Below are 72,089 nucleotides of genomic sequence, written 5' to 3'. Positions count from 1 at the left end.
CCCATTTACGACCAATTTTCAATGCATAATAATTAGTGACAGAACAAGAAAAAAATTTTTCATTGTGATGTCAAATTATATTCCTTAGAAATATAAACAAAAAGTATGAGAATTTTCTTTTACTGTAACTCATCAAAGAATAATTTTCATTATTGATTCAGGAATGTTCTCCCAATATGGGATAAACTTAGTAGTTCTTGTAAGTCTTTTGGAATTTTATAACACAAATTCATATTAAAAGTCATGCATGCATCTATTTCCAAAGTAGGTTAAAGCACATGTTCTCAAGGAATTTACAGATACTTTTAAATTTCTCCAAATATTTAATAGGTAATTGGCACTAGCTTCAAATTCCAGAGATTTAAAATTGATAAGTACATTGGATCTATTAATCTAGTCTGGGTTTAATTTTAAGACCAGGATAATTTCATTACACCTTTCTTCATTTAGGAAGCATTCTAAGAATGACAATTATCATTTTTTAAAGTTTTCACAAAGCAAGAGATCGTTTAAATGCAAAATACTCTTATTATCACTGTGTCAGTACCCTTGCTTACATGGAGAAAGCATTGCTACTGCTTCCTCACTTATATCTAGATTTTGATGGTGTCTCATGCTGTTAAGCTAACTGTTAGACTGTTTCATTTTCCTACTTGATGAAGGAAAGTGATGTTAATTTTAATTGGATTGCTGTATTTCATTACTTTGTAAATTCCACTCTTTATACTTTTTTCCAATAGAGTTCATCAGAAAACAGCTCCAAAATAGAGTTTATAATGGAGATTCTTCTACAGTTTGCCAAACTGTTATAGGCACTTATACGCTTGAAGAGTCTGTTGAAGTCCTTGAATGAAGGAAAAGAATTGTGCTATGTTTGATTACATTAAGTAACCTAATAAAGTCAATTTTCTCCAAATGACAAATCAAGTGACCTTGTTTTCTCCTCTATGTTCCCTTTTCCTTTTGGCATTGATGACCTCCAAAGAACAGAAGCAGATACTACATTCTGCCTAGCTAGCTGTGCTTGCTTCTACTATGGTATACCTTTTTTTAAATATTCTTGGTATAAAAAAATATACTATGGTATACCTTTTTAAAAAATATTTTTTAACTTTATTGGAATTAGCACATTTAACAAATGGCTTTGTTAAACACTGAGAAGGAAATAACAAAGAACCCATATAACCAGCTAAGTTTTTTAAACACAAAGGAAAGCAGAAATACATAAATGTTAAATAATCATGTAATATGGGCATACTGTATCATTGTATAGTAAGATTGAAATTCAGGGGCCTGGATTTTCATCCTCTAAAATATTATAAGCCTTCTCAGAGATAAGAATATGGCCCTATGAGATTAGGATTTCAAGAGAGATGATGATTTTACTTGGCACACAAAAGAGCTGAAATAGGGCTTAGTTATTTGCTTGGTATGGGCACAAGCCAGTTCTGTTGAATAATCCATAGCCAGGTGCAGCTAGCAGTCAGCAGGAACCCCTCCCTGCCCTGCCCTCCACCAAAAGCTCCTTATATGATGTCTGGGAGCAACGGTCTGCTCTCAGGTTTGGGTTCAATTCATGTGTGAACTGCTGACAAAATATGCTGGGCTGTGATTATATGCAATCTGGTCTCCTTCCTTTGTGAGCCCTGGAGGTCCCTGTAAGCCTGGGAATGGCACTCGTAAGGTAAAATCCTTTTGAAAAAAATTTGGAAAATAAATCTCCTTAATACTCTATGCTTTTACTAAACTCTCACTAATATTTTCACTGTTTTTATAAACTTCTTCAAAAATAAAAAAATACTGAAATTCTTCAATACCTTCTCCTAAAGCTTTTTCTCTGATCTATGCCTCTAGCACACACACGAAAGACCAGAAAGAGAGGAAGGTAATTGTGGTGTACTGCAAATAATGATTGTAATTCATTCCTGGAGCCAATTTTTCCTTCCCTGCTATCTGAATTTGCCTTGTATTCGGTTTTGGCCAATAGCAATGTGGTGGAATTGCTGTTGTATCTAAACCTGTACTTTGTGTGCTCCTGCTGTCACACATGGATTTCTGAGACAGCTATATGAACAACAGCCTAGCCTGCTGGAGGATCAGAGATCCAAACTACAGCTGGCCCAGGAGCTTAATGGAACTTTATGAGTGAGCCAATGGAAATCAGCCAGTCCTGGCCTGAGTTGGCCAAATGCCCAGCTGAGCCTATCTCCAATTTCCAAATCACAGTACAAACTAAAATATAGTTGTTGTTTTAAAGTCTCATTTTTTTCATGAGTTGTTATACAGTAAAATGTCATAAATAAAATGAGTCTAGTATTTCTGAAGAGGTCATCGTATAAACATACTTAGGCCTCTTAAGGATGTCTAATGTAAGTAAAGCACAAGGTAAAATGCAATTCCTCCTCTATGCCAAAAAACATAAGTGATGGGTACTTTCTTTTATAAACAATATTTAAATGTAAATTTGCTTAAAAAATGACATTTAAAAAATTTTTGATAGTACATTTATAATATATTGGCCACAAGATGATACTAACATCCCTTAAGTTTTGTGAGAACTTTATTTAATGTTTTGAAGGCATAATATTGAATAGTGCTGTAAAACAAGCTAACTTTCTCCATTAGATTAAAACTATGTAAATTAACAGCATGTCACACAATGCAAAGCACTGGAGCTTTATAGCAGTATACAAAGAAAATATAAAAACAATTCCAGGGAATGTACAAGAGGATTTTGGATGGGCACACCATTATAATAGAAACTGAAAATTAGATAGGAAAACAGTTTAACAACTTTGCTTGCATCAAAAATATCATGAGATATTCAACAACGACAAGTGTTAGAGCTTAGATTTTATGTTTCCTCTTCACAATGCTCCCTCAAGGAATCTAAATCCATAAGGAAATACCAATAACTGCTTAAGTCTTTTGTAGTACATGACCATCAACTGGGAAAGCTTTTCTACTAAAATAAGAATAAGGAAAAATGATAATTTCAAGCACTGGCATATTGTAATCCTTAGTTATTATTCATTTTGTTGCAATTGTTCCAAATAATATGTACCCAGTTAGTGGCCAACTATACAATTGTATAAATAGTGTAAGAGATAGGATAAATTAAAGTGTATCATACAATCATGTAATAAGCCACCTACCCAGTTTATAACCAAACTTTCCTGGAAAAAATTTTTGTCACCAAATGTTATGTTATCTATCAACATATGATATTTGAATGTGAGCGTTTGCTATAAAATAATCTGAATCTAAATTATCATATTTACTTCTACATATAATGGAAAGTTTTATTTATTTTTCAAGAAACTAGTTATTAAGTTAACCTTCAAATGAATTATCATTTAAATTATGATTTATTTCACCATTATCATCTAAGGGGCTTTATAGAACTCTTAAAATACCAACAATAATAAATTTAAAAAAACACAAACACACACAGATAATATATAGGTATGCATACCCACACATAATGTATACACAAGTATATGTAGATGTCTTAAACCACTATTATATTATTAATATTGGTATATATCACATATATTACATTTATGTATAATGTATACATAAACTTATAATTTTGTTACCATATGTCACTAAGCCCTCAAATTAAACACTGGCTCTAAGACTCAAACTCCCTTCTTAAAATAGCCCCCTTAGCTTCTTCTTGCTGTTCTATAATACCTGTTTCAAACCACTTCCAAGCCAGGAAATCATTTTCTGCTGTAAGTCTAACTTTGGTTATTGCAAGATGACAAACAATTAAGGACACAAAGGGACAAGGACCAGTCAAAGGCCTATTCAACTCCCCTTCACTTTCTACCAAAATAAATAGTCATTTAAAAGCAAATAAACAGTTTAGCCTCTCTTCTTCCAAGATTTATTTTGTTTTGTATCCTTTCTCCCAACCTCTGTCATTCTATTCTCTTTCTCTCTTTCATTCTTATTTGTTGGGTTTTGGACCAGTCCCCACACACACCCCACCAGAAAGGTCTAACACATCAAACTAGACACTTGTGGGGGAAAAATACATATTGACAGAGTTTAGAAACTCAGCAAACGATTTTATTGATGGTAATTGGGTGAACAGATAGTCATTTCTTCCAATAGCAATATTAATAATAATTTTAAAAAATTAAAAATATAGAAGTACTTTAACAGCATTATCCTCTTTTTTAAAATATATAAAGTAATCTGTTTTATGGCATAATTGACTAGTATCATTTTCTTCTTAAAAAAGAGTAAATAGGCCCATGTTTCCCAAGAGAGGGTGTTTTTGTTGTTGTTGTTTTGTTGTTTTTTCTGTGTGTGTGTGTGTGTGTGTGTGTGCGCCAGGAGGGGTGTCTTTTTTAAAACTCAATGTATATAACAATATTTTTTATTTTTATGGGTACATAACAGGTGTATATATTCATAGAGTATTTGATATATTTGATACAGGTGTACAGTTTGTAGTAATCACATCAGGATAAATGGACATTCATCACCTCAACATGTATTCTTTGTTTTACAAACAATCCAATTACACACTTTTCATTATTTTATAATGTACAATAAATGATTGACATTGGACCATAATCAATAATAAACTATTATTTTTTTTACTGTAATCACCCTGGTATGCTACCAAATACTAGATCTCATTTATTCTATCTAACTCTATTTTTGTATGCATTAACCAGCCCCACTTTCCTCTCCATCCCACTACCTTTCCCAGCCCCTGGTAACCATTCTTTTACTGTATATGTTCACGAGTTCAATTGTTTTAATTTTAGCTTCCACAATTCCGTGAAAACATGCAAAGTTTATCTTTCTGTGCCTGGATTATTTCACTTAAGGATATCTGGTTCCATCCATGTTGTTGCAAATGACAGGATCTCATTCTTTCTTGTGTCTGAATAGTACTCCATTGTGCATAAGTACCACATTTTCTTTATCCATTTATCTGTTGATCAGCACATATGTTGTCTCTAAATATTGGTTATCATGAGTACTGCTGCAACAAACATGGGAGCACAGATATTTCCTTGATAGACTAATTTTCTTTCTTTTGAGTATATACTCAGCAATAGGATTGCTGGATTATATGATAGTTCAATTTTTATTTTTTTAACGAAGCTCCAAACTGTTCTCCATAGTGGTTATACTTATTTACATTCTCACCAACAGTGTACAAGGGTTCCCTTTTCTCCACATCCTTACCAGCACTTGTTATTGGCCATCTTTTAGATACAGACAATTTTAACTGAAGGGAAAGAATATTTCATTGTAGTTTTGATTTGCGTTTCTCTGATGATCAATGATGTTAAACATCTTTTTCTATACCTGTTTGCCATTTGTATGTCCCCTTTTGAAAAATTTCTATTCAAATCTTTTGCCCATTTTTACTGGTTTATTAGATTTTTTTTCCTATAGAGTTGTTTGAGACCCTTATAAATTTTGGTTATTAATTCTTCATCAGATGGATAGCTTTCAAATAATTTCTCCCATTCTATGGCTTGTCTCTTTACTTCAATTATTGTTTCCCTTGCTGTGAGGGTGCTTTATAACTTGATGAGTTCTGATTTGCCAATTTTTACTTTGGAATCCTCTACTTGTGGGGCATTACTCAATAAATCTTTGCCCAGTCCAATGTCTTTCAGAGTTACCCCAATGTTTTGTTTTATTAGTTTCATAGTTTGATGTCTTAGATTAAGTATTTAACCTAATACTTAGGTTTTGATTTGATTTTTGTATGTGGTCAGAGATAGGGGTACAGTTTCAATCTTCTGCATATGGACATTCAGTTTTCCTAGCATAATTTATTGAGGAGACTGTCCTGTTTCCAATGTATGTTCTTGGCACCTTTGTTAAATATTAATTCATTGTAGATCTATGAATTTGTTTCTGGGTTCTCTCTTCTTTTCCATTGGTCTATGTGTCTGTTTTTATGACAGTACCATGCTGTTTTGGTTATTACAGCTCTGTAGTATAATTTGATGTCAGGTAATGCGATTCCTAAAGGTTTTGTTCTTTTTCATTCAGAACAGGTTTTGATATTCTGGATTTTTTGTGGTTTTATATAAGTTTTAGAAATGTTTTTTTCTATTTCTGTGAAGAATGTCATTGGTATTTTATTAATAATAGGCATTGCATTGAATCTTTAGATTATTTTGGATAGGATGATTATTTCAACAATATTCATTATTTCAATCCAGCGACATGAAATGTCTTTTCATTTGTTGTGCCCTCTTCAATTTTTTTCACTGATGTTTTAGTTTTCGTTGTAGAGGTTGTTCACCTCCTTGGTTAAATTAATTCCTAGATATTTTATTGTATTTGTAACTACTGGAAATGGGATTAATTTCTTAATTTCTTTTTCAAATTGTTCACTGTTGGCATATAGAGATGAGACTGCTTTTTGTATGTCAATTTTGTATCCTGAAACTTTATTGAATATGTTAGTTAGTTCAAATAGATTTTTGGTGGAGTCTTCAGATTTTTCTAAATATAAGACTGTATCATCTGCAAGCAAGGTTAATTTGACTTCTTCTTTTCCAATTTGAATGCTCTTTATTTTTTTCTCTTGTCTGAGTGCTCTAGCGAGGACTTCCAGTACTTTGTTAAATAACAGTGGTGACAGTGGGCTACCTTATCATAGGCTTTTAGTATTTTGCCATTTAATGTGATACTAGCTATGGGTCTATCATATATGGCTTTTATTATGCTGAGACATGTTCCTTCTATGCCGTTATTTATTTATTTATTTATTTATTTATTTATTTATTTATTTTATCATGAAGGGGTACTGAATTTTATCAAATAATTTTTCAGCACCAGTTAAAATGATTACATGTTTTTTGTCCTTCATTCTGTTGATATGAAGCATCACATTGATTTTCATATGTTGAACCATCCTTGCATGCCCAGGATAAATCCTGGTTTTGCGTATGTTGAACGATCCTTGCACCCTCTCTTGGTCATAAAGAAGAATCTTTTCAGTGTGCTATTGAATTTGATTTGCTAGTATTTTGTTGAGGATTTTTGCAACAATGTTCATCAGAGATACTGGAGTTTATTTTTCCTTTTCTTTTCTTTTCTTTTTTTTTTTTTTTAATGTGCTTTTGTCTGGTTTTGATATCAGGGTAATACTGACCTTGTAAAATACGTTTGGAAGTATTCCCTCCTCCATTTTTAAAAATAATTTGAGTAGGATGAGTATTAGTTATTTAAATGTTTGGTAAAATTTAGCAGTGAAGTCATTGTGTCTTGGCCTTTTCTTTATTTAGAAATGTTTTATTATAGCTTCAATCTTATGACATTTTATTCATCTATTCAGGTTTTGGATTTCTCCGTGGTTCAATTTTGGTAGTCTGTGTGTGTCTAGGAATACATCCAATTCTTCTAGATTTTTCAATATATTGGCATATAGTTGCTCATAGTAGCTTCTAATGATTCTTTGAATTTCTGGGGTATCAGTTTTAAAGTCTCATTTTTCACCTCTCATTTTATTTATTTAGATCTTTTCTCTTTTTTTCCCTTAGGCTAAAGGTCAGTCTGTTTTGTTTGTCTTTTCAAAAAACTTTTTGTTTCATTTTTGTATTTTGTTCTTCATTTCAATTTCATTTATTTCTGCTCTTTATTTATTTTTTATTTTGAGATGGAGTTTCACTCTTGTTGCCCAGGCTGGAGTGCAATGGTGCAATCTCGGCTCACTGCAACCTCCACCTCCTGAGTTCAAGTGATTCTCCTGCCTCAGTCTCCTGGATAGCTGGGATTACAGGCATGCACTATCACGCTCAGCTAATTTTGTGTTTTTAGTAGAGATGGGGTTTCTCCATGTTGGTCAGGCTACTCCTGAACTCCCAAACTCAGGTGATCCACCCAACTTGGCCTCCCAAAGTGTTGAGATTACATGTGTAAGCCACAATGCTTGGCCTGCTCTTTATAATTTATTTATTTATTTTTTCTATTGATTTTGAGTTTGGTTTGCTCTTGCTTTTCTAGTTCTTTAAGATGCATTGTTAGGTTGTTTATTTGAATTTTTTTCTCCTTTTTTTAAGGTATATACTTATAAATACAAATTTTCTTTTTAGTACTACTTTTGCTGTATCCCATAGGTATGTTTGGGTGTGTTGTGTTTCCCTTATCAGTTGTTTCAAAGATTTTTAAATTTTCTTCTTAATTTTTTCATTGACCCACTCATCATTCAGAAACATATTGTTTAATTTTCATGTATTTGTATTGCTTCTAAAACTTATCTTGGTACTGATTGCTAGTTTTATTTTGTTTTCATCAGAGTAGATATTTGATATAATATCAATTTTTGAAAAGTTTTACTACTTTTTTTTGTGACTTCTTATATGTTCTATCCTTAAGAATTATCCATGTGCTAAGGAGAAGAATGTGTATGCTGTAGCCATTGGATGAAATGTTCTTTAAATATCTATTATGTCCATTTGGTCTACGGTACCATTTAAGTTCAATGTTTTCTTGTTGGATTGTCTGCCTGGATGATCTGCCTAATGCTAGAAGTGGAATGTCGAAGTCTCCAGCTATTATTGTATAGGGATTTATCTCTCTCTTAGCTCTGATAAAATTTGCCTTATATATCTTGGTGTTACAGTGTTGAGTGAATATATATATTTACTATTGATATATCCTCTAGCTGAATTTATCCATTTATTATTATTTAATGAGTATACTTGTCTCTTTTTATATTTTTATCTTAAATATCTATTTTTCCTGATATAAGTATAAATACTCCTGCATTTTTGCTTTCCATATTCATGAAATATATATTTACATCCCTTTATTTTTCAGTCTACATTTGTCTTTATACTTGAGTGTGCTTCTTGTAGGCAACAGATTGTTGGGTCATTTTTTTTTTAATCCGTTAAACCACTCTATGTCTTTTTACTGTAGAATTTAATCAATTTACATTCAATGTTATTATTGATAAGTAAGGACTTCCTCCTGCTACTTTGTTTTTTCTTTTCTGATTGTTTTGTGGTCAACCCTTACTTCTTTCCCTCCTTCTGGTCTTCCTTTTAGCGATGGTGGTTTGCTCTGGTGGTACATTTTAATTTCTTGTGTGTGTGTGTGTGTATGCGTGTAAATTGTATTTTTTTTTTTAATTTGGGGTTACTATGATCCTTGCAAACAATATAATATGGCCCATTATTTTAAAAAGACGAAAACATTGGATAAACAAAAAAAACTAATAAACAAGTAAAGAGAGAACTAATGAAAACTCTACACTTTTTAATGCCATCTTCCCACTTTTTAACTTTTTGTTGTTTGTTTCTATTTATATCTTATTGTACTATCCATGTCTTAAAAAGTTGTTGTAATTATTATTTTTAATTGGTTCATCTTTTAGTCTTTCTACTTAAGACATAGTTTAAACATAGTAATTACAGTGCCATAATATTGTGTGTTTTTCTGTGTATTACTTTTTGTTTTTTGTTTTGTTTTCTTTTTGTTTTGAGATGAAGTCTGTCTTGTCCCCCAGGCTGGAGTGCAATGGCGCCATCTTGGCTCACTGCAACCTCCGCCTCCTGAGTTCAAGTGATTCTCCTCTCTCACTCTCCTGAGTAGCTGAGATTGCAGGCACCTGACACCATGCCCGGCTAATTTTTGTATTTTTAGTAGAGACGGGTTTCATCATGTTGGCCAGGCTAGTCTCGAACTCCTGAGCTCAAGTGATCTGCCTGCCTTAGCCTCCCAAAGTGCTGGGATTAAAGGTGTGAGCCACCACCTGTATAGTGTACAAAACAAGTTAGTTTATAAAACAAGTTAGTTTCATACCTTCAGATGGTCTCCTCTTGATCAATAATTTTCTTTTCTTTCAGACTGATGAACTTCCTTTAAAATTTCCTGTTGAACAAGTCTTGTGTTGATGAAATCTCTCAGCTTTTGTTTGTCTGCGAAAGTCTTTATTTAACCTTCATTTTTGAAGGTTATTTTTACTTTTATTCTAGGATAAAAGTTCTTTTTTTTTTTTCTTCAACACTTTAAATATGTTATGTCACACTCTCCTGGCCTGTAAGATTTCCACTAAAAAGTCTGCTGCCAGATGTATTAGAGCTCCATTATATGTTATTTGTTTCTTTTCTCTCGCTGCTTCTATGATTCATTTATTATCCTTGACTTTTCATAGTTTGATAATTAAATGTTTTGAGGTAATCTTATTTGGATTTCATCTGCTTGCTGTTCTACAATTTCTTGTACCTGAATACTGGTATCTTTCTCTAGGATTGTGAATTTCTCTGTTATTATCCTTTGGAATAAACTTCTACCTCTATCTCTCTACCTACTCTTTAAGACCAATAACTCTTAAATTTGCCTTTTTGAGGCGATTTTATAGACCTTGTAGCATACATCATCTTTTTTTTCTTTTGTCTTCTCTGTGGATTTTCATATATCCTGTCTTCAAGATCACTGATTCTTTCTTCTGCTTGTGCAATTCTACTGTTATGTGACTCTGATTCATTCTTCTGTGTATCTACTGCATTTTTCAACTCTAGAATTTCTGCTTGATCCTTTTAAATTATTTCAATCTTTTTACTTTAGTTTATCCGGTGTGATTCTGAATTTCTTCTCTGTGTTATCTTCAACTCCATAGAGTTTCCTCCAAATGGCTATTTTGAATTCACTTTCTGGAAGGTCATATATCTCTTTCTCTCCAAGATTAGCCATTGATACTTTATTTTGTTTGTTTTGTGAGGTCATAATTTCCTGGATGGTCTTGATGCTTTTGAATATTCAGTGGTGTCTGTGAATTGAGGACTTGGGGATTTACTGCATGTGGTCTTTGCAGCCTGTGCTTGTTTATACCTGCCCTTCTTGGGAAAATTTTCCAAATCTTCAAAGGGATTTGGGTTTTGTGATCTAAGCTTTTGGTTGCTGCAGCCATATCTGCATTAAGGGGCATCCCAAGCCCAATAACACTGTGATTCTTCCAGACTTGCAGAAGTACCACCTTGATGGTCTTGGATAATATCTAGAAGATTTCTATGAATTACCAGGCAGAGAATCTTGTTCTCTTCCCTTTCTTTCACTCAAATCAATAGAGGCACTCTCTCTGTGCTGAGCTCCCTGGAGCTCCCGGAAAGGTTACAAACGTACCACTGTAGCCACAACTACTGAGAATGTGCTGGGTCAGATCTGAAGCCAACACAGCACTGAGTGTCACCAAGACCTGATGTAACCACTACTACCTGGCAACTGCCTATGTTTGCTCAAGGCCCTAGGGCTATATAATCAGCAGGTGGCAAAGATAGCAATGCATTTCTCTACTGATCAGTGATGCTGAGCTTCTCTTCAAGTTTTCTGACCACATAAATGTCTTCTTTTGAGAAGTGTCTGTTCATGTCCGTTGTCCACTTTTTGATAAGGTTTTTTCTTGTGTGTGTTTTTTTTAAGTTTTTTGTAGATTTTGGATAATAGACCTTTGTCAGATGAATAGATTGGAAAAAATTTTCTCCCATTCTGTAAGTTGTCTGTTCACTCTGATGATAGTTTCTTTTGCTGTGCAGAGGCTCTTTAGTTTAATTAGATCCCATTTGTTATTTTTTTCTTTGTTTGGAATAGTTTTTGGTGTTTTCATCATGAAATCTTTGCCTAAGTCTATGTCTTTAAGGATATTGCCTAGATTTTCTTCCAGGGTTTTTACAGTTTTGGGTTTTACATTTAAGCCTTTAATCCATCTTGAGTTAATTTTTGAATAAGGTGTAAGGAGAGGTCCCGTTTCAATTTTCTGCATACGGCTAGCCAGTTTTCCCAGCACCATTTATTAAATAGGGAATCCTTACCCCAGGGCTTGTTTTTTTCAGGTTTGTTGAAAATCAGATGATTGTAGATATGTGATCTTATTTCTGAATTCTCTATTTTGTTCCACTGGTCTATGTGCCTGTTTTTGTATCAGTACCATGTTTTTTTTTTTTTGTTTTTTTTTTTTGCTTACTTTAACCATCTAGTATAGTTTAAAGTCGGGTAGACTGACGCCTCCAGCTTTGTTCTTTTTGTTTAGGATTGTTTTAGTTATAAGTGATTTTTTTTTGGTTCCATATTAATTTTAAAGTATTTTTTTCTAATTCTGTGAAGAATGTCCATAGTAGTTTAATGGGAATAACACTGAATCTATAAATTACTTTGGGCAGCATGACCATTTTCATGATACTGATTTTTTCTATCCATGAGCATGGAATATTTTTCTGTTTGTTTGTGACCTCTATGATTTCCCTGAGCAGTAGTTTGCAGTTCTCCTTGAAAAGGTCCTTCACTTCGTTTGTTAGATGTATTCCTGGTATTTTATTATTTTTGTAGTGATGAGATATCATCTCACACCAGTCAGAATGGTGATCATTAAAAAGTCAGAAACAACAGATGCTGGCAAGGCTGTGGAGAAACAGGAATGCTTTTACACTTTTGGTGGAAACAACAGATGCTGGCAAGGCTGTGGAGAAACAGGAATGCTTTTACACTTTTGGTGGAAATGTAAATAGTTTAACCATTGTGGAAGACAGTGTGGTGAGCCCTCAAAGACCTAGAATCAGAAATACCATTTGATCTGGCAATCCCATTACTGGGTATATGCCCAAAAGAATATAAGTCATTCTGTTATAAAGATACATACACACATATGTTGACTGCCACACTATTTGCAATAGCAAAGACATGGTATCATGTCCATGACCATCAGTAATAGACTGGATAAATAAGATGTGGTACATATACATTGTGGAATACTATGCATCCATAAAAAGGAACAAGATTATGTCCTTTGCAAGACCATGGATGGAGCTGGACTCTATTATCCTCAGCAAACTAACACAAGAACAGAAAACCAAACATCACATGTTTCCACTTATAAGTGGGAGTTGAACAATGAGAACACATGTACACAGGGAGAAGAAAAACACACACTGGGGCCTGTTGGGGGAGGGGCTGAAGGAAGGAGAAAATCAGGATACATAGCTAATGCATGTAGGGCTTAATACCTAGGTGATGGGTTGATCTGTGTAGCAAACCACCATGGCACATGTTTACCTATGTAACAAACCTGCACATCCTGCACATGTGTCCCAGAACCCAAAATTAAGTTAAATTAAATAATAATAAAAAAAAGACAGCAATGCTTGTGTCCTTTCCTTTAGGGCTGCATGTTTCCTTTATTACTCAGTGGGTCCAGAGATGCCATTTGGGAACCAGGGCCTAGAGTTGGAAACCTTGAGTCTACCTAGTGCTCTATTCTACTGTGGCTAAACTTGTATCTAAGCCATTAAACTGTCAACTTTTCCCTTCCTTTTCCACAGTCAGAGAAGTTACTCCTCATGGCCACCATCACTGCAGCTCCATGGTGAGTACTTCCTGGCTATTACCAATATTCACTCAAGGCCCAAGGACTCTCCGCTCAGTGTGCAGTGAATGCTGCAAGGTTTGAGACTCTCCAGTGCAGTGGATTCCCCTCTGGCCTAGGGCAGGTCTAGAAATGCAATCCAAGAGCCAAGTCCTAGAATCAGGGACCATAAGAGCCCACTTGTTGCTCTACTCCACTGTGGTTAAGCTGGTACCTAGCCTAATATTTGGTTCTTATGAATGTGCTTATTTGGTGTTCCCGCAGGGAGGAAAATTAGTGGAGGCTTCTGTTAGACCGTCTTTCTCTGTCTCCATCTCAGGGGTGTCTTTTGGGCGGTAATAAAAGGACTCTCATTCCTTGTTGTAGTCTTTCACAGAAAAGAGGGAAAAAAAAGAAGTATTTGAGAATAGGAGAGTATTTACAAAGAGCAGCATCATGTCCTTCCTTATTTCTTCCATTAGAAAGGAGGTTTCAAATCGAAATATGATTATTTTTTGCTGGTGCATTGGATCTATTCCAGTCCACTGAGTGACACAGGGAGAGACACATTTAAGAGTCCCTGTATTTTCTCTGATAATTCAGCCAGGTTTTATGTGGGACAGAAAAGAACCAAGTTCATCTCAGGAAAATAATAAAGGAGGGGTGGCTATTATTCCTAACTGAATAAAACTAGAACCGTGTAAAAAGGAAAAAGACCATGAGCTCAGTATGGGTTAACTGAATCACTGAAGAAAAATGAGTATCATTGAAGCTGTGCTTACTTCACATGAGGAATAACGCTCACTATTAGGAAGGCAGGCTAGAAAGTGGGTCACTTGCATTAGATCTAATTCTTGGAACTGTTTGTTTTCTTTTGAGCCTAAGAAGATTGAGAAAATATTTATATAGCTGTGCGGCCCAAACCTAAAGAACTGCTTAAAGTAGCAGGAAACAAGAAGGGTCCAAAAGGTGAAACTCCTTCAACTGGAGAAAGTTGGAAGTTTTATCAAGGAAGACTATGTGTTGAGAGTGATGACAGACTGTAAAAGGGGAGTATTTGTGGGTGGGGTGATACCACAGGTCAAGACAGAGCTATCCACTGAGCATTCTATCATCATCTGAGTGTAAGGCTGAAAATCTCCTTTTATTCTGAAACACAGTGGAATGTCCATAATGTCAGCCTCTTCAGGTGTTATTCCTCATACACAGTTATGATTGCCTTGAGAGAGAGAGAGAGAGAGAAAGAGAGGATTGATGTTTGTGATTGCTTTGACATAATAAAGAACTTACGTTTCTAATATATATTGACCTTAATCTGGAGCATAAAGTCCCTTACAAGTTTTTGGGACAAAAAGTGGAGATGGGTTAATAAAAATAAAACTAATTTCCAAGAAATCTTTGTTGGAAAAATAAAAAAATAAAAAAATTGGCTGTTTTTCATTAAATATAATTTGACATATTCCAGTGTCATTGAAAATGAGAAAGATACTGCAGTAAACTTTCAGGCATTTAATGTTTGTAAATACATTGATAGTCATTCTTCCATCCACTTCAAAATTAATAATTGGTCCTTTGGGATAAAAAAAGTGATTGATTCCTGCACAACCAGTTTATAATAACAATCATCCAGTTATCAGGAATAAGAAGGCAAACAGAAACCATACGGCTCTACTCACGTAGCCTCCTTTCTTCTTCTATCACGAAATCCATTCCCAGATGAATGCACTAAAAAGAAATACGATCAATCTCCTTTTTAAATTTGCTGTGACAAAATACCTCTTGCTTTCACATGTAGAAAGTCAATACAGAAATGTGAAATTATTATAAGCATTTCACTTGTTATTGTTAACAAATATATTTTAGCACCATTATGTCTATTGATATTTACGACTAGCAGAATCCTAATTTAATTATTCAATTTTTTACTTACTGTCTATTAAAACATTTGTTTATGTTTACAGTTAGAAATATTCAAATTGTCAGTTAATTTTTTTTTTTTTTTCTTTTTTTGAGATGGAGTCTCGCTCTGTCACCCAGGCTGGAGTGCAGTGGCGCTCGGTCTCTGCTCACCGCAAGCTCTGCCTCCCAGGTTCACTCCATTCTCCTGCCTCAGCCTGCCGAGTAGCTGGGACTACAGGCGCCCGCCACCACGCCCAGCTGAGTTTTTGTATTTTTTCTAGAAGAGACGGGGTTTCACCGTGTTAGCCAGGATGGTCTCCATCTCCTGACCTCGTAATCCGCCCGCCTCGGCCTCCCAAAGTGCTAGGATTACAGGCGTGAGCCACCGCACCCGGCCATCGGTTAAATTTTATATAAAATATAGGATGTCCAAAATAAGTTATGCTAAATAATACGTATCATAATTGTTCACGTGTTACCCTCTATGGTAACTAATATTTGCCATCACTGTCAATGACAGAACAATTCTGATTAAGAACAACTACAAGGAGGAAAAGATAAGTCAGCCGTATAAATACTCATAGAAAATATTATATGTGTCTAGTAACTTTGATTTTCACTTTCCAATTCTTCCTTCAAAGTCAATAACTCTCAGCTGCCTAAAAGTTTAATAAATTATGTTGATCATTTTAAAGAACCAGGTCACAGTTTTATTTTATTTATTTATTTATTTTATAGTTTTTGTTTTTCAGATTTTTGTCTAATTTATATATATTCTGCAATGGTGTTCGTTTTTTTTTTTTTTCTGCCATTCTAATCGTCTTTGTATTATTTTATTATTTATAAACATCTTAAATTCTTTCATTAATTCTATTAAATTGGCTTAATAATAATATACTTAAAGCTATGCATTTTATTGAATAGAGCCTTGGTCATGTACTGTGGGTTAACATGCAACGATTTAAACTTTACTAATGTCTAAATTATGTAAAAATTAAATTGGTATATCCTTTACTATATAAATAATGTTTAGATTATTAAAATGTTTTTAAACAATTATTTTATTTGTGCTGATTTACCATTTTAATGCATTTTTTTGTTACAGTAAGTTATATATAAGTTTTATACTTTTACCATAGGAAAACATTTCTCTGGCTAGTTACTGTATGCCAGTGTCTATAAATGTTTATATATTTTTATGATAATGACTTTTTGATGTCTTCATTTTTGTCTCACTCATTATTAGGCCTGGGATAAACTTCGCAAAAACAAAACAAAACAAAACAAAAACCAAACTAAAAATCAAGAGACATTAATATTTCTTGAAAAAAATAACCTAACCATACTCTTCATTTTTCTATTTTTACTAATAACTGAACCTAGTGAACGGATATGAAAGAATTAATCAATAAACTAAATCTTACAAGTATCTAATTAATATTTGATAATAACATAGCAACGTATAAAGAAAACCTGCATACTGAACAAGACATCTACAAATAGGCAGTTTCTGATGCAGGGTTCAGCATCCCTAGGTTCTCTTGGAATTATCAGTCATATGATCGCCAGAGATCTAGTTATTAGTTTATTTTCTAAGTGTGAATGAGAAGAGTAACTGCCCCTTTTACTTATTAAGAAGGCTAAAACATTCTTAGCATGTTCACAGTAGAGATACACTTAGATTTCCTTCATCAAAATTTGGCACATATTGTCTCCTTTCTTCAAATATTTCACCTTTTCATCCTATATATTAAGATTTTCAAGGACAAAGAGAGAGTGGCAATTAATCTAGCCAATATCTGTGTGTTAGCATTATTTTAAAAGCATGCTGCATTAGACAAAATTAAATTGATTTTTTTAGCCATGTGTGTTTCTGTAGCTTATTATAATTTTCTAGAGACAAAGATTAAAAATGAGGAGAAATTGTGATTTCAGCAGAATTTAATAAATATTCATTTAACATCCACTATTGTACTATGCATTATAAATATATTTACTTCTGTGTCTGCAAAAATGTAGCTAAAACAGGTCTTTTAGTTCGATTCTCTGACTCCTTTTGCAAACCATTTCACACAGGCATTCTCTGCAATAAGTGAGAATAAAGAAAACGTCTTTATCCTATTCCCTCTTTATTTCTTCAAAGCATAATAAAGTTCATAATGCAGTTATCTTACTCGAATGGTAAGAAGTTTGTGATGTCAATGCAACATAAATGCTTATGTTTTCTAGACCAGTTTTGGCTAGAAAACTGCAAATGTAGTTAGCAGCTTTTCTCTTCTGCCTCATTGGTATTTAAAAATCTGGAAGAATACTCAATACTCTCCACAACCCCCTGACTGCTTAATATAATATATTCATCAAACAAGTATATGCTTGGTTCAGCACAAAATGGAAAACTTAGATGAAAAGGGAGTATTAGGCAGTCTTTTTAACATATTTCTTTATCATAGGTACATACAAAGCTCCTCTTGATCCATAAGTTATCATCCTGGTGAGTTGCTATAAATATGCATGAAGGGACTGACCTCAGAGTAGCAGATTAATTATCTCTTGTATGATTTTGTGCATGTGTGTGAGCATAGTTTTATTGTATTAATTCAAGGAACATTGACTGAATTCTTTTTCTATCTTAAGAAATAAGCTGCATTCAAAGATGAATAAGGCATTGGCACTATTCCTAGGGAGTGAGGTTTAGATAACGAAGAGTTTGAAACCAAGAAACTAGTTTGAAAAAGATGATCCCTGTAGTTCATTGGAGGCATTGTTTGAAAAGTACTGGAGATAATTACATAATAGTATAATAACTTGAATAAAGATTTGTAAAATCTGAGATGTGATATATTTACAGTCAATACAAAGAATCTCATTTTAATCCTTTTATTTTTCACATACTTAAAGTATGTGAAAATCATGGAGATTTACGTAATATAGTTTCTTTGTTTTCTTTATTGTGTATACTTTAGAGTTCTCAGTAATGCAATTAAATTGCCCGCTTTGTTTATCAAAATCCTCTAATGTACTTTAAGCCATACGCTAGATAACAGGCACTCACCTTGTGTTATGTAGTCTACATGTGTCACCATCTATAATAATTGCTGTTCTAGCTAAATTTGCAAAAGGAGAATTGGGTAAAAACACTGACTTGGAGTTACTTATTGTCATTTGTATAGCTCATTTTCTTAGGATAAGAAGAACATCTATTTATAAAATACAAATAGCTTTTCATTCTTAGTTTTATTATGAAGGAAAAAAAGGCTACAAGAATGCTCAGAATCCTAAACAATATTTGACAGACAGGAATTTCAAGATTTTTCTCAAAGGGTCACCAAATATTGATTTTTATATTATTTCACTTAGCTATATAAAAAGGGCAAAGCATGTCTTCTGATTATTTCAACACATTCTGCTCCTAAAACGTGTACACCCTATTCTTCAATTCAGGAAACCTTGGGAGAGACACGATTTCTTTCCGACAGAAATAACTGTCCAAATAAATGTGTTCAACTGGTGTGTTCACTTAAATTAAAGACAGGTTTCCAGCTGATACAGATGATTGTTCTAGCTGATATGTTTGATTGCTCTTGTGTAGGCAATTACAAGACCACAAGGAGAAGCACAGAAAGTCTGACTTCCAATCGCAACCTGACTGTGGGCATGCCCAAATCTGACAAGTCTTTGATGGAGGAAACCTTGAGTGAAAGATTGCAAAAATAAACCCTCAAAGAGAAAAGTTATAATGGTATTTAGAAACACACACACACACACACACACAGAGAGAGAGAGAGAGAGAGGAGAGTGAGCGAGCAAAATAAACCCTCAGAGAAAATAGTTATAGTAGTATTTAGAAAGAGAGAGAGAGAGACAGACAGAGAGAGAGAGGATGAAAAGGGGGCGGGGCGCAGTGGCTCACACCTGTATTCCCAACGTTTTGGGAGGCTGAGGCAGGCGGATCACCTGAGGTCAGGAGTTCGAGATCTACTCCGTCAACATGGTGAAACTAAAAATAAAAAATTAGCTGGGCGGGTACCTGTAGTCCCAGCTACTCAGGAGGCTGAGGCAGGAGAATCACTTGAACCTGGGAGGCGGAGGTGGCGGTGAGTCGAAATTGCGCCATTACACTCCAGCCTGGGCAAGAAAAGTGAAACTCCATCTCAACATAAAAATTAAAGTACATTAGAGGATTTTGATATCAGCTTTCTTTATATATATATAAAGAAAGAAAGGGTGAAAAGGTGGAGCGGGAGGCAAGGAGCAAGAGACACTGACATAAAAGAAGAAACATGAGATTAGATTTTGCATAGGGCCCTAGTTCCTTAGGCAAACTTATTTCTACATGGAAATCCCTGGACTCTCTCTCTTCACTTTCTCTCTTCTTGCCTTTCTGCATCTCTTTAAAGTTTATTGCCTCCATACAGAAGAGCTAAATAAGCTGTTAAAATGTAAGATAACCGTGGTATGAAAATCAGGTTTTTCCCAACTTTCATTTATCACAGTCCATTGAATTCATGAAAATTGGGTCTATTATGGAGAATTTGTTTTTATTTCTGTTGTTTGATTTTGCTTTGAGGTTGATATTTCACAAGTACCAATCTGATAGACTATAAAGGAGAGAGGTAATAAGCATCTTTCAGGATTTTATTTGTAATTTCGACTTCCGATCCATTTCTCCCAATATGTGCAGCTATTTATAGCATTTTGTGAGAGAGAAAATGCTGCCATACATTCTCTATTATTAATATTTTATAAGTAGTCTATGCTTTTGGAGTTTTAATGCATGTTTTTTGTTTTTGTTTTTTTTTTTGCTTACATGTTTTCTCTACATATTTTTCTTAAAGTCATATAATAAATTTTACTGTTCAGTAGATAATAATATTTCTTCTCTTGGATTTAATGAAGGACAATGCCATTTCAAAATCTAGAAAGAGGTGAAAGTTTACTAGTAAAGAATCTTTCATATTTACTTTAGGCCCATTACATAACTTATCTTATTTGAATAAAAATTTGCTGTAATCGTCAACACCACTTTGAAACTAGACGTTCGTTCAAAGAAAAACTAATTGTAAAGCTGTACAAGGCAATTTTGATCAAATTGTGATGTGCTTATTTTATGTTAGAAAAGCTATTTGAGGCAATTCTTTAAATTTCATTTATAATTTTCATTGACTATGCTAAATGATGGTAGCTACAAATTGGAAATTAGAAGTACAGCGAAGAGAACTTCACATTTTCCAAAAATAATTTTCCAATTAAAATCAAATATAAAAATATAATATGAAGTAAATTTTGAGGTTTTATGAATGACTGAAACTGTAATTTCAGCTGAAACCATTAAAGTCATGAAATAAAGTGTTCTCACAAATAAAATTAAAAGACAGCACCTTCAGTGTTTTGTGATGGCACATTTTATCTGAGCATACATGAAACTCCCAAAGTGAGAGGGACTCACATATGTCACCTTAAATTAGTTGGCCATGCCACTTTTTGGATTATCACTTATCATGAACTGACATTTTTCATAGTTTGCAATGGATGAAAATCCAGAACTGACCTCAATATGTTGGTTTGTAGAAACCACACACCATGAAAATACCAGCTGGTGATGATCTGAACCAACAAAATGAAATAGGAATAGATGCTTTTATTTCAGTTTTAATTGGATTCTTTGTTCATGGGTAGAAGAAACAGTTGCAAAGATTTCAACAAAAGCTAGACAGAGAATTAAGTATACAGAAAGATGATAGTTTTAGGGAACTCACATTCCAAATCATGCCCTCCTCGAAGTCCCCATGCAGAGGACACTCACTTGATGGTAGTTCTGCGTGGAAACTTGAGGTGCTTTTTCAAGTTAAGGATTTTATAATAGAAAACCTCAGAATTAACAGCGCTAAGTTAATGAAAGCAGAGAAAAAAATGGTTATCCTATTATTATTAACTTACAAAATTTACCCCTTGTTATTTAAGTAGAATCAATACATGTCTCAGAAACAAAAAATTCCTTAAAGACATCTTGCTCTAACATCTTCCTATAACTTATTTTACTACTTAGGAAACACACACTGAAAAAATTACTGTGCAATATATACTCCATGTAATTATTATTGATGGCATGACTGAGACCAGTATCCTCATACCATAAACTCTCAACCAAGACTTTTGTGTGGCAACATATTACTGCTCTCTAGGAAATATGTCTATATAATTTTTATAGGGAGTTAGCAAAAAAGCAGAGTTTCTTTATATACAATTAACAATAAGAGTGGCACTTATGTTTTAAACAGAGGAATATTTAAACGTATTCATCTACTTACCACTGTAAAACTGAATCACTGAAATGTTTGATTGGTATTAACGAATGTATTAAGTAATGATGTCATTTCTATGTTTATCCACAGAACATTTTGATTTTGATGGATAGATTTTAGTGTCACATTAATACTATCATGCCTGATTAAAAGTTTTAACCTTTTTTTCATCCTTATAACTATAAATACCTTGACATGTATTCTTTAATCTTTGTCCTTGAAATTTTCGGTGAGACAGTAATTTATAGAATCGTTTTGAATATTAAAATATATTCTTTACATTATTTAGGCAGTATATTATTTTCATTTAAAGCTATTTAAAATTTCAACAATTCATAAATCTACACATGGCTCCCCATTGCATAAAAGTTACAACAGTCTCCCAAGGAATTTAGATATGTGGTAGTAAAGTATGAGTTGTCATATTGTCATTGTATTATAGACTAAAGGGAAAAGGTTTCTGACAACTTTATATGAAATGTAGTGTGATATTCAATAAGAAAAAATTCTTTTAGATGTTTTTAATTTAGAAAAATATCTTTTTATGTATTTTTATCAAGTTTTATGAAAAGAATGAGTGTTGAGATGATTGAATAAAATATTTCCAAACAAAGAAACAAAATCACTTTTAACAGTCATCTTCAAAACGAAGTATGTATTCACTTATTTGAAATTTTCCAGATAATGTTTTTTATGATGTTGTCCAGTTCACAGAACAGCATAAAACTTTCAAAAAGTTGTGAGGTAGAAATTGTTTTTATTTTTTTTATTTTTTGAGACAGAGCACTGGAGTGCAGTGGGACGCTCTCAGATCACTGTGATTTCCACCTCCCAGGTTCAAGACATTCTCCTGCCTCAGCCTCCTGAGTAGCTGGGACTACAGGTGCGTGCCACTGCACCCAGCTAGTATTTGCGGTTTTAGTAGAGATGGAATTTCATCATGTTGGCCAGGTGATGTGAACTCCTGACCTCAAGTGATCCATCTGCCTCGGACTCACAAAGTGCTGGTATTACAGGTGTAAGCCATCATGCCCGCCCTACAGAGGCTGTCATGATTACTGCTTTGGGGGAGTGAGGGAAACTACTTGGTGGTCAACTAAAGAGCCATCTCAGTCAACATCACTTAATTGATCATTCCAATTCATTGACCTTTCTGTTTCTTTATGAAAATTAGAATAGCTTTTTAAAATTGGGATGTTGATTAACAAAACAAACAAAACACAAACATCAAACAAATAAAAGGACCTGAGAATGAATTTAAGCATTATGCCTGATAAATTTGAATTTGAGTAGCTTCTCCTTAAACTAATTCTGAAATGTTAGGTTAGCCACATCACATTTGAGAGCCTCGATTTCCTCTTCTTTGAAATAGGGATAAATATCACAGCCAGGCAATATCGTCATAAGTGATGTGGATTATACTGAATACACATAAATAACAGTTTTATCTATCTAGGTGGTACTGGATACAGGATTAATATCATCCCCAAAATCCATAATCTTTCCATTACATATGATGAGTGGCACACACATGGCACATGTTTGTTAATTTCACTGCGACCAGAAGCTACATTAGTAATGTCACAATGGTCTTTTGTAATGAACTTTGATATAATGTTAGAATCCTATTTCTGTAACTGGATTAGCAACCAAAAAAACTAGTTAATAACTGTACTATGCCATGCCAACTTCTTCCAAAGTTTCCTCATCTCTTCCTAAATAAAATATAATTTTTTAAATGAAAGAAATGTTGAAGCCAAGATAATCTTTCATTAGTCTTTACATCATTCCACACTCTTCCTAAACTAATTTCTGATTCCATATTTGTTAAACCTCACAAATATTATGCATTGTTATGTGTTATGTGTTGGTCAGAACTCTTTTGGTTGAGGTATCAGAATCTATTTTAACAGGAGAAAAAGAATGAATGTGTTTGCTTATGACATACTTATAGAGTATGTGAAGGAGAGGCGGTTTCATGCAGTGCTGGTTTCAGGATATAAAGCAATGCTATTAAAATGTTGTAAATCTCTTACCACCTCCCACTTTTTTCCCTCTGGGTGTTCTCCTTCTGATGGTTATTCTCCCTTTGCAGCTAAGATGTTACCAGAAAACTACAGGCTTTTATGATCTTTGGGAGGCAGAGGTAGGAGGATTACTTGAGGCCAGGAGTTCAAGTCCAGCATGGTCAATGTAATGAAACCTTGTTCTTTTAAGAAAAAAAATAATTATAATGTTGGGGGTAGTGGCACAAATCTGTAATTCCAGCTACTCAGGAGGCTGAGGCAGGAGTATCTTTTGAGCCCGATAATTTGAGGTTATAGTGAGCAATAATAGCACCACTGCACTCAACCCTGGATGACAGAGCTAGACCCCATTTCTAAAAATAAAAATTAAAATATGAATTATAAGAAAATCCAAAATACAAAATATAATCTTTAAGATACATGGCCTCAGAAATTGGTAGATTCTCTATTTCCATCTAAACAGTTTATTTTACCAGTTTATCTGTGACTATTTTCCTTTAAAAAACTTACAAATGCTCAGTGTGAAATTGTCTTGCTCTCATAATAGGTACCATTTCCTGCACCACTGAAGGGATTTGGACTGTAATGTACTCAAACTCAGTATTTAAAGTATTTGAGTTTATAAGTACACAAGTTTAAATTTTGCATATAACAAATAACTTTGTAAATATATAAATATATTTACATGTATATATGTCATTAATAAAATCAGATGAAATTTAACAATTCTTAAAAGTTTCCTGTGCATACGAAATAATAGTTCACAAATTGGGAGACCTCAAACTAAGTAGTCCAGCTCGCACCAGTTGCAGCATAGTTTATGATGCATAAAGAATCTTCTTTGTCATTGGCTGATATACATTAACACTCTATTTAGGGCAAGTGGAGCTGTTTAAGCTGATTCATCTGTAGCTGATTGATTTAATTTCATTAAATCATGCTGACAAGAATTTAAAGCTTATATTTCATGGTTTTTTTTTTTTTTTTTTTTTTTTTTGTAATTAGAACTAACATTTTGGGCAAATCGGAATGACTTAAGTTTTGATTATGCAGCTATAAACAGTTGACCTTGAGGTATATCTAAATTTTAGCCATCATTTTTATTTTTCTTTACCTATACTTATATATTAATGTATATACACTTGCATATATACATACACACACATATATGCACACACATGTTCAAATTACATTTCTGCTTATCTGAAAAGGTTGAAAACGGAGAAAAGTAAGTATCATTTTCTTAGCTTTACCTTTTAAAATTTGTAAAGGCTCATAAATAACAGCCTTATTTTTTCCTCCAAAGTTCAGAACCAAGTTAGAGATGGACAAAGAGTCAGGAAAATGGAAATGAAACCACTCTTTCCATTACTGATGAAGTGGTGTATAATATGACTTCAGTTTATAGGCAAAGAAGTAAAGTTAGAGGCACTTATTAATAATTCCCTGGCCACAGGAAGCATCAGCCCTTACCAGCAGGAACAAAACTTGTCCTGGTTATGTTGGTGCAAGACTAAGACTGAAGAAGAGAACATGTCCTAGCTGCCATCAAATGCAATTTATGGGCAGTTTCTTCACCAAAACTCACCAGTCAGGTAAATCATTCTTCCCTGTCCAGAAAGGAATAAAGAGAAGAAGTCAGGAATATCACTATAATGAAGGTCCTACATTACATCAGTATGATGCCAATAGAAGGTAGTTGGTGGGATTGTAAACTAGTTCAACCATTATGGAAAACAGTATGGCGATTCCTCAAGGATCTAGAACTAGATGTACCATATGACCCAGCCATCCCATTACTGGGTATATACCCAAAGGATTATAAATCATGCTGCTATAAAGACACATGCACACGTATGTTTATTGCGGCACTATTCACAATAGCAAAGACTTGGAATCAACCCAAATGTCCATCAGTGATAGACTGGATTAAGAAAATGTGACACATATACACCATGGAATCCTATGCAGCCATCAAAAAAGATGAGTTTGTGTCCTTTGTAGGGACATGGATGCAGCTGGAAACCATCATTCTTAGCAAACTATCACAAGAACAGAAAACCAAGCACCGCATGTTCTCACTCATAGGTGGGAACTGAACAATGAGATCACTTGGACTCGGGAAGGGGAACATCACACACAGGGGCCTATCATGGGGAGGGGGGAGGGGGAGTGATTGCATTGGGAGTTATACCTGATGTAAATGACTAGTCGATGGGTGCTGACGAGTTGATGGGTGCAGCACACCAACATGGCACAAGTATACATATGTAACAAACCTGCACGCTATGCACATGTACCCTAGAACTTAAAGTATAATTAAAAAAAAAAAAAAAAAGAAGGTAGGTTCCACCTCAAGCTCACCACTTGTAAAGCAAAATAATTTAACATCTGAAATTGAAGTTAGCTGTCATCTAGTTCAAAACTCTCATTATGTAGCTTAGAAATCTGAAATCCTGAGTTCAGGGATGATATTTAAACTGGCAAAGGGAATAAGGGATTTCAACTAAGAGTTGACTTTTTCCTCACTTCTTTTAGTCATATATTTATTTAGCAAATACTTATTGTATACTGTGGAATCAAACTCAACCCCAAGGATACAATATTGGATACATATGTAACATATATATAGGTTATATATATAATATAGGTTGTATATAATATATATTATATAGGTTATATATAATATGTATCATATAGGCTATATATAATATATAAATATATTACATATAAGATATTTATATTATATATGTACATACATGTGTGTATATATATAATATGTAAAGGGAAGTTTATTAAGTATTAACTTACATGATCACAAATTCCCACAATAGGCTGTCTGCAAGCTTGAGGAGCAAGGAGAGCCAACCTAGTCTCAAAACCAAAAAACTTGGAATCCGATGTTTGAGATGAGAAAGCATCCAGCATGAGAGAAAGTTGTAGGCTCGGAGGCTAGGCCAAGCTCTCTCCTCTTCACGTTTTTCGGCCTGCTTTATATTCACTGGCAGCTGAGTAAATTGTGCCCAACAGATTGAATGTGGATCTGTCTTTCCCAATTCATTGATTCAAATGTTAATCTCTTTCGGCAACACCCTCACAGACACACCCAGGATCAAGTTGGCACTCAGTATTACACATCACAGATACTGTGAAGCACATAGACAATTAAAATATTCACGTTAAATACTATGATCAATAAAGTTCACTGTAGTTAGAAAACATAAAGCTAGTTTTAGGAGAAACTCTGGAAACACCTTTTCTGTAGGTGAAATAGTGTGAGTATGGGATTTGGGGTTGTGGACAGTGGAAAGAGAGCAGGACACATTAGAAGACTGGAATGAAGTTAAATTGTCTGTAGTAGCAAGAGACAAGATAGACAAAATTTCTGACAAGAAATTGGAGAATTAAAAAGATAAAATACAATTTCTTAACTCTTGAGCCTGTGGGATGGTCTCTCTGGGAAATCTTTATTGAAAAATACAAAACAAAAATATCTAATAGGACAAGAAAAACATAATCTGTAAATCCCAAAAGTTCATAAGTAAGCAGAAGCATAAAATAATTGATAAAGGAAAGGCATTCACAGGAGATAGTGACATGGTTTGTATCCATTAAAATAGTAGATAATGACAATAACAGCAGGAAAGCCTAAGTAAGTAAGAGAGGGATAAATCAAAAAGATACATTGATGTGTTTTTGTACACTAATATGTTATCACATAAATGACACTAGTAGTTTTAAACAAAATTTCTGACATTAATATTTCCTGGCGATATTCATTTTCTGCATTGCTCTAACTTACAATAAATTCCAGTATATCCTTTCTTGGGAAAAGCAATCATTCTTTTTTTTTTTTTTATTTGAATGGGAAGTCAATCTTTCAATATTTCTATTGTTTAATAATCAAGAGGGCGGATGTAGACTCACTTTGATTAATGGATTTTAACAACACAATAATTATGTTGTCTAAGTTGAAATTTTATTCCATCATTCAGCTATGTATGTATTGTGGTTCACACTTCTGAAATAAAATTTGAAGGTCCGACGAGGTTAGATGAAGGATGGTGAGAAATAGATGTGTTTCCCTTTCCTGCATTTGAATCTGATGAATAATAACTAAAGCCAAATTCTACAGGTTGCAGCATGGCATGTGATTCCTAGCATGGGACACAGGGTAGGGTCCTGTATGATCTGAGCACAGGACCACTTCTGGCCTCATCTTTTATATATACGAATAAAGTGCAATACAATCCCTGAACTCACAAGAGCATGTTAGGCCTCATGACTATTATTCAGCATGTATCCTCCTGCTTCTCCCACCTCCCTCTGCCTCAGTTCAGAGATTATATTACCTTAAACTAACTTTTACCCTCTCTAGGCATAGTTTGCTATTCCTTCCTTTTTGTTCCCAAAGCACACAGCAAATCAATCTCTTTATCACACTAAACACTCATACTATTTGGTTACTTTAAAAAAAAAAAAAAAAGTAAATAAACTCACATGACAAGCTAATAAAGCATACTGAGTTTGGTGAAATATACATATATATTTTTGAGATGGAGTCTCTTTCTGTCACCCAGGCTGGAGTGCAATGGCACGATCTTGGCTCACTGCACTCTCTGCCTCCCAGGTTCAAGCAATTTTCCTGCCTCAACCTCCTGAGTAGCTGAGACTAGAGGTGTGTGCCACCACACCTGGCTAATTTTTTATTTTTAGTAGAGATGTGGTTTCACCATGTAGGCCAGGCTGGTCTCAAACTCCTGACCTCAGGTGATTCGTCCTTCTCGACCTCCCAAAGTGCTGGGATTACAGGCATAAGCCACTGAGCCCAGTGGTCAAATACATTTCTATTTTTATCATCCAACTTGTAGATTGCATATCATACAGTAAGCGTCTGATTCCTGTAGATTGCATAAATAAATGAAAGAAGGAATGGTGAATAAAATCAAACAAACATGTAGTGAGAGTTATATTGCAAGCTGGGAATACGTGAGGTGATGATCACAAATTGTAATTTCTTTGTGTACGCACGTGTAGCATTACAGCTCTGCAGATCTGCAGTTCATAGAAAGCTAACTTGAATGTAGTAAGAGTGAAACAGGTGAATAATTTTGAGGTTAAAATGTCTTCATGGATATGATAATCACATCTGATGATAGTAGGAATTGTAAAGTTAAAGAAGCCGGTGGGACAGATTTTATTTTTCTTTGGTTAATTGTAAAGAATGGAAAGAAAATTTTAAGAAAATTGTGTCATGGGTTTTACAGTGATAAAAATTAATAAAATATACTTTCAGGTTTCCTCGGTTTACCAGGTGTCTTCTTTCAAAGAATGGGACCCCAAGTAGATGTTTGTCTTTCACGCAGAATGCAAACTCTTACAGGTGGCTAATCAATACACATGTCCAGCAATTCCTTTATGGAGCTTACACAGAAACACAGTGTAGCTTAAGATCCAGCTGACATTTTGGAACTCTGCTAGGGATTTAAGATCTTACGTTCTGGATCCATTTTTCTTAGTACTCTACAAATTACTCAAGTCTACCAAAGGGCAGGTTAAGCTAAAATATCAAACATTTTCTCCTATGTTTTGCTGTAAATATGCTACCTTGTGTTTTCATCCAAAAAGAATATGTATTTAAGGAGGCAGGGCTAGTATAAAACCATAATTTATAAACTAGTCTAACTAAAATTTATATCATAGGTATTATTCATATCTCAGTTAACACATTTTTTTTGCCTCTGCCTCAGAGGTAGTGTGACTTAGGTGTTCTACCAAAAATCCCTGCAAGTCTTTAGTGATTACTAAATCAGAAAAAAAAATAAATAAATAAAGTCTTTAAAAGAATATATGAACAAAGTTTTTCACATCATGAAAATTATACAGCTCTATTCTAAAAAGTCTTGAAAATTCAGGAATTTTTGCCACCTTGAAAGATGACTTTAATATCCCTGAAGCTATTCTGTTCTGGGATATCTGGATTGGGATTTACCTCACTTGCTTTTCTTCTCTCGTGAATCACAATTTTGTGCTGCCTACTATCTAATGTCCACAAAAACTTGTTTCATATCATGTATCCAATCATAGAGTGGTCCATAGTGTTAAAACTAGCATAGTACTAGCTATTCTATCATAGCTAGTATCAGAAGTTTCATATTTCACATTTTATCCTTTGTCAGGAATATCTTTAATTTTTAAATTTCATTTACTGTCTTTTCATGCAGTGTAAACTAGCATAGACTCATGGGTAAAACTTTTGAATTTTGTACATACACCATATTCTCTATTGTTTACATACCTTCTCTTCATTTAAGATGCAACACAAGTGCCTTTTCACTCAGAAACCATTGGACACACACACACACACACACACACACACCCCGTCATCGTCACAACATCAAGTTTCTGAGAATTCCTTTTAACTAAGGTTTTATTTCATCCTTCATGATGCATTTTATTTGTTATTTTACTTCTTTTGTTCTACCACTGGTCTTTGAACTGTTTTCGGGAAGAAATCATGTCTTGCTAATGCTTTAATTTCTAGGACAGTGACAAAAACAAAATAGAAAAAGCAAAACAAAAACAAAAACAAAATATATTTGGTCAATAAATAATCTTTATTAATTTAACACACCTCTTTCTCTCTATTTTATTCCTTGTATTTGTTACTGTCCATTCTTTCTACTCCTGTTTCATGTCATATTTCCCAAGGGTTTTGAATTGTATTTAATAATTCTGTCATTCATTTTTCAATTATCCCAATAATTATTATCTGCTTTCCTCTTTTCTTCCTCTTGAGTCCTAATATTAATATGTACTACATATGACCCAAGTTCATATTTTTGAATTATGCATTCGTTTTATCCCCACTATTCTTTATTCATTAAATCATCTAGGCCATCTTGTACTGTGGCCTTAGGAAAAATATCCAAGAGACTAGAGAATAGAAAATTGGAGTCTATTTCAGAGTTGATGTTTTTAAGATCCTAGTTCCCTAAAGAAATATAGATAAATAATGGCAAAGACAAAATATTTATAAGGATACAGAAAGAACGAAAGTATTACTTTCCTCACACCTTCCAAGACTGGAATAGGCTCCTTCATACTTGAGAGAGTGAAGACATCAGTTGGGAAAGTAGCATCTGCAGACATGTCTTATAAGATGGAGGAATTTTGGAGATAAAGATACTTTTCCATGATGGTCCAGGTGCAGCCAGCTGGTGAGGGATAGCAACACGCCAGCACAGAATTGCCTGCAAAGTGTGTGTCTGCAGACCAAGCCTTAAATAGCATTTTCTTTTCTTTTTTTCAGCATGACATAGTAGGCAAAAATGATTCACATATATCTAGTTGAGAAAGGAGGTAGTCAGAATAGTCACCAAATGTGAAAGAGCTAAGATGATGGGAAAGTTGGACATCTCAGCATTTGTGTGGACCAATGACTACAGAAAGTAATGGATGTTTTGGTCAAAATATTGCAGTGTAACTATGGAACTTACAGGACAAGATTTGCTACTACCCTCCTATTGATCCCATGACATAATCCACGCACCTAGAACTAAGCCTAAAACACAGGTGACTTCAAATTAAGATTTTGTTTCCATCATGTCAGCAGAATGAGGATTCAAAATGAGTTTTGAAGTAAGATTAATACTCACCAAATGTTATTTTTTGCAACTTAACAAATGAAAGAAGATTACCTATTGTTTCATTTCAGCATAAATAGATAAAACCACATATTTAAAACAAAGATAAAGGAGGCTCTTGAGAGTGGTATGACTGGTAGTCTGTCTTTAAATCTGTAATGTTGGGCATCACTACATATATTATAGTCATCATAATTGCTAAATATTGCTTAGTTCGTTCCACATTTTATCATCATGAGATGTAGGCTTTTAGGAAGACTGGAAAGAAAGGTTTAATTCTGAGAAAATAAGAGGGAGGCCCTTAAAAATTCGCTCTTTCAGTAAAATAGTTCAGAGTGAGTTCACAAAAGATGGCAGGTTTTTTAAGAACAAGACTGTCCTACTATATGATTATTAGGATATTATTGTGTTGTTCTAATCAAACTAACCCACATATACTTGCTATATATAACTACTGAGTTGCAAATATCTCTAAACATTAGCAAAATGGCAGATGACAACAAAGTATTATCAGGACCAATATTGTGTTTATATCATTACCCTCTTACGACTAAAGAAATGTAACACTTTTTATCCAGTTAATTTTGTATCTAAAGGGTAGTCTTACATGTGTTCTTAAATCAGTTTTTATTGTTCCCTAGACCACTTTCATTGCTAATTTTTATCAAACCGAGGGGCCATTACAGCAATTGACATTATTCTGTTGGCTCAGGGGGCAACCGTACCCTTTGCCCTTGCATTTACCAGAATTAGGTTCTGCTACTGGGTCTTGCTGCTTCCTTACCCCCAGACTCTACTTTTGAGGCTACTCACAAGAACAAGCATTTATGATGGGTTGATGGGTGCAGCAAACCACCATGACACGTGTATACCTATGTAACAAACCTGCACTTTCTGCACATGTATCCCAGAACATAAAGTAAAAATGAAAAACCAAAAATTACAATAAAGAAGTTCTTAGTTGATCATTGTAATTTTGTCCCTGTCATCTCATCCTTCAACCCCAAGTGCCTGTTTCACATGCTTCTACATGTCTGAACACCATTTATAGAATAGATTTAAATTATTTTCTGTGAAGGTTCTTTAGCCACTATGTACTTCAACTGATACAAATATACAGGAAAGGATGAAAAGAAAACAACAGTCAACACAGGTTAATTCTGAATCCCAGTTCCAGCTGTGTTGTATGATTTAACTTTCTTGTTTTACCCTCACAAAAATGTTGATAACAGCTATGATTACAATCCACTTTAACTTCCATGTACTTTACCTCTATTAAAAACTATCCAAACAATATATTGGAAAAATTGATAGGAAGTGAAATTTTAAATTTAGAGAACATAGAGAATGAGAATTTACACATACCAAGAATTTAATTTTAAGGAGATGTAAAATTAGTTAATCTCTCCATCACTGAGATATTCACTAACTTAAGCATCCACAAATTTGGAATTTGTGTATGTTCGAAACCACTTTCAAGAAAGATTTCTAGAGTATAATTCCAGCTTACTATAAATTAACAGAAAAATGTGTTTATGGCAATAAAATGTGTTTAGGAACAATGTAAACCGATTTATGATGTATAAAATATGTATGTATATATAAAATGTGTGTGTGTGTGTTAATATTTTCAAAAATAAACTGATACGTTTTAGACGTATTGGCACATGATCTGGCATTTGGTTTATATTTCTTTCCAAGTTAACCTAGATTAGCAAGAAACAAATATATCTGAATTTCTTTACAAATGCTCCAAGATTCATGCATCCTCTTTCTTTGGCTATTTCTGGATGTTGGAGGCCTATAATGTATTTTCTGAGTTAGTCCTTCTGTAACTTTATTTTCTCCAAGTTCTCTTAACCTTGACTCTTTGTCATGACCATGATCATTAACTTGTAGCCTGAATCTGTCACCTAACTGTAGCTAAGAGACTTCACTGTCCCAAGAGTTATGATGACATGAAATTGAACATTAATGCATGCTATGATTTGAAATTATACAATATATCAAAATAAAAATATCTCCCAAAGAGGAATATTTCTGTAACATAACAGTAGTATAATGTTTATATAGATAAATTACATATAAATAGTTCAAATAAGGTACATTTATATTTATTTAACCATGTATAATAAATAACGTTATCATCATTACTACATTTCAAGTTGTCTATACATTATGGCTTCATTAATTCAGTATATTACATACTGTTGTTTATTGCTTTTTTTGTAATCATATACTTATAATATTAGTTTAAAAATTAATAATCATTCATTTTTTGTATTTCAACTTTTGAAATGATATAAACTATTCTTTTAGCCAATACATTATTTTCTTAATAAAAATTAATGAAAGTTTTTGTTAATTGGCTTATTTTTGTCTCTAAACCTCAAAGATGGGAACGTCTTTCATGTTGGAAACATTTTGAGTTCAACTCTGGGCACCAAAAGAGAACAAAATGTTCTCTTTTATAACCACACCCCAACAAACACATATTTACAGCAATCTTACAGGGCACTGCCATAGAAGAGTTAATTTGCTCTGTGGACTACTGTGTAGATCCTACACAGCAAGGTAACTTTCAAATGAGCTCTTGCACATGAGAAAATTACAACTCATTTATTACATAATGTGCAATCACCAATATAGAATGATTGTGAGATGGAGAGGGAAATACGGAGTAGAAGAGGATGGTTTCCCTGCAGCTGTCCTATTCTCAAGCCTGGAAACCCATGGCCCTAAATTGGAGCAGGATTTCCTGTTTTTGCACCCAAAAGTTGCCATTTGACCTGCCATACCCCCATATTCTGTACACATGTAAACCCTAATCCCTAGGCTCCACAGGCAGATGAGCACACCAGCAGACGGTGAGGTGAATGGAAGAGTAGAAGAAAGGCAGAACTGCATGTCAGAAAGAAGAAAAGGAGTGTCTAAATACTGAGAGGAGTTTGGCTGGGGGTGGTTGGAGAGAAGATGGATAACCAGGCTTCAGGGGAAAATCATCTTTCCACTCCATCTCCTTTCCAGCTCCCCATCCACCCCACTGAGAGCCACCTCCACCACTCAATACAACCCCCACATACATCCTTCAAGTCTGTGTGAGACTTGATTCTTCCTGGACGCTGGACAAGGACCTGGGTACCAAGGGGGCACTGAACTGGTTAATACTTAAGCTGTCCACGGAGGACAAGTCTAAAGGAGCACACTGTAACAATTGCCCACTTGGGCTTTGTGAGTCACAGACTCCCACACCTGGACGCTGCCATGGGGCCGGAGCCCAGGGGCATTCGCCCCACCTCCTACACCTGCCCATCTGTGTGCTCCTCCTCCCACAATGGGTTCGAGTGTGCATGGTGGCCAAACAAATGAGCCACACCGCTGCCACACATCCTGCGAGGGGGATTAGGGTTCTCTACCATTTCAATTGTTGCTTCTCCCTCATGAGGCATTCATTGTTTTTAATAATCCATGATAGAAAAAGTATTGCTTCCAGTCACATATCATCCAGAATTCTTCTATCGACTCTCTCCAAAGGCAGATTTGAAGCTTATCTTCCTGGTGTCGTCAGCACTAGAAAATACTTTAGGTTTTATTCTCACTGAAAATTTTGAGACTTTGAACATGTCATATGCTTATTATAAGTAAGGGATTGATTATTTTATATTCCATGTGTGACCAGTAATATTGCAATTTCCTGTCCTCAAAATGAGAAAACCAATTGTACTGGTTTCATTTCACATTTAAATCAACTACATAGTACATGCACCTGAAGCCAGAACGTTTGTTTTTCTTTCACTTAGTTTATAAAATTCCACATTTTCTCCCTAATGTGAATTTTCACTCTGGACACACACACAAGAAGTATTTTGAAATAGAACAAAATAAAGATTTTTTTAAAAAAAAAGTTAACTGAAGACCAACTGGATAAGTTTTAAGAACAATAAACTTGTTCCATGAATCACAGCTAAAGACTCACTTTCTCTTACACTCACAGAGTTTATTACATTTTTGTCAGATTAACAAAGATCTATCACTCAAATTCATGAAAAGTGTTTCCATGCACATCTTTGCAAATGCACTGTTTGTAACTATATTCTTTAGTAGGGTGACACAGAGGAACAATGAAGAATTTTCTGTTTTCTTTCTAAATTCTGTTTATCATCACTTTATTTCATGCTGTGCTATAGCATCAGATCAGAAGTCACACTCAGTGTCATTTTGCCAATTATGAAATCCAGATGCCAAGATCTAGATTACATTTTAATATCTACCTAGAATTTTGGTTGTGATTTAATTTTAGTCATAAATCACCTTTGACCTGTTATAGGAAGTAAAAACATATTTTGATGACTATTACATCTATTTAAAAATCTCAGAAAGTGCTGTATTCTTAGATGGACTGGCCTTTGCTAAAATTCGAAAGTGCTTGCAGAGCATTAAAACCTAATTCTAAATTTTGTTTAGACAAACAGTATTAGCATTAAGGCTTATTTCTGTACTAACAAAAATGAAAGAGATTATTTTATATCATTGGATAATGACATGTTTGCATTAACATGTGAGAAAATTTTCACTCATTTCTATAATTGACATTTGGCCAGATTTAGCCTAAATATGAGGACACAAAAAAGCTCCCTGCTGAAAGTTCAAGAATGTGATAGCCAAAAGAAGGACTCCTTATTATATTATTCAATGATTTATGCATCACATACGATCAGAATAACAATCTAGTTAACCATAGTAGGATGTAATAACATCCCTGTAAAAGTAAAGAAGAGAAACAGCCATGAATGTAAGGCAAAAATAGATGTCTTGAGGTGATAGATGTCTTGAGGTGATTTATTCACTATCTGTGATTTCAGGATATGTCTTAAGTTTTAGAACATAATTTAAAAACCTACATAATTTTCCATTTTTTCTTTCATTTTTAGTGGAAGTGAACTTATGGGAACAATTTTCCTGGACTTGATGTAATAAGTTAACAAAATAATTTTAGAACTGATAATGAGTTTTGGTTTTTGTTCTCATAATGAATGTAATGAACATATATGAAATTTCAATATCCAGCCAAGATTGGTGGCTCATACAATCCCAGAAATCTTTGAAGCCATTGTGGAAGGAGTTGAGACCATCCTTGGCAACATTGCAAGAATCTGTCTCTACAAAAAATGCATTTAAAAAATAGCCAGGCATAGTGGTACTCACTGTAGTCCCATCTTAGGAGGCTGAGACAGGAAGATTTCTTGAGCCCATGAGTTCGAGGTTACAGTGAGCTATGATCATGTTACCACACTCCAGCCTGGGTAACAGAGTGAGACCTCATTGCAAATAAATAAATAAATAAAATTTAATACTTTTAGCTATACTGTATAATAAGCATTTATTTATAGTCATTATTAAATAAAATGTTTCACTTTCAAAAATACGTTAAATATGAAAGATTTTAACTAAATTGTTTTGAGAACCTATATTTACTCTTTGTGGCCCTAAACTGTATTCCATAATCAATAAACACATTTATTTAATTTACATAAATATTAGATACCATCTCTAGAGGCTAGGATCCATGGGTCAGAAAATATATCAGGTTTAATTACCATTTTAGACTCAATACCAAGTCATGCCTACCTCATTATAGGTGTTCATAACCACTGGTTAATGAATGAAGGAATGAATAAAATATATGAGGTCATACTTTCAAAATATGATGATATCACATCCATCTGTGTGTGTAAGTAAATGTTCACTCAAATTTTAGCAAGCCAGTCTGGCTAAAGGAAGGGCACAAGTAGGTACTAGTGAAATATAAGATCAGAATAGCAAGTTGGGACACAGTTATGAAGGATTTTGACAGCTGAAAAGTCTGGATATGATACAGTATATTTGAGCAGTTGTAAGGATATAAAATATTCATGCAGACATTTTCATGTATTATTTTTGTATATCTATACATTTAACAAAATAAAAGCTTACATATGGGATGTATGTGTGTACATATATATGGCAAATAACATATATATCTACAAACACCTACCAATTTCAGGAAAACCAAGAAAAATAACATAATTTATATTTTAAAATTCCAATTCAAGTGCTTTAATAAATAAATTTTATTGTGCTAGATCGTTTATTTTTTCAAACAGTGGATTTCTACTGGCCTTTTTTGTTTTTGTTTTTTTTTTTTTTTGCATAACAGGATTCCCAGAAAGAATGCCCCACTGTTCTAGACCAGGCAGCTGTAATTTTTTTTTTTTTTTCTATAAAGGGCCAGAGTAAATAATCTAGGCTTTGTGAAACTTAGGTCTCTTGCACAAGTGCGTGATTCTGCTGTTGTAGCATGAAAACAATCATAGTAACGTTTCTGACCAATGTAAGTTAAAAATGAGAATAGCTAGGTTTAGGTAAACTTTCATTCTGGAAACTAGTTGAATGCCCCATGATTGTCATGTGTCACAAAATAATATTTAAAAAAACTTTAAAATTTTTCCAATTATTTAAAAACACAAAAAATATTTTTAGTTCATAGGCCACACAAAATTCAACCTTTGCCACCATCTATTCTATCAATTTATATGCCTAAGAGTTTTAATAGATAATATCATGATTAGGCTTATAGCTATTTTCCAACAGACTAAGCTCCCTGAGGGTTGCAAATTTTCTATTAGTAATTCAGTACCAGACATGTAGTAACTAATCAATAAATATATATTAAGGAAACATTTGAAATTGATGAAAAAGTGCTCATACTTTAAACCAGGATACATTATTTTTCTTTCCACATATTTTTCTCCTATGCAAGATAATTGCAGAAGGTTATGGACTACATTTGTAGAGCATTAAGGAGAAATGTTGGCAGTAAGAGTATTCTATATTCTAACACAATGTCAACCATTTTTAGGGAAAATGGAAAAGAACCTTTTGCATCTGCAAAGGCTTTAATTACATACATCACATATATCATGAAAACATTAAGAAAAGGTGTCTAGATTGTGCAGACCTTCATTAAATTAAAAATTAAATTAAAATTAAATTACATTAAATTAAAAAATGAGAAATACAGCTTTAGTAGTTCTAGTGATAATAAAGTCACACATTTAAAATTATATCTAGAATTTTAAAGGTCATATGGCTATGGATAAAATAAGATGATTATATTCTCTTGCTTTGACACTGCGATTTCGATTCCAAAGATATTTTACCTCTATCATTAAGATTCTGTCATTTTGGCTTATCTCTATACCTAAATGTTTCTGTTTCCTTACTAAGCTTATTTTTGTTCTTTAAAACATAAATAAAAATATTAAGTGTAGTGACACTATTGAAAATCATGTGATTGGGAACTCTGAAATCCGTTTCCTCCAAGAAAGCAAGAAATAAACTGACAAAAATAGAATAAACTATTTCATGACTCTATAATCAACAGTTTACAACAACGAGTGAGATACTTACTTAAAGAAGAACAAAGCTGCTGAATTTTGTAAAATAGTGCTGTGGTATTTTAAGTTCATCTTGTTACCACCCTCAAATCCCCCCAGCTCAATGGTGGCCTTGAAGACAGTAGCCCACATTTCTGGTGCAGATTGCAGGTACCAACTGGAACAACACAGACCTTCTTTTTGAAGAATTGCAGTAGGGTGCTGTGATCTGTCTGGTGGTTCCTTGAAGGATTAGCTCAGAGCATTTCCTTGGTTTTATTTACTTTTGATCTTACCCAGAGATGAGGTAGCTTCTCAGTTGACTTTTGTCAGAAATTTAAATGAAAATGAATTAGCTGCTGTTGCCTGAGGCAAGAAGTAATTATTGGGGAAAAAAATAGACAAACAAACTGGGAAGAAAGAGTTTTGGGAAGGAGATACTGGAGAGAATAAAGGCTTTTAAAAGTTCTTGCCTATTCTGGGAATCCAGGAGGCCAGGCACAGGCGAAGATCTGAAGACATGCCAGAAAAAACCTGAGAAAACCTAGAACTATCATTAAAGATCATTTTATTCGATCTTTAAGATCTATAAAAGCAGGACATGAAGGCTAAGGCAGAGTTGTCAACAGGCATGGCTAAACATTACAGAGATTTAAGTGACCTCAGATGACAATGAATACAGGCTTTAAGACATTGGTTCAGAAAAGTCACTTAGCATACAAACAATAACAACAATCCATGCAGAAGGTGAAGAATATAATTTCCAAAGTTGACACTTTAAAATATTAAAAATGTCCAGCTTTTAAAAAATCAGTGATATATGCAAGGGAACAAGAATGTGTTGTCCATTCAGAAAGGAAATAAATTAATAGAAACTGTGTCAGAGGAAGAACAGATATTAGACTTCCCAGATGAGAACTTTAAATCAAATGTCTAATTTATGCCAAAAGTGTTACCGGTAGTTAGACAGGCATGATCAGGGCAGGAGAGGGTTCCCTCCCAACCAACCTGCCAGGAATGTCAAGCAATGCAGTGGTGGTTCAACAATTGTAGCATTGCCTCTCTAAAAACGATAATTTGGTAGCCTGCACCAGGGAGAGACAATCTCCTGATGATTCACAGCTGTTAATATTAAAGTGTTAATTGAATGTAGGCTCCAGGGAGAAACAGAAAGGGCTTCCAATAAAATCTCAGGTATTGGGTGAGTGAGCCTGGGCATGCACATTAAGAGAAAAAATGGTGAAGTATGAGGTTTTCTGGGCACTCCCCCAGAGAAGGGAAGAAAGCCTTAGATGGACATGAGTACAACTTCCTAAACATGCTGCGAGTGCTCACTTCCCAAGGGTAAGGAGGGCACTGAGAATCATGGGAAAGGAGCACAAGGTGCCAGAGGCGGACCAGCCTATAAGGTCCTAGAATCAAGCTTAAACATTGCACTTGTTCTTCAAGTTGCCTGGTTGGGTCTCTTCCCAGAATACCTTCCTTTCTTTCCTGTTCTGTAGCTTTTTAATAAACTCCCATTCATGCTCTGAAACTTACCTTTTTTTGTTTGTTTGTTTGTTTTGTTTTTTGTTTTTTGTTTTTGTTTTTCCTATTTCATGTTCTTCAGTCAAATTCTTTCTTCTGAAGAGGCAAGAATTGAGGCTGCTCCAGATCCATATGGATTCATCACTGGTAGCTAGAACACCTTCCACCAGTAACAGAATAGCTAAAGGAAGCCATGGACAAAATATACACATACACACATGCAAAACAAGTAAAAAATAAAACAAGAGAAAAATGTCTTACCAAGTAAAAATTATCAATAAATTTAACAAAGAGAGAAATAATTAAAAGGAGAAGCTGGTCATAGCAGGTTGTTCCTGTAATCCCAGAAACTTGAGAGGCTGAGTTGGGAGAATAGCTTAAGCTCAGGAGCCCAAGGCTGCAATGAGCTATGATTGTGCCACTGCACTCCAGCATGAGTGATGAAGCAAGGCTCAATCTCAAAAAAAAAAAAAAAAAAAAAAAAAAAATATATATATATATATATATATACACACACACACACACACACACAAATAAAATATTAAAATAAAACACAAGGAGACACATAAAGAACACTCCTCTACACAACAAGGGAATAGACATTCTTTTCAAATGTAAATGGAATGTCCTCTATGACAGACTATATTTTAGGTCATAATGCAATTCTCAACAATTTCAAAACTGATTATAAAATTTTTATGCATTCATAAGAGATCAAATCAAAGTATCATCTCTAACCACATGAAAGGCAACTAGAAATCAAAAACAAAAAAGGTGAAAATGTTATCATTATGTAAAAAAAAAAAAGACAAAATATTTTTAAACAACTAAGAGCTCAAAGAAGAAATAACAAGAGTAATTGTTTGGGGCCAAATTAACACAAAAACACAACATACTTTAAGTTATAAATTGTAGCAAAAGTAAGGATTAGAGGAAAACATGTAGCTGTAATGACTACATAAAAACAAAAATTCTAAAATCAATAAACTAATTTTATACCTAAAATTTTATAAAAAGAAGAGTAAATTGAATCCAGTTAGGAAAACAAAGGAAATAATAAAGATTACAGAAGAGATACATAACAAAATAATCAACAAAACAAAGTTTGTCTTAAAGAAATCAACAAAGTTGACTATCTTTAGAGTAGACTAATCAAGAAAAAAAGAGAGAAGACTAAAATTACTAAAATCTAAAATGAAAATGTGGTAATATGATAAATCTTACAGGATTAAAAAGACATTATTATTATTACTATTATTATTTTTATGAGACACAGTCTTACTCTGTCACCTTGTCTGGAGTGCAGTGGCACAGTCTCAACTCACTGCAACCACCACCTTCCAGACTCAAGCAATTCTCGTGCCTCAGCCACTGGGTAGCTGAGATTACAGGTGTCCACCACCATGCCCAGCTACATTCTTTGTATTTTAGTAGAGACATGCTTTCGCCATGTTGGCCATGTGGGTCTTGAACTCCTGGTCTCTAGTGATCCATCCACCTCAGTCTCCCAAATTGCTGGGATTACAGGTATGAGCCACTGTGACTGGCTAGGAATTAAAATAGTCATCACCAAAAAGTATGAACAATATTTTATCACAGTATGAACTACCCTATATGAAATGTACAACTTCATAGAAATATACAAACTACTTTTTAGAGACTGAATTGTGTTCCCCCAAAATTTATATGCTAATCCCTAACTCTAACATGTCCTTATTTGGAAGCGAAGTCTTAAGGAAATAATTAAGGTTAAATAAAGTTATAAGGGTGAACTTTGATCCAATGTCACTATTGTCCTTAAAAAGGCGAAATAGATACCAAAGAGATACCTTCTCTCCCTCTCTCCCTTTCTTCTCATAAATATATCAAGTAAAAGCCATATGAGGACACAGTGAGAAGATGACTATCTGAAATCTAGAAAGAGAAACTTATTCTGGGACTTCCAGTTGCAGTTAAAAAATAAATTTCTGTCTTCTAAGCAACCAAATCTGTGATATTTTCTTCTGGAAGCACAATCAAAGAGTTATGGTTTAGCTCTGTGTCCCCATCCAAATCTCCTCTTGAATTGTAATACCTATGTGTCAAAGGAGCAACCTGGTGGAAGGTAATTGGATCATGGGGGCTGTTTTTCCCATGCTGTTCTCATGACAGTCAGTGAGTCTCATGAGATCTGATGGTTTTATAAGTGTCAGTTTTCCTGTGCTCCCACTTCACTTGTCACCTGATGCCATGTAAGCTGCCATATAAGTTGTGCCTGCTTCTCCTTCTGCTATGATTGTAAATTTCTTGAGGTCTCCACAGCCACGCAGAACTGTGAGTCAATTAAACCTCTTTTGTTTATAAATTACCCAGTCTCGGGCAGCTATTTGTAGCAGCGTGGAAATGGACTAGTATAGCAAATTGGCACTGCAGTGAATGGGGTACGGCTATAAAGATACTTGAAAATGTGGAAGTAACTTTGGAGCTGGGTAACAGAAAGAGGCTGGAAGAGTTTGGAGGGCTCAGAATAAGACAGGGAAATGTAAGAATTCTGGGAACTTTCTAGACAATTGACAAATGGTTTTGGCCAAAATGCTAACAGTGATACAGATAATGAAGTCTGGCTGAGGTGGTTTCTGATACAGATGAGGAGCCTATTGGGAACTAGAGCAAAGGTCACTCTTGCTATGCTTTAACCAAGAGACTGGTGGCATTTTGTCTCTGCCCTAGAGCTCTATGGGGCTCTGAATTTGAGAGAGATGATCTGATATTGGAGCTTTTGTTTAAAAGGTAAGTGGAACATAAATGTTTGGAAAATTTGCAGCCTGACAATGCAATAGAAAAGAAAAACCCATTTTCTGAGGAGAAATTCAAGCCATCTGCAGAAATTTGCATAAGTTATTACCTATGCAAAAATGTTTAGGTAACATTAGGAGCCAAATGTTAACAGCCAAAACAATGGGGAAAATGTCTTCAGGGCATGCCAGAGACCTTCACAGCAGCACCTCCTATCACAGACCTAGAGGGCTAGGAGGAACAAATGGTTTCCTGGACTGGGCCCATAGCCTCACTGTAATGAGCTCCAGCCAGCACTAAAAAGAGCTAAGATACAGCATGGGTCATGACTTCAAAAGGATGCAAGTGCCACAACTTGGTAGCTTACATTTGGTGCTGGGCCTACAGGTGCACAGAAGTCAAGAACTAAAGTTTGGGAACCTCCACCTAGATTTCAGAAGATGTATGAAAACTCCTGAATGTCCAGGCAGAAATCTTCTGTAGGAGTGGAGCCCTTTTTTGAGAACCTCGCACTGCAGAAGGGAAATGTGAGGTTGGACCTTCACACAGAGTCCGCACTAAGGCACTAGTGAAGCTGTGAGAAGAGATTGAAGCTGTGAGAAGACAACCACCATCTTCCAGACTAAAAAATGGCAGAACCACTGAGAACTTGCACTATGTACCTGGAAAAGCCAAAGATACTCAGTGTCAACCTGTGAAAGAAGCCGGGAGTGGGACTGTAGCCTGCATAGTCACAGAGGCAGAGTTGCCCAAGTGTGTGGGAGTCCACCTCTTGCATCAGCATGCCCTTGACATGAATTCAAAGGAGATTATTTTGGAGCTTTAAGATTTAATAACTGCCCCGCTGGATTTTGGACTTTCATGGGAGCTGTAGTCCCTTTGTTTTGTACAATTTCACTCATTTGGAACAGGAGCATTTATTTAATGCCTCCTACATCCATTGTATCTTGGAAGAAATTAACTTGCTTTTGATTTTACCAGCTCATAGATAAAAAGGGACCTGCCTTGTGTCAGATGAGACTTTGGACTTTGGACTTATGAGTTAATGCTGAAATGAGTTAAAACTTTGGGGAACTGTTGTGAAGGGATGATTGGTTTTGAAATGTGAGGACATGATATTTGGGAGGGGTCGGGGTTGATTTGGCTCTGTATTCCCATTGGAATCTCAGCCTGAATTGTAATATCCACATGTCAAGGGTACAACCTGGTGGGAGATAATTGGATCATGGGGCAGTTTCACCTATCCTGTTTTTGTGATAGTGAGTGAGTATCATAAGATGTGATGGTTTTAAAAGTGGCAGTTTTTTCCTGTGCTCTCACTTCACTTCTAGCCTGATGCCATGTAAGACATGCTGGCTTCCTTTTCTACCAAGATTGTAAGTTTTCAGCCATGTAGAACTGTGAGTCAATTAAACCTCTTTTCTTTATCAATTACCTAGTGTTGCATGCTTCTTTATAGTAATGTGGAAACAGCCTAATACATAGACTAATACATGACAAACAGTGACTCAAGAAATTTAAAAAAATCTGAATAGACCTATAACAAGCAAACTGATGGAATCAGTAATCAAATACTTCTTAATGAAGAAAACTTCAAGACTAGATGCCTTCACTGGTAAATTTTACCAAATATAAAGAATATTCAACACCAATCTTTTTCAAAATCAAAAAGAGGTTTTAATACTTTCTAGATCATCTTATAAAGTTGGAATTACACTGTTTCTAAAGCTAGACAAAGATATCACAGAAAAGAAACTACAGACTAATATATCATGTCAAAATAGTTGAAAAATTTCTCAAAAAAAATACAAACAAACTGAATTAAGTATAATATTAATAGAATTATATACTACAAACAAGTAGAATTTAGACCAGGAAGGCAATAGTGGTTTAATACATACAAATCAACCAGTGTAATACACCACATTAATTAAATAAAAGAAAATCAAAACAGAAAAGGTTAAGTGATAGAGAAGTTTCATGATAGCTTAGAAATAAAAGTGAATTTTCTCCACAGAAAAATAGTTTTATGAAAATTCTCAGAAACATCATACTTAATGGTAAAACACTGAAAGCTTTCTTTCTGTGACCAGGAACCACCCAAAGAATCCCATTTTTGTAACTTTTATTTAATATTTTCTGGGTGGTGGCCGGGCGCGGTGGCTCAAGCCTGTAATCCCAGCACTTAGGGAGGCCGAGACGGGCAGATCACGAGGTCAGGAGATCGAGACCATCCTGGCTAACACGGTGAAACCCCGTCTCTACTAAAAATACAAAAAACTAGCCGGGCGAGGTGGCGGGCGCCTGTAGTCCCAGCTACTCCGGAGGCTGAGGCAGGAGAATGGCGTGAACCCGGGAGGCAGAGCTTGCAGTGAGCTGAGATCCGGCCACTGCACTCCAGCCCGGGCTATAGAGCAAGACTCCGTCTCAAAAAAAAAAAAAAAAAAAAAAAAAAATTTTCTGGGTGGTTTAATCAAAGCAGTTAGGCAAGAAAAATAAACTAAAATCAAGAAGTAAAACTATCTCTGTAGATAATTTGATCTTCTATGTACACTATACTTAAATATCCATAAAGAAATGTACTAGAGACAATAAACAAGTATAGCAAAGTTGCAAGATACATTATCAACACATAAAAAGTTATAAATATATATATATATGTTACCAAATAACAAAGCACAAGGAAAATTAAGTAAGCAATATGTTTACAATGATATAAAAAAGAAAAGATTTACAATGATATCAAAAATATATATATAACCAAGGATATCCAAGATTTGAACACTGAAAATAACAAACCATTGCTGAAAAAAGTTAAAGAATATCTATATAAATGCCAAGACATACCATGTCCATGGACTGGACACCTTAATATTGTTAAAATGGCAATATTCCCAAAGTGATCTACAGATTCAGTGCAATCTCTATTAAAATTCAACTGCTTTTTACAATTAAGAAAAGGAAAATCTGATCCTGATATTTACATAGAATTTCAAAAGATCTGAAAATACAAAACAGACTTGAAAAAGAACACTGATACTTCACAATCAGTAAATTGGGGAAGATAGAGTAGTTGAAGATAGACAATTGAGTATATGTATATTTCAGTTACACCTCAAAGCAAACAAACAAAAAGCTAAATTACCTGTTACAGGTTGAATTGTGCACCAAAAAATTAACATGTTGAAACCTACTCCTAGTATTTCAGAATGTGGCCTTATTAAAAACAGAGTGGATATAGATGTTATAAGTTAAGATGAGATCATACGGGAGTATGCTGGGTCCCTAAACCAACGTGATTGGTGTCCTTATAAAAAGGGGAAAATTTTGACACAGATACACACATACAGGAAGAACAAAATACAAATATAAAAGGAGAGTACAAAAAATATAAAAAAAGAATCAACAAGACCTAGTATTTGGTAGCACAATAGGGTAACTATAGCCAATAATAACTATATATTTTTAAAATAATTTAAAGAATGTAATTGAATTATTTGTAACTCAAATGATAAATGCTTGAGGGGATGTATACCCATTCTCCATGATGTGCTTATTTCACATGTTATGGAGTACAAAATATCTCATGTACCCCATAAATATATGCAACTACTATGTACCCAGAAAAAATTTAAAAGATTTTAAAAAATCCAGAAAAGTAAATGTATATATAAAGGCAGAAATTGTGGCAATGCATCTACAAATCAAGGTGAGAAGTCTGGGATAAATATTTTTCTACTATTCGTTAGAAGAAAACAACCTTGCCAACACCTTGATTTCAGAATTCTAGCCTGCAAAACTGTGATACATTTATGCTGTTTAAGTTACTTACTATTTTGTTACGGCAATCCTGTCAAACTAATATACTTAAAAATTAAACATTGGCAAAAACTTAGACATTTTATCAACAAAGAAAAGTAAATGGCCAATCAGCATGTAAAAAGATCAACATCACTAGTCATTAGAAAAATGTGAATCAAAGTCACAATAACATACTACATCTCACGGATGGGCATAATTTTTAAACGTAGAGAAATTTAAACCCTCACACATTGCTAGTGGGAATGCAAAGTGTTATAGTCACTGTGAAAAATAGCTTGGCAGCTCCTCAAAAGGTTAAACACAGAATTACATGTGGCCAAACGATTTTATCTCTAGTATATACCCCGCAAAAGGGAAACAAAGTGTTCAAAAAAAAACATCACAATTATAAAAGCACTATTTCCAATAGCTGAAATAGCAAAATATATAAACAACAAAAATGTTTATCAAATAATGAATGGATAAACAAAATTGTATCTGCATACAATAGAATATTATTCAGTCATAAAAAGAAATAAAGTGTTGATACTTGCTACAACATGGATCATCACTGAAAACATTATGCTAAGTGAAGATAGACTGACACAAAAGACCACATGCATAATTCTCCATAAGAGGCAAATCTATAAAGTTAGAAAACAGATCAGTAATTTTCAGGGGCTGAAGGGAGAGAAAAATGGGAAATGATACTTCAAGGGTAAAGGGTTTCTTTTTGAGATAATGAAAACGTCCTAAAACTGCAGAGTGGTGATAGTTGCACAACATCGTAAATATAGTAAATACTACCAAACTGTACTTTCTAACGTGGTTAAAGTGATACATTTTTCCATGTAAATTTTAGCCTAAAGGAAGAAAATTACTAAAAGGTAAGTGTTTACTTTGTAGTGATAATGAATTTACAAGGAAAAGTGATGGACAGAATAGTAAAGTTTTACAGTGAATTTATAAAACATGTACATAGAATTATAATGAATTTGCAAAAGAAATCAGAAAGAATAAATTGAACATTTTAATATCCACAATAGCAGAAATATTTAATGGCACTCTGCTGGCAATATTAAAGAATTCGATAGTAAAATGGGCTTATCTACTACCTAAACTTTAATTTTAAATAAACAATTTTTGAGTTGGGTCAAGATGGCAGACTAGAGGTAGCTCTTGTCCACTGCTCTTAAGGAGGGGAAAAAATGACTAGGAACACTGATCCTGCAAGCTAGTTGTCTAAGGAACCACATTGTGATCCATCAACTCAGCAAGGAGAAACAGAGAGCAGAGAGGAGCAAATCTGGGCAGCAGCCCATCTGGGATTAGGATGGAGCCAGAAGAAGCTTCTCAACACTGGAAAAGAGTGAATGGGTCAGAGCCCTTCCAGTGAATTTACATTCTGCACAGGAACCTGTGCAAGACGAGAGTTGGAGAATCCTCTTGACCTCTATCCATATGCCTCTTAATTGAGACACAGAGCCACTCAGAGTTTTTGCAGAAGCAACTCTCAGGTGCATGGTGACCTCTACAAGCCTTTGTCCCTGGAACAGACTAGCACCAGTGCCATTGTCCCAACACAGGCTGCAGTTGTGGTGCCTGGGATCAGTAAGATTGCTCCGGCCCCTGTCACCAAAAAAGTTTCAACACCAGCATCCAACTTGGCAGTTCCACTTCTGTTTGAATTCTGGCAGTGAGTGCAGCCTCCTGTTCCCACAGGAAACACCCAGAGTGTAGAGCATGTGGTTCCACCCACCCCCACTGCTCATAGCCAGACATGCACACCTGCTACAGCTTCTATCTCAGTAGTACTGCTTCTGTCTGAACTATGCCAGGATTCCAGCCTTCTGTTGTCCTGGGACACACCTGAAACAACAGGGTGGGTAACCCCCAACCTGGACTGTAAGAAGGTCAGTGGGATCAAGGAGAAAGTTGAAACCCAATCAAAGAAACTCAGTATAACAATCCAGGATCCGAAAAATAAAATAGTCATTTTAAGAAAGAACTAAACTGAACTTCTGAAACTAAAAAATTTACTTCAAGAATTTTACATTACAATTGTAGACATCAAGAGCAGAATAGATCAAGCTGAAGAAAGGATGTCAGCGCTTGAAGACCAGCCTTTGGAACCGACTCAGTCAAACAAAAATAAAGAAAAAAACATTTTAAAAAATGAACAAAATTTTTGAGAAAGATAGGGTCTTGTAAAGACACTAAATATATGACTTACTGGCATTTCCAAAATAGAGGGAGAGAAAATAAGTTACTTGAAAAATGTATTTGAGAATACACTCTATGAAAATTTCCCCAAACTTGCTAGAGGAGGAAAAATTCAGAAAATATTGAGAACCCCTGCAATACACTAGACAAGATGGCCATTCCTAAGGCACAGAGTCATCAGATTAACCAAAGTCAATGCAAACAAAACAAAACAAAAACTTTAAAGGCAGCTAGAGAAAAAGTCAGGTAACCTACAAAGAAAACCCCATCAGGCTGACAGCAGACTTCTCAGTAGAAACCCTACACACCCAAAGAGATTGGGGGCCTATTTTCAGCATGCTAAAGAAAAGAATTTCCAGCAAAGTATATCATATCCAAACTAGACATCATAAGTGAAGGAGATATAAAGTCCTCATCAGATAAGCAAGCACTAAAGGAATTCGCTACCACAAAACCACTCTTAAAAGAGGTCCTTACGGGAGTGCTAAACATGGAAACAAAGCACAAAAAACTGCTAACTTAAATAAGACATATAAGCATATAGCCCACAGATATTATATAAAGCAACTACACAATCAAGTCTACAAAACAGGCAGCCAAAACCATGATGACAGAATCAATATCTCATATATCAATACTAACCCTGAATGTAAATGGTGTAAGCACCCTATTTAAAAGATGTAGAATGGTAAGCTGGATAAAAAGCCAAGACTCAACATTCTGCTGTCTTTAAGAGATGCATCTCACATGTAATGATCTCTATCAGCTCAAATTAAGGTATGGAAAAAGATCTAACAAAAAAAAAAAAAAAAAGGAAAACAAAACAGAGCAAGAGTTTCTATTCTCACAACAGATAACACAGATTTTAAATCAATAACAGTCAGGAAGAACAAATAAAGGCAGTACATAATGATAACGGGTTCAATTCAACAAGAAGACTTAACTATTCTAAATATATAGATATACAGCATAGAAGCACCCAGATTCATAATACAAGTTCTTCATGACCTATGAAAAAACATAGAGAGCCACATGATAATAGTAGGTGACTTTAACACCCACTCACAGCATTAGAGAGATCATAAAGGCAGAAAATCAACAAAGAAATTGTGGACTTAAAGTCAACATTTGACCAATTGGACCCAATAAACATCTACAGAGCATTTCACCCAACAACCACAGAATATACATTCTTCTCATCCATACACAGAAATATTCTAAGATCAACCATGGACTCAACCATAAAGCAAGTCTCAATATGTTAAAAAATAATTGAAATTATACCAAATACACTCTCAGACCACAGTGCAATAAAAAGAGAAATCAATATAAAGAAGATCATTCAAAACTACACAAAAACCTGGAAATTGAACAACTTGCTTCTGAATAACTCTTAGGTAAACAATGAAATTAAAACAAAAAAATTTACAAATTGAAATTAATGAAAGTAGAGAAACAAATTACCAAAACTTTTGGTGTTAAGGCAGTATTGCAAGGAAAATTTTTAGTTCTAATAAATGCCTTTATCAAGAGATTAGAAAGATCTCAAACACCTGACAACACAACTGGAGGAACTAGAAAAAAGAAAATACAACCCCAAAGCTAGTAGAAGAAAGGAAATAACTAAAATCAGAGAACTGAATGAAATTGAGACTCAAAAGTCTATAAAAAAATCAATGAAACCAAAAGACGATAGACCATTAGCGAGATTAACAAACAAAAAGAGAATACCCCAATAAGCCCAATCAGAAATGACAAAGATGACATTACAACCAATCCCATAAAAATACAAAAGATCCTCACAGGCTATTATGAACATCTTTATGCACACAAATTAAAAGCTCTCAAGAAAATAGGTAAATTTCTAGAAGCATGTAACCTAACATGACTGAATGAAGAAGAAAGTAAAAACTTGAACAACCCAATAACAAGTTTGAAAATTGAATCCATCGGCCGGGCGTGGTGGCTCATGCCTGTAATCCCAGTACTTTGGGAGGCCAAGGCAGGCGGATCACGAGGTCAGGAGATCGAGACCATACTGGCTAACACGGTGAAACCTCGTCTCTACTAAAAATACAAAAAAAAATTAGCTGGGCGTGTTGGCGGGCGCCTGTAGTCCCAGCTACTCGGGAGGCTGAGGCAGGAGAATGGCATGAATCCGGGAGGCGGAGCTTGCAGTGAGCGGAGATCACACCCGCCATGGCACTCCAGCCTGGGCTACAGAGTGAGACTCCGTCTAAAAAAAAAAAAAAAAAAAAATGAATCAATCATAAAAATCTACTACCCAAAAGAGCCAGGGACTAGATTAACAGCTGAATTCTACCAGACGTTAAAAGAGTTGGTATCAATTCTCCTGAAATTTTCCAGAAAATTAAGGAGGAGGGTCTTCTCCCCAACTCATTCTAAAAAGCCAGCATCATCCTAACACCAAAATCTGGAAGAGACACATGCACATATACAAACATCAGGTCAATATCCCTCATGAATACAGGTACAAAAATTCTCAACAAAATACTAGAAAACTAAATTCAGCAGCTCATCAAAAAATTAATTCCCCATCATCAAGTAGGCTTTATTTCTGGGATGCAAGATTGGCTCAACATATGCAAATCAATAAATGTGATTCACCACATAAACAGAATCAGAAACAATAACTAAATGATCATCATCATAAATGCATAAAAAGCCTTCAATAAAATTCAATATCTCTTCATAATAAAAATCCTCAATAGATTAGGCATTGAAGGAACATACCTAAAAATAAGAAGATCTATTTATGACGAACCCATAGCCAACATCACACTAAATGGTAAAAAGCTGGAACCATTCCCTTTGAGAAATGGAAAAAGATAAGAATGCCCACTTTCACCACTCCTATTCAATATAGTACTGGAAGTCCTAGACAGGAGAATCAGGCAGGAGAAGCAAATAAAAAGCATCCAGAAAGGAAAAGAAGAAATCAAATTACCCCTCCTTGATGATACGATTCTATACCCAGAAAACCCTAAAGAATCTGCCAAAAGAATCCTGGAACTGATAAATAAATTCAGTTAAGTTTTAGGACACAAATCCCATGTACCAATAATGTTCTAGCTGAAAACCAAATCATGAACACAATTCCATTTACAATAGCCACAAAGTAAATTAAATACCTAGAAATCCATATAACCAAGGAGGTGACAGATCCTGACAAGGAGAACTACAAAATATTGTTGAAAGAAATCAGAAATGACACAAATAAACAAAGAAAATATTAAATAATTGTGGACTGAGAGAATCAATGTCATTAAAATGGGCATAAAACCCAAAACAATTTACAGATTCACTGCTATTTCTACCAAAATCACAATTTCATTTCCACAGATTTTTTTAAAAAAAGAAAAAGAAAAAAAAAAAAAAACCCTGAATAGTCAAAGCAATCCCTAAGCAAAGAGATCAAAGCTGGGGGCATCATATTTCCCAACTTCAAACTATCTTACAAAGCTACAGTAATCAAAGCAGCATAGTACTGCTACAGAAACAGACACATAGGCCAACAGAACTGAGTAGAGGTCCCGGAAATAAACCTGCACATGTGCAATCATCTGATTTTTGAAAAAAATCAACAAAAATAAACAATTGGGAAAGGACTCCCTATTCCATAAGTCCTGGGATAATTGACTAGCCATATGCAGAAGAGCAAAAGTGGACTCTGGCTTCTCATTGTATAAAAAAACTACCTCAAGATGAATTACTGGTTCAAATGTAAGACTTCAAACTATAAATATCCTAGAAGAAACCCCAGAAAATATTCCTGTTGACACAGGATTTCACAAAAATTTGTGGCTAAGTCCCCAAAAGTTATAACAAAACCAGAAATTGACAAGTGAGATCTAATTAAACTAAAAAGCTTCTGCAAAGCAAAAGGAATAACCAACAAAGTAAACAGACAACCTACAGAACGGGAAAATAAATTTGCAAATTATGCATCTGACAAATACAAAATGTCCAGAATCAACAAGAACATCAACAAATCAATAAGCAAAAAATAAACAATCCAAGTAAAAATGGACAAAAGGCATAAATAGGCATTTCCAAAGGAAGACATACAAGGGGCCAACAAACATGAAAAAAATGCCCTAAGCATCACTAATCACTAAAGAAATGCGAATCAAATCAGAATGAGATACTATGTCATACTAGTCAGAATAGCACTTATTAAAAAGGCCAAAAAACACAGATGTTGGTGAGAATGTGGAGAAAAGACAACGGTATATACATTATTGGTGGGGAAGCAAACTAGTTGAGTCACTGTGGAAAGCAGTTTGAAGATTTCTTGTGAAACTTAAAATAGAACTGCAATTTGACTCAGCAATGTCACCACTCAGAGCATACCCAAAGAAAAATGATTCATTCTGTCACAAAGACATAGGCACCTATATGCTCATTGCAGCACTATTCACGGTAGCAAGGATGTGATTTCAACCTAAGTGCCTATCAGCATTAAATTAGATAAAGAAAATGTGGTACATATACAACATAGAATACTATGCAGTCATAAAACATAATGAAATTATACCCTTTGCAGCAGCATAGATGGAGCTGGAGGTTATTATCCTAAGCACCCTAACACGAGAACAGAAAACTAAATGTTGCGTGTTCTCAATTATAAGTGGGAGCTAACACTGAATGCATATGGTCATGAAATGTGGACAATAGACACTGGAGATCTCTAGATGAGGGATGGAGGAAGGGGAGTTTGGACTTAAGAGCTACAAGGTGGACATTATGCTTATGGACTGGATGACAGGATCATTACGACTCCAAGCATCGACCATGCAATTTACCAATGTAACACACCTACACATGCTAGAAGGAGCTCAAAAAACATTATAGGAAAAAAAAAAAAATAATCTAACGAAAAGATGGGAAAAAAATTGAATAGATACTTCTCAAATGAAGATTTCCAAATGGCAAACAAGCATATGGAAAGGTGTTCAACATCATTGATCATCAGAGAAATGAAAATCAAAACTACAATGAGATATCATCTTATCCCAGTTAAAATGGCTTATAACCAAAAGAAGGGAAATAATAAATACTGGCAAGAGTGTGGAGAAAAGGGAATCCTCCCTCATACACTATTGGGGGGACTGTAAATTAGTACAACCACTATGGAGAACAGCTTGGAGGTTCCTCAAATCTAAAAATTAAGCTACCATGTGATCCAGCAATCTCACTGCTGAGTGTATACCCAAAAGAAAGGAAATCAGTCTATCACAGATATGTCTGCATTCCTATGTTTGTTGCAGCACCATTTACAATAGCTAAAATTTGGCAGCAACCTAACTGTCCATCAACAGATGAATGGATAAATAAAATGTGGTATATATATATACAACGGAGTAGTATTCAGCCATAAAAATTAGATCCAGCCATTTGCAACAACATGAATGGAACTGGAGATCAATATCTTAAGTGAACTAATGGACTCAGAGGGTAGAAGGACTGTTATCAGAGGTGGAGAAGGGTAGTCGGGGGCTGAGGAGGAGGGGTAAATGATTAATGAGCACACACAGTTGAAATAATGAATAAAACCTATTATTTGATAGCACAATAGAATTATAGTCAATAATTGTACATTTTAAAATAAAGAATGTAATTGGTTTATTTGTAATTCAAAGGGTAAATGCTTGAGGGGATGAATACTCCATTCTCCATATGTGCTTATTTTAAATTGCATGCTGGTATCAAAACATGTTATGTACCCCATAAATATACACACCTACTGCATACGCATAAAAATTTACAAACAGGTTGGGCGTGGTGGCTCATGCCTGTAATCCCAGCACGTTGGGATGCCAGAGCAGGTGAATCACCTGTGGTCAGGAGTTTGAGACCACCCTGGCCAACATGGTGAAACCCCATGTCTACTAAAAATGCAAAAAATTCGTTGGGCATGGTGATGGTCGCCTGTAATCCCAGATCCCTGGGAAGCTGAGGCAGGAGAATCGCTTGAACCCAGGAGGCAGATGTTGAAGTGAGCCAAGATGGCACCTGCACTCTAGCCTGGGCACCAGAGAGAGACTCAGTCTCTAAATAAATAAATAAATAAATAAACACATATATAAATAAATAAAATAAAATATAAAATATAGAAATTGGAAAAACAGATAGTTTTGTTGGTCAAGCTGACTGAAAATTATCAAAATGAATAAAGAATAACAATTGAAGAAGTAGATACTCTCATACACTGTTGGTGGAACTATAGATAGATATAAATATTTTAGAAAGTGATTGGTAGTATATACAGACCTTTGATAAAGCAAATTCTAATTCTTCCCATTAGGAAAATCATGTATTTGGACTATGACTACACTTTCTGATTAGCCTGCGGACATTTTGGTTTATACCTATTGTCCTATATGGTTAGAGGCTCCTTTCACTCTGAAGATGTTTTAGTTTGGATAACCTATTCACTTTACTTAAATAGAACTTTTTCAAAGAGATATTAGTGGATCATTAATAGCAAATGCCAAAAGTTCTGGTCAGCTCCTCAGCCTATCAGCTGAAAGGCACATACTCCTCTGAAAGAGAAGGGCTATCAAATATTGGATTTTCCTTTCTGTAACTTCTTTTCCTTCTCGGATCTTGGTCCCACAATTCTTCCCGCTTTGATAGCTCTCAAGTTTTTCAACAAATTTTTAACGTATCTATTTTGTCCAGCTTGTTTAGATATTTTTAGTAGGTGTTAATAAAAAATCTACATGATTTTCTTTTTTAAAACATCTTTTTGCCTCTAATTACTTTAAAAGCATTCTAAGTAAAATGAGGTTACAGACCTCTCTACTGTAACTATCACCCACTTCCATTGGTGCCGTATTTACAAAACATTCATATGAATAACATACTTTTCTGCTTCAAATTCTTCTGCATTTTATCTTTTTATAAAGACAGAGGTCTTCTGCAACACTATGACTTGGCCCTTTCTAATTTAGCATCTGTGAATACATTACATACTTGTATTTTCTCCTCACCTCTATCCTCCAACTGATCATAATTTCTCACTTATCTTGAATTACTTCACTTTTGTTCAGGTCTACTTTACATCACATATACAGTCCCTTAACTGTAATACTCTTTCACCTATTACCAAGTGAAGAGAATCACTCTTATCCTTGAGGACCTACAAATAGTATAATTTAAGTCCATGCTATCTCATCTATAAAATGTGAATAATAATTCTCCGTCTTAGAATTTATGTATGGCTTAGATATAATACATACTAAGCTTCAACCCAAAACTCATATGTCATGAAGGGCTTAAAAATAAATAGCATTCATTATGCTAGGTTTCACATTTTCATTTTTTAAATTTTCTTTTTTATTCCATACCTGGACAATAAACTCTTTATGAGCAGCAATTATACTTTCCACATTTTTGTATCCTTAGCACCTAAAATACTTCTCCCTGGAAGGTAGTCAATAACATGTAGTTAAGAAGGTGTAGGAAATTAATACGTTCATCTATTTTCCTGCATGCAAAAAGCTTGAAAGTCATCACTGCGCCTAACAACAATTAAAAGCTAAGCAGACTGATAACTCATCTTGGCTCCAAGAGAGAGGTGAGAACACAGAGAAAATCACTGCCCCGAAGATTGCAGAGATAGACAGGTGAATACAAGTATTCACAGCTTACCAAAGCAGAAACCCCAAATCAGAAACCACCATGAGAACAAGTGCCTACATAGGCATACCTGAAATGTAATTGATGAATTTCTGCGGCCTTAGTGCTGATAAGTGTGAGAGTTAAAACCTCCTGGAAGACCCACTCACAAGGGAGGTCTCCACACTCTGTGAGTTTTACCTCCAGGAGCTCCATGAGATTCTCATAGTAAATATCAGAGGAAAATCCACTCATGCATCTGGCAGGAGGAAGGAATAATAAACCATTTTGAAATAGACCATTCTGTTTCTCTTAACAAGGCCTGTTCTAAGGGGAAACTATCTACAGTATGAAGTCCTTCACATGGCAGTGGCAAGGAGAAATGCTGAGCAAAAGGGGGAAATGCTGCTTTTAAAACCATCAGATCCTGTGAGAACTCACTATTATGAGAACAGCATGAGGTTAACCATCCCCATCATTCAGTTACCTGCCACTGGGTCCTCCCACGACATGTGGGGATTATGGGAACTACAATTCAAGATGAGATTTGGGTGGGGACACAGCCAAACCATATCAACCACTGTGTTAGTTGTAAATACAATTTTTAAATCCTATAGTACAAGATACATTTTATGCCTATTGCAGAATAAATTTAAATAAATATAAGTAAACTTCTTTTGAATTTAATGTTAGCTTAGAAAGAAAGAGTAGATTTGAAGACTGGAAAATAAGACGAATATGTAATACCTGATAGTTTTGGGAAAAAAAAAAAGTTTTGCAAATTTCAAAAATAACATCTCTGCAAGCAGACAATCTGAAAAAAGACAAAAGTAATTTAAAACCAATATATCTGGAAACAGGTAAAAACTGATGTATGTATACACTACTAAATTCTTCACTCAAAATTGTATAGAAGTAAAGATCACAAATGGAAAAAAAAGTTCTGAAATCAGAAAAACATATAAATATGAGCTGTTAAAAAAATTCTGGTATTTCAAAATTCTAGAATCGTTAAGTCAATTTTAAATATAATGTCTTAAACTTTGCAATATCTTAGGACCAATAACACATTTAATAAAACCTAAATGAATAGTATGTTTTTGTAACTTTCTCCTAAATTCTAATTCAATAACTCAGGTGGCATGTTAGAAATTATTTGTGGCCGGGTGCAGTGACTCACATCTGTAATCCCAGCACTTTGGTAGGCCGAGACGGCGGAATCACGACGTCAGGAGATCGAGACCATACTGGCTAATGTGGTGAGACCCCGTCTCTACTAAAAATACAAAAAAATTTAGCAGGGCGTAGGGGCGGGCGCCTGTAGTCCCAACTACTCGGGAGGCTGAGGCAGGAGAATGACCTGAACCCAGGAGGCGGAGCTTGCAGTGAGCTGAGATCACCACACTGCACTCCAGCCTGGGCAACGGAGCGAGACTCTGTCTCAAAAAGAAAAAAAAAAAAAAAAAAAGAAGAAATCATTTACTCACATGAAAGTTTCTTTTGCACCAATATGAGGCTTTCTACATCAAACATCTACTTTCTAAAACGGAGACTCCTGCAAAGATTACTCAAAGTTGTATTACTTTTCACGGAAGGCTCAATCATTGTGCTGTTCAGAAGCCAACAATTGGCCGGGCGCGGTGGCTCAAGCCTGTAATCCCAGCACTTTGGGAGGCCGAGACGGGCGGATCACGAGGTCAGGAGATCGAGACCATCCTGGCTAACCCGGTGAAACCCCGTCTCTACTAAAAAAATACAAAAAACTAGCCGGGCGAGGTGGCGGGCGCCTGTAGTCCCAGCTACTCGGGAGGCTGAGGCAGGAGAATGGCGTGAACCCGGGAGGCGGAGCTTGCAGTGAGCCGAGATCCGGCCACTGCACTCCAGCCTGGGCAACAGAGCGAGACTCCGTCTCAAAAAAAAAAAAAAAAAAAAAAAAAAAAGAAGCCAACAATTTTCAATTATGAACCAAATTTTTTATTTTGGATTAGTAATTTATATTAATTCATGTATTTATATATGTTTTTTGAGACAGATTCATGCTTTATTCCCCAGGCTGGAACACACTGGTGTGATCTTGGTTCACTGCAACTTCTATCTCCCAGCTTCAAGCAATTCTGGTGCTTCAGCCTCCCGAGTAGCTGAGATTACAGGGTGCACCACCATGCCAGGTTAATTTCTGTATTTTTGTATTTTTAGCAGAAACAGGGTTTCACCATGTTGGCCAAGTAGGTCTCGAACTCCTTACTTCAAGGATCTGCCTTCCTTAGCTTCCTAAAAAGCTAGGATCACAGGTGTGAGCCACTGCATCCGGCCAATAACTGTTATACAACCATGATATTTCTAAAACTTCAGATGATGTACAAAAGAAAATGTAGGCCGGGCACGGTGGCTCACGCCTGTAATCCCAACACTTTGGGAGGCCAAGGTGGGTGGATCACGAGTTCAAGAGATCGAGACCATCCTGGCCAACATGGTGAAATCCCATCTCTATTAAAAATACAAAAATTAGCCGGGCGTGGTGGAGGTTGCGTGAGCCAAGATCGAGGTATTGTACTCCAGCCTGGGGTCAGAGTGAGACTCCATCTCAAAACAAACAAAACAACAACAACAACAACAACAAAACAAAACAAAACAAAAAAAACAAAGAGGAAAGCGGGCAGAGGGGAGGGGAGTGAAGGGGAGGGGAGGAGAGAAAATTTCCAAGCTGGACATGGTAGCTCACACATGTGAATCAAATGAGGAGGACAAGAGGCGGAGGCCATGCTGGCCAACATGGAGAAGCCCTGTCTCTATTAAAAATGCAAAAATTAGCTGGGTGTGGTGGCACACACCTGTAATCTCAGCTACTCAGGAGGCTGAGGCAGAAAAATAGCTTGAACCCAAGAGGTGGAGGTTGCAGTGAGCCGAGATCATGCCACTGCACTCCAGCCTGGGTGACAGAGTGAGATTCCGTCTCATAAAATAAAAGTAAAAATAAATAAATAAATAAATAGATAAGCCAGACACAGAGACAGAGATATTCAAATAATCCTGCAAAATAAATCCATATATGCTTTTCTAATACAAAATATTTAATTTCAATTTAAGAATGAACTGAATACGGTAAAAAGTAATGTGAAGATTTTACTAATTTTCCAATAAATAATCATAATATTTATTATTCCTGTCTTAGTTCATTTTGTGCTTCTATAACAGAACACCAGACTGGGTAATTTATAAAGTAAGATAATTTTTTAAAAATTTGTTTGAAACTTTTGAATTATATTCGTTTTTATAGTCTTATTTTTTAACTTTTAAGTTCAGGCATGCATGTGCAGGTTTGTAACATAGGTAAACTTGGTACCCATTAGTTATTTTTCCTGATTCTTCCTAGTTACTTGCACTAGGTATTAAGCCTAGTACCCATTAGTTATTTTTCCTCATTTTCTCCCTCCTCCCGTTTTCCACCCTCAGATAGGCCCCAGTATGTGTTGTTCCCCTGTATGTGTTCACGTGTTCTCATCATTTAGCTCCCACTTATAACCGAGAACATATGGTAGTTGGTTTTCTCTTCCTGTGTTAGTTTGCTAAGAATAATAACCTCCAGCTCCATCTGTGTCCCTGCAAAGAACATGATCTCTTTTTGACTATGGCTGTGTAGTATTTCATGGCGCATATGTACCATGTTTTCTTCATCCAGTCTATCATTTATGGGCATTTAGGTTAAGACAATGTCTTTGTATTTGTAAGTAGTGCTGCAATGAACATACACGTGCATGTGTCTTTATAATAGAATGATTTATATTCCTTTGGGTATATATCTAGTATTGCGATTGCTGTGTTAAATGACATTTCTGTTTTTAGGTCTTTGAGGTATCTTCACACTGTTTTTCATAATGGTTGAACTAATTTACACTCCTACTAACAGTGTATAGCCTTCCTTTTTCTCCACAACCTCTCCAGTATCTGTTACTTATTGACTTTTTAACAGTAGCCATCCTGACTGATGTGAGATGGTAGTTCATAGTGGTTTTGTTTTGCATTTCTCTAATGGTCAAAGTTGTTGGCCTTTTTTTTCATATGACTTTTGGCTGAATTTATGTCTTCTTTTGGAAAGTGTTCATGTCCTTTGCCCACATTTTATTGGGTTGTTTGCTTTTATCTGGTAAATTTGTTTTAAGTTCTTTATAGAAGCTGGATATTAGACCTTTGTCAGCCGCATTACAAAAATTTTCTCCCATTCTGTAGATTGTCTGTTTACCCTATTGATAGTTTCTTTTGCTGTGCAGAAGCTCTTTAGTTTAATTAGATCCCATTTGTCAATTTTGACTTTTCTTGCCCTTGCTTTTGGTGTTTTAGACATGAAGTCTTTGCCCATGCCTATGTTCTGAATGGTAGTGCCTAGGTTGTTTTCCAGGGTTTTAAAATTTGGGGTTTTATATTTAAGTGTTTTATTCATTTTGAGTTAATTTTTGTATGTGGTGTAAGCTTATTTTTGCCTGGTTTGTCGAAGATTAGATAGTTGTAGGCGTGCAGCCTTATTTCTGGGTGCTCTATCCTGTTCCATTGTTCTATGTGTCTGCTTTTATGCCAGGACCATGCTGTTATGGTTACTGTGGCCCTGTATTATAGTTTGAAGTTGGGTAGCATAATGCCTTCAGCTTTGTTCTTTTTGCTTAGAATTACCTTGGCTATTTGGACTCTTTTTTGATTTCATGTGCATTTTAAAGTAGTTTCTCCTAGTTCTATGAAGAATGTCAATGGCAGTTTAATAGGAATAACATTTAATCTGTAAGTTGCTTTGGACACTGTGGACATTTTAAAGATGTTGATTCTTCCTATCCAAGATCATGGAATATTTTTCGATTTGTTTGTGTCATCTCTGATTCCTTTGAGCAGTGGTTTGTAATTCTCCTTGTAGGGATCTTTCACCTCCCTAGTTAGCAGCATTTCTGGTATTTTACTATTTTTGTGGCAACTGTACATGGCAGTACATTCCTAATTTGGTTCTAAGTTTGACTATTGTTGGTGTATAGAAATGCTAGTGATGTTTGCACATTGATTTTGTATCCTGAGGTACAGATGGGTGTCTTCTCTGAGTCCCATAAGCAGAAGCAATTGCTCAGGATGTAGGAGGATCCACTTTTTTTCTTTTTTTTTTTTTTCTGTGCAGTATTAGTCCAAAGGCAGGGCACTTTCAGAGACAGGGACTGCTGGCTCTGTGCCCACCACAGCTTCATAGGCAATGTCCATCCGAAGAGAGAGCGGGGGTGGGCTTCAGTCCTGCATGCTGCTGAGGCAAGTAAAGCAAAACCCGCACATGCAGACAGGTGCCAGCAAAGTAATGTGGGGAGTTGTGGTGGGCTGGGAGCAGCTGCAGTATGAAGTGCGAGCATGAGCGCTGGTATGTGTCTGTAGGGGCCACCTTGCTGGAGCTCTCTATCAGTCAGACACTGTCTTCTGGGACAGAAGCTATGCTGTGGGCTCCCAAGACAGCCGAGTCTGCCCTGTAAGCAGGAATGGCCAGGCTGGGGCCCCAGGAGATGCCAGTAGACCAAAGGGTGCTCAGGTTGGACCAACCCCTTCAGTTGTGCAAAACAGCCCTGCAGAGATTGGGTTCAACAGTAGCCCTAGGACTAATGTTTCTTATGGGAGTAAGTCAAGCCTAGGGGAACGGGAAACGCTGGTCATGCTACACTACAGATGCACCCACACCAAACCCTCTGAGCTTCACATCTGCTGGTTTGCTACCCCTACCACTTCTCTAAGCAGCTCTCCCTGCCACCACAAGTGTCTGTGGTGGTCAAGGGGTCCCCTCCTGTTGGGGTTTCAGAGATCCGTGGAAAAAGCAGGTAGCTCCTTGCAAGTTCTACTCACCTATTTCTGCAGAGCTTTTGTAATTAAAAAATGAGCCTTGGTGCACAGTATCCCATGAAGGTTTCCCAGTTTTCTCTTCTTTCAGCTCAGCTTCTGTGTCTACCCTCCATTCACTCTTGGTGCCTTCCCTCTGAAGATCTGTTAAAAGCACAGCAGTTGTCTTAGTCCCTGTATGGGAGCTGCTCCAATTGTCTTGGCAATTTATTTTTTCACAACTTTGGAGACTGGGAAGTCTGAGATCAGTGGGCTGGAGTCCTGTGAGGACCTTCTTGCTACATCATCACATGCCAGGAAGCAAGGGGGAGAGAGAGAGCAAGAGGGAAATGAATTTGCCTTTTTAACATGGCATTAATCCATCTCATGGGTGGAGCCCTCATGGCCTAATCACCTCAGAGAGGTCTTACCTATTAATACTGCTGAAATAGCAACTAAATTGCAATATGAGTTTTAGAGGTGGCAGACATTCAAATAACAACATTCTACCTCTGCCCTCAGCAGAACTCACATTCTTGTCACATAGAAAATACATTTATTCCATCCCAATAGCTCAAAAAATCTTAACATGAGCCAACTTCAACTCAGAAGTCCAAAGTCCACAGTTTCATCCAAAGTAAACATGAGTGATATTCAAGGTGTGATTTTTTCTGATACAAATTCTATTTCAGCTATCAGAGTGTGCAATCAAAAAAAGTTACATGCTTTCAAAGTACAATGGTGGGACAAGCATACAGTAGACACTCCCATTCCAAAAGAGGGAGATAGGCAATACAAATGGATAACTTGTCTTAAGTAAGTTGGAAACTCAGTAGAGAAATATAACATTAAAAAAGCTAGAAAATAAGATTTTTGACTCCACATTCTGCCCTTTGGGTACACTGGAGGTTGGAGAGAAGGCCTTGGGCAATCCTGTCCCTGTGGCTTTGTAGGGTTCAATCTATGCAGCAGCTCTCACAGGTTGAAGTCTTATGCCTGCAGTTCTCTAAGGCTGACATGCACACTGGTGACTATAGTTCTGGGGTGTTGGAACTGAACCCATCTCACAGCTCCAGTAGGTCTAGTGTGCACTTTCTGCAGTCCCTCTCTTCCCACAGTTTTGTTGGGCATTGCCCTGGTGAAGAATCTTTGTGGTCAAATCCTGTGAATAAAGTCTTCCTGAGCCCCAGGCTATCTGTAAAATCCTTTGAAGTCTAGGTGAAGGAAGCCTTGCCCCCACTACTCTTGCATTCTGTGCTCCTACAGAATTGAGACAACGTGGATATTGTCAAGAAATACCACTTGCTCCTTTCAAAGATGAGGCCTGAGCATACCTGGAATTTCTTGAGCCACACTTGGGGCAACTGAGAAATGCTGTGTTAGAATGTAGGGGGAAGAGACTTGGGGAAGCCCTTGGCAGTGAGCCCCATGCTCCGAAGTGTGCCCTAGGGCTCTCTTTTGACATATTTTCTTTCTCCATATCTTGGCCCCATGAGTCTGTGATGAGAGGGGCTGCTCCAATAATCTCTGGTGTGCCTTTAGGGTCATTGTCCTATTGCCCTGATAGATGGTCTCTGGCTTCATTTTATACATATTAATCTCCTCATTAGATGATCACTTACCATACCTTTGGTTTCCTCTTCTGAATGTGTACATTCATTCTCTGCCATATAGTCAGGCTGAGAATCCTTCAAATATATAAATTATCTTTCTTTTTAATTATATATTCCATCTTAAAATTATTTACTTCTTCTCATATTTTACTATATATGATTAAAAGAAGACATGTAATATCCTGACTGATTTGCTGTTTAGACAGTTCTTCCATCAAATATTCTAGTTAACTACTCTTAAATTCTGCTATTCACAAAGTGCCTGGGCATGGGCACTAGTCAAGTTCTTTGCCACATTATAACGAGGATGCCTTTTCTCGAGTTTCTGATAATTTATTTCTCATTTTTGTCAGAGACCTCATTGGAATTACTTTTACCATTTATATTTCTAAAAACATTCTGATCACTTAAGTAATCATAATTTCTAAAAAGTTTTAAGCTATTCCTCTATGTCTTTTCTTCTGAGCTTTCATCAGAATTTTCCTTATTGCTCTGTTTATGGTAACTTAGGCTTTTTCCAGCCTGCTCTTCCAACTGCTTCCAGCTCCACTACTTGGTACCAATTGTCTGTCTCAGTTTGTTTTGTGCTGCCAGAACAGAAACTTGGAATTTTACAAAGGACAAGAATAGACAAACTTACCCTTTTATGATGGCATAAATTTCACCCATGATGACCCTTATGGCCTAACCTCTTAAGAGCCCTATTTAATATTTTTATAATGGCAATTAAACTCTAATATGAATTTTAGAGGGGATAACCATTCAAACTATAGTATTCCTAAGATACCTTCTATTTTAAAAACAAATACCTTATGTTTTAAAATATCTTCTATTTTAAAAACGTTTATTTTGGTTGTTAGCAAAATCAACTTAATGCTGGTCATTTACATTCACTGCTTCACTGATGATAAAAACACAAACATTAAATGCAAAACTTCTATTTCGAAAAACAGAGTTCATTTGTTTGCTTTACTTCTACAGGCTCTACTTATTTTAAAATTACACATTTAAAGTCATTTATTAAGTCCTTACTTAATTTGAGATAATTAGTACACATAATTTTTCTCAACCATTTCTACCTCACTTCTTTTCTTTATTATCAAGTTTACAGTGTTAAAGTGTGTAGTATTAAATTAACATTTTAAAACCATAATTGCTCATATTCTTCAGTTTGTATACTGATATACAGATGAATTGACTTATTAACACTTTCCTTTTGTGGCTTCTCCGTCAGTTAAAACTTTGTTTTGATATATCTTTCAGTTCTCAGTATGTTATCATCAAACATTTCTTTCCTTCCAAGTGTGACTCATGGGTACTATTTTTCCAGGATTCTTATTGATCTTAGAATAGTACAACTCAACTACTTATGATTCCCTGGTAACATTTTCTTTCTGAAGAATTTAGTTGGAATCGTTCTACTTCTTTGAATTTGAATGTCAAACTTTGAAGAAATCTAAAATAAACAGTTACTTTATCTTAAGTGATTTCCCCAAAACTGAAAGTTTAGTAATTCTACCAAAGTATATTTTAATGTTAATAAAACTATATTGTATTTTATTCAATAATGTGTGACCAATCAGTTTATAAATTTATATATAAACTTTTATTTTTTTCTATGATCTCCCTTGGGAAAATCTATTATTTAATTTATATTAATTATTTAATATATTTAATTTATATCTTCTAGGTTGCATAGCAATCATCTTATTTACAAACTTTGTGTACCATTGCATTTTTAAAAATTATTTTTGGGTGATTTAAAAAATACTATTATAGCTTTCTGTTTATTTGGAGTACTGTTTCTTCTGATTTCATTGTTTAAATTATAATTTTTTATTTTGTAGTTTTTATTTTTGTTTTAAGATTACATATTGGAGGCTTTGTTAGATATTTTGTTACGTATTGGATGGTGTCTCATCCAATTGGGACATCAAAATAGTGTGTAGAGATTCATACTGCAGACTTTTATTCAAGAAGACATGTTACAGTTCAACAGAAAAAGTGGAAAAACTTGGAATACTTTGAAAGGACCAGTGGGCAGCAGCCTGACCCACTGGCTTGGTGAAAATCTGCAAAGTCTCAGAGCATTAAATGGGGGATAGACTGACCTCATAGTAGACAATTCCAGCGGGGAGCCAGGCAATTTAGTCTATAGGGGAGTTCCTTGATTCTACTAAGCCGGAGATCTGACCTGATGAGCAGAAGGGAGTCTATGAGAAAGAGATACATGAGGGGTGTTTTAGGTGGACTTCTCAGAGCTTAGTACCAATACAACAAAGCAAATTTTTTTCTTAATTCATAGGGAATCTTGCAGAAATCTTTTGACTAACTCAGGCAGTAGTCACAGACAGAGAGGCTCTCAATTGAGATCAGCGATGTAATCTTGATGGGGGATGAATCCCTATGGCCAGATCTGAGAGGCAAGCAGAGAGTGAGTTTTTGTTACAGGAACAGGAATTGAGTAACACCTGCTTTGTGGCCTGGATCAATAGGAGTATGGCTGGGAGCTGGAATTTATTTCCCAGGAAGGGACTATGGGACAAATTCACAATTTGAGCATAGACTTTTTGGGACTTAGCTGGCTGTTTTGGCTTGCTGTCAGTGGCAGACTGTCATGTCAAGGGCATGAGAGCTGAGCAAATCTCACTACCCGTATTTGACTATGGAGCTTGGGCCGCCCCTCTCTTCCCATGGGCGTGTGGGAGCTAAGTGACCCTCACTACCATGTAATTGGCTATGGAGCCTGGGCCGCCCTTCTCTCCCCATGCGGGCTGTTTTGAGTAGCAGAGGTGCTCCTCCCCGAACATTGCTTTAGTGGCCAGGAAACTACCTTTGGACCTCCATCAGGTGTTCCCCTTTGCCTGTCATTAGAAAACCTAAAAACAAGATATTTTGATCAAGCCCTTACCCAGTTTTTCTCTCTTATTCACCTTGTTGGCAGAACATGGGAGAGAAAACACTAGAAGTTCCATGGTTCTGCCCATCTCCTGTCACGTGTGAGTACTCCTCCTGATCAACAGAGGTCAAACATAAATCCCATAGTCACCACTGCAACTGGCTGTTTCCTTCTAAATCAACCTACTGGCCAGGTGTTCATCTTATATAGCCCATTAATACATCTTCTGATACTATTGCACAGCACTCAGAAATGAGGCAAGCAAGCTTTGCATAACTTCAGCTACCTCCCTCACAACAGGTCAACTACTTAGGAGGCCCCAGCCCCACTCAACCCCACGATACCTCACTACTACAATTGGCATATGAGAAAACCACCATACTAAGCCTAACTATAACCAAGGAATTCATACAGAGCCTTGAACCCCTGAAAGCACCCAGAAGCGAAGCCAAATGATTCTATTCAATGTACATTACTGTCACTTATTCTTTGGGGATGGGGAATCTCATCCAAATAAAAGTAAATCAAAAAATAAAAAGGGACAGCCAATCCCACCCAAGAGGATGGGTCCCTCAGACATCCTCCTCCTTAATATTGTTACAATGATATTTAATATTTTTGCATTTTAACGTTAATACTGTTTTTTTGGTTTTTTTTTCTTTTTTTTTTTAGTTCTCCAGATGAGAAGAAACCAGTGTAACAACTGGCAATATAAAAAACAGGGGTGATGACACCACCAAAGGATTATTCTAGTGCTTTAGCAATGAATTCTAAACAAAATGGAAGTTCTAAATAATGAACACAAAATACTGACAGTATGGAAGCTCAATGAGATCAAAGAGAAAGTTGAGAAACAGCACAAAAAAATCAGAAAAACAATTCAGAACATGAATTTAAAAATTACTAAAGAGATAGACTTTTTTTAGAACCAGATAAGTAGAACTTCTAGAAATAATGCATTGAATAAATTACCAAATACATGTAAATTTTTAACAATCAACTAGAAAAACAAGGAGAAAAATATCTCATATCTTGAAGACAGTTTTTTTTAAAACTAACCCAGTCAGACAAAATTAAAGAAAAACAATTAAAAACGAACAATACTTTTAAGAGATATGGGATTATGTAAAGCAATCAAATACTTGAGTTATAGTTATTCCTATGGGAAAAAAAAAGTAAAATATTTTGATCACCTATTTGAGAAAATAATTGAAGAAAACTTTCCTGGTCTTGCTAGAGATTTAGACATCCAGATACCAAAAGATCAGAGTACTACTGGAAGATACATCACAAGAAGAATTTCACCAAGGCATATAGTCATGAGACTATGTAGTGTCAATGTGAAGGAAAACATTCTAAAATTAGCAAGAAATAAATGTCTAATCACCAATAAAGGAAATCCCATCAGACTAACAATGGACTTTAAAGCATAAACCTTGTAAGTCAAAATATATTGGGATTCTATTTTTACTCTTCTTAAAGAAAAAAATTGTCAGTCAAGAATTTTATGTTCTGCTAAATGAAGCTTCATAAATGAAGAAGAAATGATGTATTTCTCAGATAAGCATATGCCAAGAAAATTTGTCACTACTAGATTGGCCTACAAGAAATACTCATAAGAGCTCTAAGTAAGGAAATGAAAGACTGATGACATCATTAAAATACACAAAATTCTGCATTAGACAGGTTTTATAAAACAATTATGCAATTAGGCTATAAAGGAACTAACAATTAACATTGTTATAGGAGGAAAACCTCACATATCAACATTAATCTTGAAGGTAAATGAACTAAATTCTTCACTTAAAATACGCATATTGGAAGAATGGATTGAAAAATTAATAACACAGGATTCGACCATATATTACTTACAAGGAACCCACTTAACTGGTAAAGACATTCATAAACTCAAAAGAAAGGGGTGGAAAAACTATATTATTCCATGATAAAATAAACCAAAAGGGAGCAAGTGTAGCTATACTAGCATCAGATAAAACAGACTTTTAATCAACCACAGTTTAAAAAAAAAAAAAAAAAGACAAAGAATGCCATTGCATGGAGATAAAAGGAATCAACTCAACAAGAGGATATAACAATCCTAAGTGTATATGCCCCCTAAACTTGAGGGCCTAGATGCATAAAACAAATACTACTATACCTAAGAAAAGAGATAGACAGCAATGCAATAATAGTGAGGGACTTCAATACCCTACAGACAAACTAGGCACGTCATCTAAACTAGGCAGATCAACTAGGCAGAAATCAACATGGAAACTGGGCGTAAATTGTACTGTAGGCCAAATGGACTTAACATATATTTACAAAACATTCTATCCTACAATTTCAGAATATACATTCTTCCATGGTGGATGGGTTACTTGAGCCCATGTGTTTGAAACCAATCTGAATAACATTATCTTTTCTCCTCCCAACTTTCCTTATCCTGTTCTTCCTTTCTTAAGGTATCAATATGTCAGCTAATTATGCATAGCTGTGAGGGAGAGTTTGTGAGCAGTGCAGGAGCATGAGCCGAACTTGGTCACCCATGTAAGTGTTGGCTTGAAGTCCTACTATCCAATGATACAGATCCATGGAGGAGCTGGAAGCATGGGCATGGCTGGCATGGGAGATTATTTTTATTAAATAAATTTATAAGTGAATTTAACAAAACAAATGTGCTAAAGATAATTACAGCCATCTTTTTGCAAGAAAAGGATAAACACATGAAAAGGAGAAAGAATAAAAGCTGAAGTATTACATGATAAGTGTCATTTTATTATAGATAGACAAACAAAAATCGATAAATTTAGAGGTGTATAAGTGTGTATGTAAATGTATACATGCATTTATTGTCTAGTTCTTTTCAATGAACTAGAAGCAATGACACTGTAGAGAGTAAACACTTTCCTCTACATTTTTAGGTTGTGTGGCTAAACCTGAGAATTAAATTACCTAAACATAGACTAACAAGAAAAAATCGTGCTAGTTTCATTTTACGTTAACATTTTTACATGTTCACAGAGGCCTTCTTGTATAAGAAATGAATATCTAAAGAAGCAGATAGACCTAAAAAATTATACACCATTTTAGCAAAGAATGATAAATTGTGGAGACATAACAAGACAGAAGTACAAAAAGAGTTTGGGCTAGAGGCAATAAATTGTGGGAAAGTGAGTAGAAAATATATGAGAGAAACTAGTGAAAGATAAGATTTATTTTAGTAGGTTTGCTTGTACAGATTCATACTGATATTGACCCCTGCTTCCAGTGATAAGAATTTTCTTCTTTTTCTAGTATGGCAAGGGCATCTTTCTAAAGAAAAAGTTATTCTTTGATTTTAGGTAGAAAGCTGGAGTTCAGACACCTCTTCCTACATTTGCTGTTTCTTAATTGTCTTCAGCACAAAATAATCAATATGCTAAGTGGCATGTTTTAAGGTGATATGTCTTCGTCTTCTTCAACATCCAGTAGTAATGAGCAGCTCACTGAGAGCCCTGATCTTGGTTTCAAAATACGATCTTCCAATATCTAGACCAAGGTTACTTGATTAAATGGTTAATATTAATGTTGGGTGAAGGAAAATACAAAATGAGTCTATAATATTTTGTACTAAACAAGTAGGAAAATGTTCAATTCACTGTGGGGAGAATCTAAAAGCATCATCTATACAACCACAAATATCTGAGTTCTCATACCCTATGCTAGCCCACTAGCAGGAGGACAAAAACAAATATTTTAAGTTCTTTTCGTGTATCATATACCATTTCTGTTATAGTAAAATATTCTATTATAAGTATTATGGTCTCTAAATACAAAATATACAACATACCACAGTTTAAACCATAAAAAGTTCATTTGTCTCCCATTTAAATATCTAGAAATTGGTGATCCAAGGCTGCTATAATGCCCTACATTGTGAGGATATATAACCTGTCAATCACAGTTTTCTGCAATATGAAGCCACATGAAAAAATTATTTTATGTAGTCATATGTACAATCATCACATTGCTATTTCAGCTAGCAAAATGACAATAACACATATAATTTTCTTACTGACATTTTCCAAAAATTGTACTTAGATCTTCTATGTGAATCTTATTTGCAACAAGTTGGTCATATGGTTTACATATAGCTGCTAAATGGGGGTGGGAAGTGTATGAAATTCAGACAACCATTTACTGAACTAAAATATGAGGATTTTACCACCATAGAATAATGATGCGAATTGACATTGGGGAAGGCAAGTAATAATATCTACTCCAAAAATTATTAATAATTCACTCACCTATTCCTTTGCTCCAGTTATTTAGACCACCTGTCAATACATTCAAATCTATGATGTGGCATTAAATTTCCTATTATTGTAGATAGTTCTTCTATATAGTCTCCTCTGGGTTGTCCTGTATGCCCATTGCACAGATGTCCTCCTGGAATCTTCAGTCTCATTTATTCTTGTGAGTACTGAGCGCTAACCAATTGCATAACTGCAGCCACTTCAGTCCCAATTATACTACTCATTTTATTTACCCGGGTTGGTAGTTTCCTTGTGGAGTGCTCATTGCCTGTATTATGATAACTTTTCTGATGGGCTAATCAAATTTTTAAGAGAAATAATTTCCAATTTCTTAACTGTTTTTGAAATGATAGTCTATTCTAATTAAGAGATTAAAAAAATTAAACATCATCTAGAGAATATATCTTTCATTTTCTGTCAGTGTGTAGGAGAAAAAGAAGAATCATGTATTTGAGCTTATAACTCCTTATTAAACAGGTTTTCAATAAACGCTATATTTCCCTTAGCACTTATCTTTACCTTTAGTTTCACCCAGTAATACCGCTAATTCCGGCCATATGGGGGTTCTGAGATGCATATTTGATTTATTCTCAGCTTTCATTATTTGGGGCTTAGAATTTAAATTTTTTGAGAGTAATAAATCAGTAATGACTCAAATTGTCTTTCCCTTCTACAATGCTGTTGCTATTATTTTATTGCTATCAAATTTATCTTTGGAGATGCATATGTTTAAAAGCATTTGCCACTCTTTCTTTAGTAGGGCTTAGCAAATTCTTAAACATAAACGTTCAATTCACCATCTTTAACCTGAGGTTAGTTTTATTCATTTATTAACTAAAAATGCAAAAGACAGCAAACCTT

The sequence above is a fragment of the Chlorocebus sabaeus genome, chromosome 27 (assembly GCF_047675955.1).
Source record: "Chlorocebus sabaeus isolate Y175 chromosome 27, mChlSab1.0.hap1, whole genome shotgun sequence".
Lineage (NCBI taxonomy): Eukaryota > Metazoa > Chordata > Mammalia > Primates > Cercopithecidae > Chlorocebus > Chlorocebus sabaeus.
The sequence above is the reverse complement of the archived record's forward strand: the minus strand, read 5'-3'. Positions refer to the sequence as shown.